Below are 72,089 nucleotides of genomic sequence, written 5' to 3'. Positions count from 1 at the left end.
AAGTCAGATTTAGGAGAAGAAACAAAAAGTTATTTTAAGTATTTTTAGAATGTATTATATGGAAATTTTTTGGAGAACTTGTATGTGTATGACAGTATGTTTTCATAGTCATATTTTTATACTGGAGTATTTATTCATATTCAGAAGTGTTAGATAATTGATATAAGCCTAATGTCTCTGATAGCAATAGAAATTTGAAAACAAATTTGAAACAGTAGAGAAATTACTTTATTTGGACAGGTTCTTGATAATGCAGGGAGAATTATGGACTCAGCATTTCCAAAGCCAAGATTGTTCATAAATTATCTTTGTGTGTTTATTTTTTTGTTTAGTACAACAAAACAAAAAACCCCACAAACCTATATTTTGGAGTAAGTTTAAAAAGTTCCATCACTTTTTGTTAATGAACCTACTATCTCTCTGCATAAATTGGCAAAATTTTTATCAGATTGAATCCTGATAAAAAAAAAATACTGGACACCTGGGTGGCTCGGTCGGTTAAGCCTCCTGACTCTTTGTCTCAGTTCGGGTCATAATTTCACAGTTCCTGGAATGAGTCCCACCAGGTCTGTTTCTGCTCTGACAGTGTGGAGCCAGCTTGGAATTCTCTCTCCGAGTGCAAGTGCATTCTCTTCCACAAAATAACCTTAAGAAAAAATTTTTAAAAAAGTACTTCCTTTGCAAGAATTGAGCTTCAGTGGGCTAAATTTTTAAGATAGACATTAAAACTCCTTTTTCACTATAGAAAGTATATTAAAGAATTCAAATTTCATGTTTAATTATTATCCTAATAGTACAGTCTTGGAACAAATGAGGCCAAGTCTGTTAATAATTTAAAAATAAACTTTTTTTAATGTTTATTTTTGAGAGAGAGAGAGGCAGAGTGTGAGCAGGGGAGGGGCAGAGAGAGAGGGAGACACAGATCATAATTTAAAATATGATTTAAAAAATTGGCGGTATAGTTTAGTTCTTATGGATGGTAAAACTTGAGTGATTATATTTGACCTTTTTAATCAAGTCAAGCATTCAACTTTGTTTATTTTTTGTTAATATCATTTTCATTAGTGACCTTTGCACTTGATTTAAGTTTAATTTTCTTCCAGTCTTATAAAACTTAATCGTAGATATGGAAACAAAAAGCTTAGTCAGTATTTTCCAATGTGTTTACAATTATTTTTATCAATAGCCAATAATCTGCAGTCTGTTTGTATGTTAGTAGATACTGCCATGTTGTTTTTCAACTTTGTGTGTACGTCTATACATTATCAACAGTTTGTGAGAGTGATCTTTACTTTATATCTTTAACAAAAATTTGCATTGTTAAACTTTATTGTTTTTTTTTGGTTTCTAGGAAATACACACACATATTTTTCTATTGAGTTGCACATACTTTTCTTAATTGCTTATAAAAAGTATGTAATTTGGGTAGAAATAGTTTTTCTTTATGTTATACATATTTCTCATATTTGAGGGTCTATTATTGAGAAGTTCTTAATTTTAGTGTAATCAAATTTTTCAGCTTTTTAAATTATGTATACATTTTGGGGATTTCTTTGAGAGATATTTTACTATTTCTAGATAAATAAGACGTGCCTGATATTTTTTTAAGGTTGTATTCTTCACATTTTTTATTTTCAAGAATGTGGAATAGAGTTTTGCATACAAAAAGGGTTATCGTTTAGTGGTTGTTTTCTCAGTTCATTGCATTGGTCAGAGGTTTTGTAATGTATAAAATATCCATTTCAAAACTTTGTGAGGTTAATTTTTAATGAAGTTTCTATGTGTGTTTATTCTGTAATTATTGACAGTACAGTTCTGTGTATGTTCATTAAATGGTGCCGTATTGTTAGTAATTTGTAAGTGATGTGTTGAAATAACCCATTGTGATCATGGGTCCATCAATTTCTGTTTTCTACATATTAAGGTAAGATGTTTAATTAAATGCATTTAAATTTAGAATTTTAATTTCTTTTCCTAAAATTGTGTTTCTTTGAGAGAGGGAGAGAGTGTGCAAGCAGGTGAGGGGCAAAGGGAGAGGGAGAGAGAGAATCCCAAGGGGACTCCATGCTCAGCACAGAGCCCAACATGGGGCTCAGTCTCATGAACCTTGAGTTTATGACCTAAGCCAAAATCGAGTCAAAGAGTCAAACACTTATCCACCTGAGCCAAGTGCCCCAAGAATTTTAATATCTTCTAAGTCAATTAAAACTTTTGTTTCTGTAGTCACCATTTTTATCTCTGATAATTCTTCTGACCTTAAAATCTCTTTTGTTTTATACTAATGACAGTTGGTCAGCATTTTATAGTTGCCATTTTTCTGTATGTGTTTCCAGACCATCCCTTGCAGTCTTTCTATGTTCTTATGTTTGGAATAAACATCTTATAATCAGAAAAAGTTGGAGTGGATTTTTAATCTAACTAAACAATCTCTGTCTTTCAGTTGAATTATTTTACTAGCATTTAAGATAATTGTGAATATATTTAAATATATTTCTACAGTCTTATTTTATATTTTTTGTCATCTTTTTTCTGTCTTTTTCTCCTTTTGTACTTACTTTTTCAACAATCATTTTTTTCCCATTTAGGTTTTCTCCTTTGTACTAGACATGAAATTTTTCATTCTGTTTATATTCTTAACTAGCTATACTTGAAATCCAACTATGAATTTTATTATTTGTACGGTTAATCAGTGTCTAATTTCCTTCTGTGGAATTCAATGAACTTAGTATGTTTTCATTTTGACCATGTGTGCACACACACACATCATCCCAGTTTACATGGACTTAATGACCAGCTATTTAGTTCTTTTAAGTTTATTTTTAATTTAAAAATATGTCTAATATATTGACTTAGTATTTCCATAACCAGTAAATAATATATATCTAACCCTATATTAATTTTCCTTTTTCTATACAATGTTCTTCTAAAGATAATTAAGTTTTAAGTTTCATTGTTAGCTCCATTTTGCATGGAAAGAAACCTTTGTGTCACCAGTTTTTACTGGTGTTGAGGACTCTTAGCTGTGATAATACCATAGGTCCTAGCCATGTGTGGTTTTAAAATTTAAATTAGGTAGAGCATGTGACCCTTGATCTCTGGGCTGTGAGTTTGAGCCCCACATGGGGCATAGAGCCTACTTAATAAAAGAAAAAGGGGAAAAAAGTGAATTAAACAAAATTAAACATTTAAATCCTTAACTGTGCTAGGCATATTTTTTATTATTTATTTATTTTTTAAATTTACATCCAAGTTAGTTAGCATATAGTGCAATAATGAGTCCAGGAATAGATTCCAATGATTCAACCCCTACATATAACACCGAGTGCTCATTCCAGCAAGTGTCCTCCTTAATGCCCCTTGCTGACTTAGCCCATGCCTCCACCCACAACCCTCCAGCAACCCTCAGTTTGTTCTCTATATTTAAGAGTATCTTATGTTTTGCCCCCTCCCTATTTTTATATTATTTTTGCTTCCCTTCCCTTATTTTCATCTTTTTTTAATCTTACATTCCACATATGAGTGATGTCATATGATATTTGTCTTTCTCTCACTAATTTCGCTTAGCAAAATACTCTCTAGTGCCATCCACATTGTTGCAAATGGCAAGATTTCATTCTTTTTGATTGCCGAATAATACTTCATTGTATATGTATATATACCACATCTTCTTTATCCATGCATCTGTCGACAGACATTTGGGCTTTTTCCATACTTTGGCTATTGTTGATAGCACTGCCATAAACATTGGGGTGCATGTGCCCCTTCAAAACAGCACACCTGTATCCTTTTAGATAAATACCAAGTATGCACTAGGCATATTTTAAGTGCTCAGTAGCCTCATATGGCTAGTGGCTATTGTATTGGTAGCACAACTATAAGACACTTAAACATGGAAAGTCCTATTGGATGGCACTGCTGGAAGGCCTGGGTGGGTCTCACTTCTCATTATTCAAGAATAGTTTCTTTTTTCCCAAATGGCCCTTTAACTAGAGCTTTGAGAGTTGAGCGTCTTAATTTTCAGTGCTCTAGTTTTCCGATTTGGATATTTGTCCCTTTCTTAGTATTTGCTGTTTTCAATTTGCTACCTCTATCTAAGTAGGTTCTTTGGAATTTCCCCTGATTTTTTACAAACTTAGACAGACATCTTAAAAATGCTTATTGTAATTTATTCAGTATCTATGAGTTATCAGAGGGCAGCAGACCACTATGATACTGGAATAAAAGACAAAATTAGCTTATTTTTATTATTTCTGTGTATATTCATACATATTTTCTTTTTCTGTGAACTGTCCACTGTATTGCTCTTTACAAATTATCAATTAATTTCTGAATTTTTTATGGACTTGAAGGAACTCTGAAGGAAACAGCCCCTTTGGTACCAGATGTTCTTTGGTGATGTTGCTTTTTTTCTTGTTTTTGCTTTGTTTCTTTTTGATGTTTGGTTTTGACTCTGTAATAGTATATATTGCCAAAGAGGCTACTTCATTTTAATTTACATAACTTTTTATGGCTTCTCTTGTTTCATATGAAATTTAGGCAGGTCTTTTCCACACTGAAGATATACATTCTTCTTGTACTGTTGCAGTTTATTTTTAATATTTACATCTTGAACCCATCAGGAATTACTTCTCGTGTAACCTTGAGATGGTAGTTTTATATATCCTCGAGATGTATGAATTTTTGCAACACTATTCATTGAACAATGCATTGTTTTAACTGATAATAAAAAAATCGTAGAAGTTATGCAAAAGTCCTGTGTGTGTATGTGTGTGTGTGTGTGTGTGTGTGTGCGCGCGCGCGCGTGCATATGTATGATAATGAAGGTCTAATTTAGGGCTATTTATTTTCTCCTTCCTTATGGTTTGTCTAATATTGCATGAGTAACAGAATAATAGGATTTCCAGAAGTTTACAGTTGTTGATATTCCTTTGTTATTTTTAATGTCTGTGTAGAAACTTTAGAATTCACTTGTTTAAAAAAATTACATTGTGGCTTTTATTGGTAACATTAATTGGTAAATATTAATTTAGAAAATTTAACATTTTTTCTTACTGAGTGTTTCTAGCCAGGAACAACATATTGCCTTTTAATTGATTCAGATTTTATTTTTATGTCCCACAAGAGAGTTTTAAAATTTACTTCATATGAATCTTGAAATATATTTCTGTAGGTTTAATCCTTTCTTGTTTCTATTGTAAATGAAAGTTTTCAAACTGGTTTTGTTTTTGATAGAGGAAGGCAATTTAAATTTCAACCTCTAAGACAATGCCCTTATTTTTAAAAATATTTTTCAGTTGATTTACTTAGTTTTCCAGGCACACAATATTGTTTTGGTAAATAATGATGATTTTGCTTGTTTCTTACCTTATTTCTCTCTTTTGTCAAGTCATGTACGCTCTTATATCAAAAACAGTGTTAAACAACAGTGGTCATAGTGTATATCCTTGCACTATTTATAAATTTAACAAGAACACTGATTTGCATGCAAAAATCTGTCTCCACATTAAAACTATAAATTCTAGATTTATGTCTAAATACGTGTTTAAACTTACATCTGTTATCTGTATTTTCTAATGTCTAATAAATATCCAGGATTTTAAACTCGTTATGTACTATTTAAATCAGATGTGGATGTAAAATTTTAATCAAATACCTTTTTACCATTTAAGAAGTGATGATAAATATTTTACATTTATATTGTTATACAAATTATATTAGTAGATTCCTTCTCTTTTTTTAAGTTTGTGTATTTATTTTGAGAGAAAGTGAGGAGGGAAAGGGCAGAGAGAGTGGAAGAGAGAGAATCCCAAGTAGACTGTGCTGTCAATGCAGAGCCAGATGTGGCACTCCCATCTCACGACTATGAGATCATGGCCTGAACCGAAGTCAAGAGTTGGATGTATAACCAAGTGAGCAACGCAGGTGCCCAACAATATCAGTAGATTCCTTCAATGTTTAAAATTTTCTTTTTAGAAATATTTTTTAACGTTTATTTCTTTTTTAGAGAGAGATAGAATGCTCGTGGGGGAGGGGTGGAGTGAGAGGGAGACACAGAATCCAAAGCAGGCTCCAGGCTCTGAGCTGTCAGCACAGAGCCTGACATGGGGTTCAAACCCATGAACCATGAGATCATGACCTGCGCCAAAGTTGGATGTTTGACTGAGCCACCTAGGTACCCCCTTCAATGTTGAACTATACTTGGGGGAGCCAGGGTGGCTCAGTCGGTTGAGCGTGTGACCTCAGCTCAGGTTATGATCTTGCCCTTCTGGAGTTCAAGCCCCATATTGGGCTCTGTGATAACAGCTCAGAGCCTGGAGTCTGGTTTGGATTCTGTGTTTCTGTCTCTCTCTCTCAAAAATAAACAAAAATTTAAAAAAATTTAAAAAATACTGACTTATACCTGAATCCAGTAGACTCTAATTAATAAAATATTGTTCTTATTATTTATATTAATATGCATTAATATATGATTATACTCCTATATTCTGTCTGCTAATACTTAATTTATGATTTGTGCCAGTAGTGAAAATGTATTATTTTCTTTGCCTTTCTCTTTTATTTAGATTTGCTAAAGATGCTCTTGAAAATTTAAATAGTATAAATTTTATGTTGCTTAAATAATTGGTAGAATTCCATGAATTTTCTGAGGAATCTGTAATTAGTGCTTTATCTTGAATGGGTTTATGTGTTCAGAGGTGTGGGAGGTGAGAGGTTGTTTGTTGACAAGTTCCTCTATTTCTTCTGTGGTAATCTGTATGTTTCAATTTATGCTATCTTGAGTGAGTTATCTTCTATTATTTTGTCTACATATGCAAATTAATTTTCATTGTTTATTTATAATTCTTTACTGTCATCTTGAAAATTTACATCTTCTGGGGCGCCTGGGTGGCTCAGTTGGTTAAGCGGCCAACTTCGGCTCAGGTCATGATCTCGCAGTCCGTGAGTTCGAGCCCCACATCAGGCTCTGTGCTGACAGCTCGGGGCCTGGAGCCTGTTTCAGATACTGTGTCTTCTTCTCTCTGACCCTCCCCCATTCATGCTCTGTCTCTCTCTGTCTCAAAAATAAATAAACGTTAAAAAATTTTTAAAAAATTTACATCTTTGCATCTTTAAACTTTTTTTAAAAGATTAAAGATTTATCTGGTTTATTCTTTATTTTAACTATGGATGCATTTCTCAGAAACTAAACTAAATTCAACTTTTTAGTTCAATATGGGCTATTTATTACTTTTTCAATATAGTCTCCCTTCTTTATTGCTCTTTAACTTTTTAGGTTAGATATTTATTGTATTTATTTTTTGCTTAGTAATATAAATCATTAAACTATCCAATATTTCTCTAAAGACTATTTTACATGTGTTAAATAGACTATTGAATGTAATATTTCCATTAGTGCTCATTTCTACGCAGTCTGTTTTGGTTTTAAACCAAAAACTATTTGAGAGATTTTTTTTTTATATATATATATTTTTATTTATTTATTTATTTATTTATTTATTTATTTATTTATTTTTTATTTTATTTATATATGAAATTTATTGTCAAATTGGTTTCCATACAACACCCAGTGCTCATCCCAAAAGGTGCCCTCCTCAATACCCATCACCCACCCTCTCCTCCCTCCCACCCCCCATCAACCCTCAGTTTGCTCTCAGTTCTCAACAGTCTCTTATGCTTTGGCTCTCTCCCACTCTAACCTCTTTTTTTTTTTTTCTTCCCCTCCCCGATGGGTTCCTGTTAAGTTTCTCAGGATCCACATAAGAGTGTAACCATATGGTATCTGTCTTTCTCTGTATGGCTTATTTCACTTAGCATCACACTCTCCAGTTCCATCCACATTGCTACAAAAGGCCATATTTCATTTTTTCTCATTGCCACGTAGTATTCCATTCTGTATATAAACCACAATTTCTTTATCCATTCATCAGTTGATGGACATTTAGGCTCTTTCCATAATTTGGCTATTGTTGAGAGTGCTGCTATGAACATTGGGGTACAAGTGCCCCTATGCATCAGTACTCCTGTGTCCCTTGGATAAATTCCTAGCAGTGCTATTGCTGGGTCATAGGGTAGGTCTATTTTTAATTTTCTGAGGAACCTCCACACTGCTTTCCAGAGCGGCTGCACCAGTTTGCATTCCCACCAACAGTGCAAGAGGGTTCCCGTTTCTCCACATCCTCTCCAGCATCTATAGTCTCCTGATTTGTTCATTTTGGCCACTCTGACTGGCGTGAGGTGATACCTGAGTGTGGTTTTGATTTGTATTTCCCTGATAAGGAGCGACGCTGAACATCTTTTCATGTGCCTGTTGGCCATCCGGATGTCTTCTTTAGAGAAGTGTCTATTCATGTTTTCTGCCCATTTCTTCACTGGGTTATTTGCTTTTCGGGTGTGGAGTTTGGTGAGCTCTTTATAGATTTTGGATACGAGCCCTTTGTCCGATATGTCATTTGCAAATATCTTTTCCCATTCCGTTGGTTGCCTTTTCGTTTTGTTGGTTGTTTCCTTTGCTGTGCAGAAGCTTTTTATCTTCATAAGGTCCCAGTAATTCACTTTTGCTTTTAATTCCCTTGCCTTTGGGGATGTGTCGAGTAAGAGATTGCTACGGCTGAGGTCAGAGAGGTCTTTTCCTGCTTTCTCCTCTAAGGTTTTGATGGTTTCCTGTCTCACATTCAGGTCCTTGATCCATTTTGAGTTTATTTTTGTGAATGGTGTGAGAAAGTGGTCTAGTTTCAACCTTCTGCATGTTGCTGTCCAGTTCTCCCAGCACCATTTGTTAAAGAGACTGTCTTTTTTCCATTGGATGTTCTTTCCTGCTTTGTCAAAGATGAGTTGGCCATACGTTTGTGGGTCTAGTTCTGGGGTTTCTATTCTATTCCATTGGTCTATGTGTCTGTTTTTGTGCCAATACCATGCTGTCTTGAGGATTACAGCTTTGTAGTAGAGGCTAAAGTCTGGGATTGTGATGCCTCCTGCTTGGGTATTCTTCTTCAAAATTCCTTTGGCTATTCGGGGCCTTTTGTGGTTCCATATGAATTTGAGGATTGCTTGTTCTAGTTTCGAGAAGAATGCTGGTGCAATTTTGATTCGGATTGCATTGAATGTGTAGATAGCTTTGGGTAGTATTGACATTTTGACAATATTTATTCTTCCAATCCATGAGCAGGGAATGTCTTTCCATTTCTTTAAATCTTCTTCAATTACCTTCATAGGCTTTCTATAATTTTCAGCATACAGATCCTTTACATCTTTGGTTAGATTTATTCCTCGGTATTTTATGCTTCTTGGTGCAATTGTGAATGCGATCAGTCTCTTTATTTGTCTTTCTGTTGCTTCATTGTTAGTGTATAAGAATGCAACTGATTTCTGTACATTGATTTTGTATCCTGCCACTTTGCTGAATTCATGTATCAGTTCTAGCAGACTTTTGGTGGAGTCTATCGGATTTTCCATGTATAATAGCATGTCATCTGCAAAAAGCGAAAGCTTGACTTCATCTTTGCCAATTTTGATGCCTTTGATTTCCTGTTGTTGTCTGATTGCTGATGCTAGAACTTCCAGCACTATGTTAAACAACAGCGGTGAGAGTGGGCATCCCTGTCGTGTTCCTGATCTCAGGGAAAAAGCTCTCAGTTTTTCCCCGTTGAGGATGATGTTAGCTGTGGGCTTTTCATAAATGGCTTTTATGATCTTTAAGTATGTTCCTTCTATCCCGACTTTCTCAAGGGTTTTTATTAAGAAAGGGTGCTGGATTTTGTCAAAGGCCTTTTCTGCATCGATTGACAGGATCATATGGTTTTTCTCTTTTTTTTTGTTAATGTGATGTATCACGTTGATTGATTTGCGAATGTTGAACCAGCCCTGCATCCCAGGAATGAATCCCACTTGATCATGGTGAATAATTCTTTTTATATGCCGTTGAATTCGATTTGCTAGTATCTTATTGAGAATTTTGGCATCCATATTCATCAGGGATATTGGCCTGTAGTTCTCTTTTTTTACTGGGTCTCTGTCTGGTTTAGGAATCAAAGTAATACTGGCTTCATAGAATGAGTCTGGAAGTTTTCCTTCCCTTTCTATTTCTTGGAATAGCTTGAGAAGGATAGGTATTATCTCTGCTTTAAACGTCTGGTAGAACTCCCCTGGGAAGCCATCTGCTCCTGGACTCTTATTTGTTGGGAGATTTTTGATAACCGATTCAATTTCTTCGCTGGTGATGGGTCTGTTCAAGCTTTCTATTTCCTCCTGATTGAGTTTTGGAAGAGTGTGGGTGTTCAGGAATTTGTCCATTTCTTCCAGGTTGTCCAATTTGTTGTCATATAATTTCTCATAGTATTCCCTGATAATTGTTTGTATCTCTGAGGGATTGGTTGTCATAATTCCATTTTCATTCATGATTTTGTCTATTTGGGTCATCTCCCTTTTCTTTTTGAGAAGCCTGGCTAGAGGTTTGTCAATTTTGTTTATTTTTTCAAAAAACCAACTCTTGGTTTCGTTGATCTGCTCTACAGTTTTTTTTAGATTCTATATTGTTTATTTCTGCTCTGATCTTTATTATTTCTCTTCTTCTGCTGGGTTTAGGCTGCCTTTGCTGTTCTGCTTCTATTTCCTTTAGGTGTGCTGTTAGATTTTGTATTTGGGATTTTTCTTGTTTCTTGAGATAGGCCTGGATTGCAATGTATTTTCCTCTCAGGACTGCCTTCGCTGCGTCCCAAAGCATTTGGATTGTTGTATTTTCATTTTCGTTTGTTTCCATATATTTTTAAATTTCTTCTCGAATTGCCTGGTTGACCCACTCATTCGTTAGTAGGGTATTCTTTAACCTCCATGCTTTTGGAGGTTTTCCAGACTTTTTTCTGTGGTTGATTTCAAGCTTCATAGCATTGTGGTCTGAAAGTATGCATGGTATGATTTCAATTCTTGTAAACTTATGAAGGGCTGTTTTGTGACCCAGTATATGATCTATCTTGGAGAATGTTCCATGTGCACTCGAGAAGAAAGTATATTCTGTTGCTTTGGGATGCAGAGTTCTAAATATATCTGTCAAGTCCATCTGATCCAATGTCTCATTCAGGGCCCTTGTTTCTTTATTGACCGTGTGTCTAGATGATCTATCCATTTCCATAAGTGGGGTGTTAAAGTCCCCTGCAATTACCACATTCTTCTCAATAAGGTTGCTTATGTTTATGAGTAATTGTTTTATATATTTGGGCGCTCCGGTATTCGGCGCATAGACATTTATAATTGTTAGCTCTTCCTGATGGATAGAGCCTGTCACTATTATATAATGTCCTTCTTCATCTCTTGTTACAGCCTTTAATTTAAAGTCTAGTTTGTCTGATATAAGTATGGCTACTCCAGCTTTCTTTTGGCTTCCAGTCACATGATAAATAGTTCTCCATCCCCTCACTCTTCTAGTTCCCCTATTCTCTCCTCTGCCTCTTCAATCCGAGCCGTGGTGGTTTCCATTTTGTTATGCATTTCGTTTAAAGCGTTTTTCAGCTCCTCGTGACTGTTCCTTAGTCCCTTGATCTCTGTAGCAAGAGATTCTCTGCTGTCAGCTATACTGTTTTCAAGCCCAGCGATTAATTTTATGACTATTATTCTAAATTCACTTTCTGTTATATTATTTAAATTCTTTTTGATCAGCTATATATATATTTTAAAGTCTTGACAAGATTAAAAGAGTTCTTTGCTCTCTTTTTTTAGATTTATAATGTTTTGGACATTCAACTAATATATTCTGGTGTCTCATTTCATTCTGATAATAAACCTGAGAAGTAGACATTTTCCATATTTTGAACAATGCAAAGGGATCCTACAATATTTAAGGAGTAGGATACATCCTGGAAAAATAAGACTTAAATCTAAAATTAAGCCTTGTGCAGATGTTGGGTATTTCTTTTTTCATGTACATATTAAAAGAATTAATGTCTTTATATATTGAGTAAATGAAAGAATGTGATTAAATGAGACATAGGAGTCTGATGTACCACAGTAGTAGGATCAGTCACCCTTTTGGTGGGATGTGCAGCTTGAAAGCATTAAGAGATGTTAGTGGAAATGGTGGAATTTCGAGACAAGTTCTACAGGGCACCCTGCTGCAGTATTAGATAAAGATTTCAGATTTTCCGGCCCCAAGTCACAATGCCATCTTGCCATAAAACTGTGACACTTGCTAGTTACAATTTTTTTAAGTTTATTTATTAGAGAGAGAGAGAGAGCAAGCAAATGAGGGAGGGTCAAATAAAGAGAGAGAGAGAGAATCCGAAGCAGGCTCCGTGTTGTCAGCTTAGAGCCCGAAGTGGGGTTCGATTCCATGAACTGTGAGATCATGACCTGCGCCCAAATCAAGAGTGGAAGCTTAACTGACTGAGCCACCCAGGTGCCCCACCATTTTGTTTTTTATTTCCCTGGTTAAATGTATGATAGGATGGAATCTGAAAACTGGATACTAAATAACACTTTCACAATATGTTGTCTTAGTGATCTATTGCAGATAAGTATCATTTAGGGATTCTCTTATTTACAGGATGAGTAATAAAAGCTCCAAAATTACAAATATAATTTCATTTGTAATGAGGAATCCCATCTCTCTTTTAAGCTTTGGTTATTTCCTTGAGAATGCACAAAGAACTCTATGATACTTATCTTGCAAATCAAAACCTGAATCTCTAGCAAGCATTTTATAGTACTGTAGCTTAAATGCTGTGATTAGAAAGTTCTGTGGTATCTAATTTACACCTCCCTTTCCCCCAAGAGAAGGTGAAGACCTGAAAGTCAAGCTGTTCTTTTTGACCTAGAATGTAGGGAGAAAATCTAGACCTTTCTGATGGCAATTACTGTCACACAAAACTCTATTGTAATGCCCTGGAAACGTTGCAAATAATTCTGGTTGGGTGATAGGGCTTAGATATACTTGTGCTTCCATAGAACACCTCTAACCTTGGTCATATGTTACAATAAAAATAAGTCTGCTTCAGCAGAACATTCTGGGAATAACAACACAGATTGTCCCAGCAAGAGAAATGTGTTAATTATTTTATTTCATTTAAGTCAATAAGTGGCTTGTCTCTTAAATGACTATTAGCCCAGAACTAAGGTATCCTGCTTATAACAATTTGGTTGACAAAGCTTGTCAGTGTCTGCAATTCCCTTTATTTTATGTACATATGAGAAAAAATGTAAAAACCCCATTTGAAACAGCATCTGTCCTCCTTTGAAAGCAGAGATCATCCAGTTTTTGTAGCGGATTTGTCTTTTTTAAGACAGCAAAATTACCCTATTTGTTTTTACCACAACCTATAAATGTCAAATATTCTCAGTGAAAATGATAAACACATAATTTAACTGTCACATATATACTCATAAAGCAGGAATGTGTTTTTGGTGAAACTTGGAGATGGGGTTTAACTTGGATTACACTATTGTAAAGTTATGAATATATATGGAATATGTATTTATTGATCTTCAAAACAGTATTATTTGTTATTTAATTATTAACATATTTTAGAAATAATCACTTATGCTCACTATTTCCTAGTAAAAGGCTTCTTTATTACTTTGAAATAAGTTACATATGTTTATTTGGGATTATGTTATTGGAAATAGGTCCACAGTCAAGCGTATGCCATGACACTGAATGTAAGCAATGACTTAAAATTAGATGTGCTACTTTACAGGGTGTGGAGTTGAGTCAGAGTACAATACTAATAGAAATCTAGTCCATAAAAAACGCTATTAGAGGCTTGGGGATGATTATATGGTTATTTATCTATAAACATTGGATTTTTGGAAATAAATGATGAATTTCTACTACTGCCATACATTCCCATATATTCCTATTTTCCAAAGTACTGATAGGTCATATATATTTATTTTTGATGTTAAATAGAGAATATCTGACATATATTAAGAATTTACTGATATTTGTAGACTTATTTCAATCTTTTCCTTTTTCAAAATGGCACGCATCTCCTAAAATCCTTATGCATTGCTGACGTTATATGATTTTGTTGAATGGATTGGCTTACTCCTCTATAATAATGTAATCATATGAGGTGGGAGGAGGAAACTAAGTTAAACTAAACTTTGTACTGTTTCTAGTAGAGGAATAATTATAAATCTATAGAAAATCATAGTCATCCTGTCACCAGAGTACTAGCTGTTGTACACACATGAGTAAAACAGGCCATGAATGTAAAGGCACTGCCTACATCATTTTCTTGTTTTAAAACACTTCTTTCCAACCTATTTCCTGCAATTCAGAACCCAGACTAGAAATCAGTTAGTCATCCTTAACACCTCCTTCTCATGCACTCTCTCACATGTAGTCTATTAGCAGTGGTGTTGACTTCACTTCCTAAATATTCAGGACTCCATCATTTCTCCCTGCCACCATTCTACTCCTCGTGCGAGCTGACATCTCACTTCTCTGCATCTCTTCAGTACAAGTGAAAAGTGCTACTTCCCAGGTCAGTCTGCTTCCACTTGTTCCCTTCTCAATTTATTTTCTATTATGTCCATGTCACTCTCATGTTTTCAAGCCTCAGTTGTGATACGAATGTCAAGCTAGAGTCCATGTTAAAGCCTAAGAGCCTGAATGACCTCACCTATATCTAACTCCCCAACCTTAACCGCATCTTGCACTATTCTCTTGTCCTTTCTGTTCTCCCTTCTTACAATAATCCATAGTTACTGTCATGTAATTTTCTACCCAAGGGTCTCTGTACATGTTATCCTCATTGCCTGGAGCATAATTTCTTCCCTTCTCCTCCACTTCCTAACTGAAGAAGGAGTCTGAGACATTTCTCAGGTCTCAGATCAAGCAATGCAGCCTTCCCTGACTTCCTTGACAAATACATTCTCTTGCAGCTTTCCTTCCTAGCACGTATGATAATAGCAGTTTGGGTAATTATTTGGTTAATACCTATCTCTGTCACTAGACTATAGTTCTGTGAAGGCAAGGTGGTGTTAGTTATTGTTAACACAATAATGTTATTATTTTATTATTTTTATTTAGTATAATGCTTGCTACCTTACTGAATATTTGCTGAATGAGGACTGTGAATAATGAGTGACAAAATTCAGTTTAAAAGACTAAAAACAATGAAAGAAAGGTAACTTTGGAGCTGGGATACCTGGGGAAGCAGGTCAACCTAAACAGAGTTTGAAATTGGGTCACATTCTTCTGGTGGCAGGTCCTACTCTAAATAATTATAAACCTAGTCTTACAATAATAATCAAAAATGAGTATCATTAGTTGAATATTTACTATGTTTCAGGAACCACATTGGGTTCTTTATATAGTGCCTTAAAAGATTTGAGCCACAATTTTAAAAAGCATCTACATAATAAGGAGATGTCAAATGTTCCCAATTTCTGTGACATTTTTGTCTTTAGCAGGCAAAGATATCTGCTGAAAAGACATCAATTTGAATAAGTATGTGAGGATAATGTTTTGAGATGTAAACAGATGGAAGCTTCTTTTTTTGATATTTCCAACTATTCCATATGGCAGAAGGATTAGATTTTTTTTTTTTTTTGATCAGTCAACGTCAGTTTTTTCTATCTGTGAGGTTAAAATTTCTGCCCTGTCTGGGATGAAAGAGAGAGGAGAATGAGAGAAAAGCCTAAAGATTAAAAGCTAGTGTGTCTTAGAGTTCCCAGGAGAGATATGCTAGAACCCCTATGGCAACTAGATCAGAAGAAGCCTCATGCCACTGTTGTCTGATGGGGCCAAGAATGCAGCAAGATCCCAGAGTTTACCTTTTCCTGCGTGGTGTGGAAGCAGAAGAAATGTCTGTGTCATCCATGTAGTCCATGTAATGTTTCTGAGTCAGTAGACTCTACTCTCAAGACCTCCTCATTGTTGAGGTGTTGCTAGAATATCTATTCATTTGACCCTTTACCTTGTGCAAAAGAGAGCACATTTGCATTTAGCTTCCTTCTTGGAAATTGGTAAATTATTTTGACTACTTTATGGTTTTGTTTAAATAGAAACCTTATTTCCTAGGGGAGGAAGAGAGGAAAGGAGAACGGTATTAGCCAGAGGGATCCAGAGAGATGACAACTTGAAAATCTCGAATGACTAATACTACTGTTTAGTATCACAGGAATAAAGTGCTTTATATAGACATAAGGAGTCGATGAAACTACATTACTCATAAGGCAAAACACATTTTAAACAAAATTCCATAGGCCAAGAAAGCCAGTTTTCTTAAAAAGAACTAGATTTGCTGTAGCCTCTGGGCAAGACAGGAATTCTTATTGCCTGTGTAAGAGCAAGCACTTCCTACAGTCTTTTGAATTTTATGGGTATTTTCTCAGGTTTCAGAAAAAATAAAATATATATATATTTTAGAACATAGAAGTAAAAGCTTCTTTAGAAGTACTTCCTCTTTTTTAGATAATAAATACATGAAGCATGCCTTTTTTTCAGGGATAGAGGTTGGTTTGAAAGCCTTAATGCTCACAAATCACATTATTGTCATTATATATTTTTGGGTGTTTTTTTCCGAATAGGTCAATTTGTAGGTTCAAAGAGACTTTTCAAAATCTGTATCAGTAAAAGAAGAACATGATATGCTTCAGAAGTACTTTGCTATTTAGTTTTTCTTCTATTTTATCACCACCATCTTTGCTGGTTGCTATGCAATAAAAATTTGATTGCAATATGGAAAATTTAAAGAGTTTTTTTCAATAAGCAAAATCAAAGGTTTCTTTTTTATTATTTTGCTGAATTCTAGTGAGAAACCTATTTTAATATTCAAGATATTCTATTCTAGGATCAAAGGTCTAAATTTTTCTTGGAGTCCATGTAGTTTATATGTGGTTTTCTAGAAGTTATTTATCAATGCAGAATTTGTTCTATAGAGAGCAAAATGCTGTGTACATCGTATCAGAGTATATTTGATTTACCTGTGATTTGAACTATTATATTTTTCTTCTAGCTATAAAAAGAATGGTGACTGTCCAGTAGAAAGGTCAGCAGGCAATGAGGCATCATGGTACCATTCAAGAAGCACCAGCCTAGGAGACAGAGGACAAGGGACAAGGTACTCCCTGACTGTTTTTAATGATCTTGTCTGTGCTGAATGCCCATTAGTTTTGAGCCAAAGAAAAATAATTATTTCTTCCACATACATAAATGTGTATAATTTTTTGTTTCCCTCTCCCAAGCAGGAGAGAAATCTACTCCAAGTTAGCAAGATTAAGAGATTATTGTATGCATATGACCAATCAGCATGAGCATCAACCTACAGCCATTAATTGAGTTTATAATAATTGCCAAGAAAGGCATTGTGGTTTTATTGAGGAAATAACAGGCAAACCTGAGCTGATATTTTAGTTTTAGTACTTATTAGCCATGTATACTTGATCAAATTCCTTAAATTTCTGGGCCTCATCTACAACATTAGGCTAACAATGTTTACCTTCCTGTGTTGCTATAATGATTAAATAAAATAATTGACATATGCAGTGTATATCACACAAAGTAATTACTCCATAAATGATTATTTTTATACTGGAAAAACTCTGACGTTTCACCATCACCAGTTGTAATGTGTTTCTTCTGATAAGCCTCATATACCTGCCACTTACTTTGTCCTCTTTGGACATTTGGTAAGGATTTGATGGTTATTCAGCTCTCCACCAAAAAGATCTTTATACAAAGATCACTATACCTTATATCATGTGGCCCTGCCATTCTGTCCAGCATTTAATTGGTCTGTAACCAGTTGACTGAGCAAACAGCTAGTAGCCTAGGGCTTAATATAGGATATATCAAGAGCCCAAAGGGGCATTTATCTCCCTTCAGTGGGGAAATTTGAATGTGACATTCACAGATATGTATCTTCTCTCCTGTTTCCTGTCTCCTGTCTTCTGTCCTGTCAAAATAAACCTGCATTACTCACATTATCTGAACGTGTCTCTGTTCATTGAGTGCGAACCAAAAAATGATACATAACACAGTTCTCCCTTTCATTTCACCAGTAATATGACACCTAAGTGATACTTTCAGTGGTAAACACTTTTTCTTACTAAAGAACCGGGTATAAAAGACTATCGTCCAGTTTATTTCCAAGGAATAGAACTCCATCCACCACTGAGACCCGCTCCAGAAGCACAAGAACTAGAATATGCAGGTCAAACTGTTCACTGGTCTCAGTCCTTGATAAAATTACTATTTAAGTGTCTAATGCTTATTTCATTTAGTATCAAAGTAAATGGTAATTGGGGAAAAAGTGATGGATTAGTTTAGTTATGAAGTGTAATAGTTGCAAAATTAAGTACAATGCCACTAAGTAGAAATTTTAGGCATAATTACTTCCAAGGGAGATAAAATTTTCAAATAGCCACTTTGGAAGATTACTAATTCATGTTTATAAATTATATTAAAGATGAAAAGCATTATTTAAATGTTAGGGTATGATCTAATGTGCCTCAAAGAATTTAATTTATGTGCAAAATGACAATTACCAGATTCTAATTAAATAGTAAGAGAGAGTAATGGTCTAATGCTTTGATGATAGGCAGAGTCCTAATCATCTAGATTACTAGAATCTAGTTCTAAGTTTGTTGGTCTTAGGCAATCTCTATTTTTTCTGATGAAACTTAATGAAATTTTTCTTTTCACGGGAATTAAAAAAAAATAGAGAGTGCTTGGAGTTGGTCTGACATTTTAAATATCATTCATTGATTTTGATAGAACTAATCAATTGACTTCTTTAACTCTTAAAAAGTTAATTCTTGTTTTCTTTAGCTCTTAAGGAATAAGATGATGTAGATATATATACATGAATAATTATGATTTTGTTCCTCAGAGTAAAATTACTATAATCATTCATATATATATATAATTTATATTATATATTCATATGTATATATATATAATTTATATTATATATATTCATATGTATGTATGAATATGAAAAATAATTTAAACTGGGATGTAAAAATTTTTGTATATTAAACCATTTCTTAATTAATGACCTATAAAAAACTCTACAATGAATTTCATGTTTCCGTTTAGCTGTGGAATTAACATAATATTTCATAAATCTACCATCTAACAATTATGTGCATCATAGCCTTATTTAAGGGTCAACTTAGAACAAACTAGACCTGTATTTAAACTGAAGTCTTGATATTTTCTTACCCTGCATTCATGCTTATTGATTTTCAGTGTTCGTAGTCATCCAAAGTCTTCATCATTCATTCATCTATTATTCATTCATCAAGCTATTACTGAAACTCTTCTATGTGTTCTGGATGTTCTGCTAAATTTAGAGAATGTAAAGAAAGTTAGAGCTCATCTTCTCCTCTAAAAAATTTCTTCTCCAGGGAATGGGATAAATAAGTAGGTCAAGTACACCAATGCATCAAGTTGTAAAGATAGTATATATACTGGGAGACTAAATCAAATATGTACCCAAACTGATGAAAGAACAGAGAAGTCTTCCTGTAGTTTGTTCTCTGAATGGAATATTAAAGTACAAGTAGCTATTAGCCAAGGAAAGCAAGGAAGGGATGTGGTGACCCGGTTCCCTGAGATGGAGCTGATTGAACAAAGAAGGGAAGATACAATGTTAATTGTGCATGTCTATATATAGTGTGTACTAAAAAGGGGACCACTAGGAGGGGAGCTTAGAAAGGAGGCAGGGGCCAGGTAAAGGTAAACCTTGCAGGCTAAGTGAAGGAACATGGATATAATCAAATAAGTCAGGAGGGGCCAAGGTTCTTCCTGCTTAAGGAACAACTTGTTCCATATTTCTCTGTACAAAAGCATTCATTACCCTGTATTGTATACCTTTGGCCCTTTGGCTCTCAAGAGAAGAGGATCTGTATAATATGGCTTGCCAGAAAGTATGTATACATCCCAATTAGGGCTCTCTACTTAAAGTTACTTCTCATATTTCCTTAAAGTACATCACAATTGGCTATGTAGTGCTATTAAACACTGTCTCTAGGATAAGTACATTCATACTTATATGTATGTAGTAACAGATTCAATGAGGTAATTAATGGCCAAGTCCAGTAGAATAGAAACTGTGAATTATCTATGTAAAGCAATAATATTTCTGTGTTTAAATAATTAGGCAGTATATATTACATATAATATAGTATAAATAAATCTCAAGGCAGATTTTCACTGTGTGACTTCCTGACTCACCCTAAGGAATCAGAAAATGATAGTTAACTTTTAGAATAATTTAACTACACAGGTCCTTTGGGTAAGAGGAAAATTCCAATAGTAATTAGCATCCTCATTATCTAGGATGCCTATACATTAAGTTTAGGATATGAAGTTACTGGAAGAACCTAAAAGGAAATGGAAGCTTTTTCCAAGTTATGTCTTATCTTCTGAGTTTTCTCACTCTTAATTGGGGGAGGCATTGCCTTCTGTACAACATGAAGTTCCAATAAATCTTCAGGTAGAGTGTAAATAATGTATGTTAGCTCCATTTATGGGATAATATAAATGGCTAAATTTGTGTGAAAGTAAAGCAAGAAGCTTCATTTCATGACCTTTCAATTTTTGTCATGTTAAAATAGTCTTCAAGGAATCAATTCATTTCCATATCTGGAAAATGGAGGATATATGTCCCAGTTATTTCTTGTGGCAAGGTAGTTTATTGAGATGTAAATTTGTGAGTATGAGGATGGGGCATACTATTTTTTCCAGTGTCCTTGAAGAACCCTTACCCTTCAATTCCAAAAAAGTGTTTTTTCCTGTCTTAGGAGCTCTTTCCAGTGGTAAGCATAGACTGCTACCTATGTTAGGTTGACCACATATCTCTTTTTTCCTGGGTTCATACGAGGGCAACAGATGATGCCCATGCTCTGCCCATAACCCCTCAGATTTTTTTTCATGGAAGTGTGTCTTCTGTCCCAACAGTGGGCACTTCTGTATTTTTGTGGGAAGGCTCCTCACAGATTCCTGTGACCCACTTTGGCAGCACACAGAGAACTGGAAGTATCTGGGAAGTTATTTATATTCATCTAGAGCTGCACTTACTGACTGATGGGTGCAGTGGTTTAAATATTCTAGCTCCCTTGTCCCCTGGCCCTCTTAAGTGTGACCCATACCTTTTCCCTCTCCAGAGACGTCTTAGGTAGGGTTGCCAAATGTAGCAAATAAAAATACAGGATGTCCAGGAAGAAATTGTTTTTAAGTATGTCTCATGCAATATTCTGAACGTATGTATGCCAAAAAATTAATTTTTGTTCAACTTGAAATCCAGTGTAACTGGATGTGTTGTACTTGATCTGGGACCCTCACTTTTGTGGGACTTGACTGGAAATGGCATTCTTGCTTGGCTTCTCTCTTAGTTCTACCTCCGCACTCATCTACCATGTTTCCTTGGGAATATATCTTAAGAAATCACTTTAATACAAATCAGAATCTGCTGGGGAGCCTAATCTAAGACAACCAGCTTTATCTGTTGCCTTGCCATGATTATTAATCCTTTCTCAAAATGTTCTGGTTTGAATGACAAATTTTATGATCACTCAAGCTATTATAAAAACATAAGTTACTGGGGACGTTGTACTGTGTTCTCAAGGAATACACAGAGACATGAAGTAGAGACTATGGGGTGGGAAATTGGAAACATCATAGAGAAAAGGCTTTTCAACCACAGGGCTTGATCTAAAGTTTGTGGTTTCCACAACAAGTGGGTACAGTGATTCAGACCCTTGAAATACCCTGGAGAGGTTAGAAGATTTATTTGCCTATTTACTGTGACTAAAGGTGTACTTATCAAAGTTCCCTGTGCCCAAATATATCATAGAAATAGCAGAACAATCAGACCATAGGGGCTATGCAGGTTTGGATAATATTCCATATTAGCAAACAAAGACTACTGAAGCCTGAAGTTATGAAACACACCTGGGGCCTTCACATGGCCCTGAGCTGCGTATGCATCAGCCCTAATAATGGTGAAGATTAAATTCTCTATTAACCCCAAGCGATGAAAATAAGTCATATTTAATTTTTTTTATTTTTATTTTTAAAAATTGAGGATAGTTTTCATTTTTAAAAATGTTTATTTATTTTTATTTTGGGGGGGGGTGCGTGTGTAAGGAGGGGAGAGGCAGAGAGAGAGGAAGAGAGAAAATCCCAAGCAGGCTCTGTGCTGTCATCCCAGAACCCCACAAAGGCCTTTATCCCACAAACTATGAAATCATGACCTGAGCCAAAATCAAGAGTCAGACGCTCAACCGACTGAGCCACCCAGGTGTCCTTTATTTGATTTAAATAAAATAGCTTTATTGTGGGGTACATCTAAGTTTGTGGCTACAAATTTCTAGCATCACATTTTCTAGAAGTGTATAATAAAGCTAATAATTATTTACTACCTCTTTAAGTTTTAGTTATAACTTCGTAAGTACTCAAAATGGCCACCCAAAACGTTTTGTGTTTATTTGAATCTAATTTCTAGATTTATATACAAGATCATTTCAATATTAACTTTCAGTGATCTCAAATAATACCCATGAAAGTGAGACAAATATGTCATGAAGAGAATTGTACGGGTTAGCATGTGATGTCATTTGTAGGATTTCAAATTAAATATTACAATTAAATTGCAATCACCATGCTATCATGCATTCGTAAATCAAAATATCACATATAAATCTGAAGCCAGCTACTAGATTCACTTTTACTTAATGGATATAGAAGTTGTATGAATGGTATGGTATTAAACATATAAAACCAAAGAGTATATTTTCTATTACTTTAAAAAATGATCTGTGGTAATCAGTTTCTTTGGCTGAATTAGTATGGCATGACCCTAGCTTTGAAATGTACTTAATTTTCTATCGTCAGTACTTTCTCAATGAAGAAATAAAATTTAGAAATTGGAGGACATGATAAATAGCCTTTATTCTAAGGTCAGACGTACGATACTCAAAGCTAATGGCGAACATCATTCTAAGCCACAGCAAATGAGCCCTACCAACATAACAAACTGCTGATATCAGCCTGGAAACCATCTTGAATGTCAGGGATATGCTCTTCATTTGCAGCATTTGATTGTTCATATAAATATTTAATGAAAATATTATTAGACTATTCAGCTGAGTGAAATAAACTGATGGCACAAGGAGCTAGAGACGCTTACTTAATATTCACTAAATGAGATGGCATAATAATTTATTTTGCATATTATAGAAGTCTTTGGAGAGGTTTTGTACTTTTAAACTTTTTAGCACTATTTAAAAGGCATCCTGACTGCCATCATTATGAGTTTTTAATATATTTTCATGGTTAATGAAAATGTAGCACACATTTTATAGGGAGAAAGAAGACCATCATCCACATAATGGATGATGGAAATAAGGTACCTCTGATTCTGAAGGTTGACTTACCTTTAATATAGCTTCACTGAATCTTACCATAAATGTTAACTTTATACCACATAAAATTACACAGTGGGTTTCTCAAGAGTAGAACTTAAATGATTAAATGGATAAGGTAGAAAGCTTTTTAACTATCATGTGAGCTTTGAATTTTCAGGAAAATTGGAAGTCGCCTGTTCTGAATCATGTATATTTTAGAACGCTGTTTTAGCGAGGCAATATGAAGAAATATTTGGCAAAACAAGTTTTAGAAAACTGTTATCAATCAGATCATATATTTACATATAACATTTCTCAAATTCTTTCTAAATGATGCATCTATTAGTTATTTTGAAAAAAATATTACTTGAGGTTCATGTATATGTACACAGGATAATAAAATGGGTAGAAAAAGAAGACATGTGTTCTAAAAATATGTTCCTTGGAAAGTCAGGAACAAAAAGGTGATACCTACTTTTAAAAAGTTTGTAAAAAAAAAAAAAAGGTAGCACTAGAGAATAAACTGTATGCGTGTGTACATGAATGTGCTCACATGCTTAGGGTGTTTTCTCTCCAGTTTACCCGCAAGTTATAGAAAGAATAAATCCTTTGCATTATTTCTTAAGTGTGAGACATAAAAAGCATTTGCCAAGCTTGCTTTTATTCTTGGTATTTGTAAGGAAACTAAGATAGTGAATACACATAAGCATTAAGAAAAAATTCCCCAGAATACTGCTGAGTTGGGGTAGCTCAGTCAGTTAAGCATCTGACTCTTGATTTCAGCTTAGGACATGATCTCATGGTTCCTGAGATCCAGCCCTGCATTGGACTCTGCGCTGAGCATGGAGTCTGCTTTGGGATTTTATCCCTCCATTTCCCTCTGTCCCTCTGTCACTTGTACCCTCCCTCCCTCAAAAAAAAAAAAAAAAAAAAAAAATACAGCTGAGTCAGCAATAAATGTTAAATAAATGTAACATTTATGTCCCTCAGACTTCAGCAGTTTATGGTATAAACAAGTCATCCAATCTGATGGGTATGAACAGAAATATATAAGCACATTTCAAAGAGCCATCCACAAATAATCAGCATACTGTGTGTATACTTCAGAATATCTTCTAGGACTGTGAAGAGTCAGCAGCAAATCCATTAAATAGAAGTAGTTTAAGAGAACTTGCCTATGAACTTCTCCTCTCCCACAAAGAGTTTATTGAAAAATGCAATTTGGGAAACATAATTCTAGGAAATTGTACCAATTAGCATTTTTGTAAGGTTAATTTTTAGATATAAGAACACCAACAAAATACACCTTTCAGGAAACCTCTTCTCATGCCATAGAGAAAACTATATCTTCTTTTTAATTTTTTTTCAAATTCTAATTAGTTAAAATGAGTGTAATATTAGTTTCAGGTGTACAATAGAGTGATTATGCACATCCATTAAACACCTGGTGCTCATCACAACACATGCCCTCCTTAATCCCCATCACCTCTTTAACCCATCCCCCACTAACCTCCCTCTGGTAGCCATCAGCTTGTTCTCTGTAGTTAGAGTCTGTTTCTTGGTTTGCATCTACCTTTTAAGAGTATAGTTTTATAGGGAATTTTTTTGCTGTTTGCTTTTGTTTTTCTTTTACTACCTCTCTTCCTTTTATCTATTTAAAAATTACACTCAACTTTAGATTAATGGCAGCCTAGGAAATTAGACTTAAAGAGAAATTTATTAAAACTAAGCTTGGGGACACTTGGGTGGCTCAGTTGGTTTCATGTCCAACTCTTGATTTTGGCCCAGGTCATGATCGCAGGGTCATGGGATCAAGCCTTGCATCAGGCTCCACACTGAGCATGAGACCAACTTAAGATTCTCTCTTTCTCTCTCCGCCTCTCTCTTTCTCTCTCCCCCTCTGACTCTCTCCCCTGCTCTCATGCTCTCTCTCTTTTTAAAAACCAAATCAAACCAAACAGACAAAACTAAGCTTGAAGGCATTGCAGAGTTATCAAGGCAGTGAGGAATAATGAAGTCAAGATATAGGAAAATAAAGAAATCCATTGATTTGAGCCCCATATTTGGGGTGACTGCTTTTTTCCAGATAAATTTCAAAAATACAAGCAGACTTTTTATAACCTCAGAAGACTTGGGGACAAAAATTGGTTTTCAGAGAGCATCATGGAGGGAAGATACTGGTGAATGCCCATACACCCCAAGTAAGGGTGATGTGGAAGATATTGGCACTTAAAGAAATTTCAGTTTTGGACTTTCTCAATCCCAAATTAGATCAAAATGGTTTGGGTTGTTGTGCCCTTGCCCACTTGCTAGTAGCAAGCATAAGTCTTCTTTGTGTGAATATGGTATTTTCCTAGGCTTCAAATTATTTCTTTATTTTGTGAAATCAAAAGGAACTAGGCACATGAGGAGATGAAATGAGAGAGTAAAAAACAAACAAAAAGAATAGAAGAGAAAGAAGGGGAAAAAGAAGGAAGAAGAAGGGGAAGGAACAATAGACTCCAAGAAAAAGATCCCAAGGTAATCTGTTTGATGGAGTTCTCAGACACAAACTATCTAATCACAATTATTAAAAAAAAAAAAAAAAAGATTTTAATTTTTTAGCAAGCTCTACACCTAGTGTGGGCTCAAACTTACAACCCTGATATCAAGAGTTGCATGCTCTATCAACTGAGCCAGACAGATGCCCCTCTAATCGATATTCTTAATTCAGAGAAATAAAACACAAAATTATAACTTCAGCAGAGAATATATGAGAGATGTGTATGTGTGCATGTATACACATACATACAGAAAAATACATTGACTTAATTGCAACTATGGAACTGAAAAATAAAACAACTTAAAATTCAGGTCTAAATAGATTAGTGTAACTCCATAGTTGTTATGAATGAAGAGGGGATTAGTAAATTGGAAGAAGGATCAGAAGAACATAGGTAAAGAAAAGCCCAGAAGCAGAAGATGATGGATGGCACAGAAGAGAAAACTATTAACATGGGGGCAGTAGTTGAGTACTCTATCACATATGCAAATAGAAACACAAAGGAGAGGAAGGAATAGACAAGAAAACACTGCTTGTAAATGACACAGGAAAAAAAAATGTGTGTGTGTCTAGTAAACCTACCTAATCTTAAGAGTTTAAAGTGATTGAATATAAAATTAATTTCCTCCAACAAATAAAACTACAGTTCTTATTGGTTTAAGCCTATGGTTAAGAAGGAAAGAACACTCCTATGATAGACAAAGAGAGATCTTTACTATTATTTTATGAGGGAAGGATACTCTTTGAAACTACACCCAATGGTAACATTATAAGAAAGGTAAAATGGAGGAAAACTTTAAGCATAGATTAAAAAATTATAAGCAAAATAAAAGCATATCAGATTCAGTAGTATATAAAAAAGATGATGTATCATGATCAACTTAGGTTTATTCCAGGAATGTAAGGTTGGCTTGACCTTCAATAATCAGCCAGTTTTATTATTCATATTAACAAAATAAAAGCACAAATATATAACCACTAAATCAGTATGGAGAAGGTATTTGGTAAAATTAAACATATATTATGACTTAAAAAAAACTTCTAACAAATTATGAATAGAAGAAACATCCTTATTCTGATCATAGATAGGCACAGAAAACATAAAGGAGGTTTTGTGTTCAGTGGTGAACTACTGAATGTTTTCTTTCAGAGATTAAGACTAAAACAAAGATTTCCTCTCTTAGTATGTCTAATAAGCATCATGCCTGAAGTCATAGCCAGTACAATAGGCAAGAAAAGAAAAAAAGATAAGAACATGGAAAAGGAAGGGAGAATACACATATACATTATTGTAATTAATATGCAAATTGACAAAGGTGTTGGATATAATGTCAAAAGGTAGATATGGAATTATATATATGTATATATGGCCTTTGCAGTAACATTAAAATGTTTCAAATACATTGGAATAAATCCTGTGAAAATCTGCCACAGAAAACACTAGAAATATTGTTAGATAGATTTAAAAAGACCTAAATAAACGGAAGCATATACCTGGTCCAAGGATGAAGAGATTTAATAATTTAAAGATATTAGTTCCCCCCCACACACAAATAGATTTTTATATTCAGTACTATCCCAATAAAAAAACTGGCAGATTTTTATGTGACTATTCGTAAGGTGATACTGATTTAGTAATACAAATGGTATTTCTAAGCCAAGACACTGCTGAAAAAAATAAAAGGTGATAGAACCTGGCCTATCATATAGCAACAATGACTATGAGAGAACATCAGTAGAACAAAACTGACATATCAGAACAGCATTGTGTATCTATAAACCTTCATAGGGTGCAACAGTGACCTATGGGTGGGCAAAGATTGTTTCAACAAATGGGACAGTGTCAATTGGATATCTGTATAGAAAAAAAAGAACTTGACCTTTTTTTCATGGCATATATAAAGTACCAATTGCTTGTACACTGCAGAATTTGGAAGGCAAAACATGAAATATTTTAGAAAACATGGAAGAACTTTATGACCTTGGGTAGAGAACTATTAATGTTTATTTATTTTGAAAGAGAGATAGCATGTGAGCAGGGGAGGGGCAGACACACACACACACACACACACACACACACACACACACACAGAATCTGAAGCAGGCTCCAGGCTTCGAGCTGTCAGCACAGAGCCTGATGTGGGGCTCAAATTCACGAACTGGGAGATCATGACCTGAGTGGAAGTCCATGCTCAAGTGACTGAGCCAACTAGGCACCCCAAAAGAAGTATTTTTAAACAGGATTCCTAAAAACATTACCAATAAAAAAGATTATTAACAAATTAGACTACATTAAAATTGTGGTTCAAAAGTAACCATTAAGAGAGAAAACACAGAATGAATGAAAATATTTATAATCCATGTAATCTAGAAAAGACTCCTATCCAGAATATAGAAAAAGTACAAATCAATAGGAGAAACAGAAATTCCAAAAGAAAATGGGATGGAGACTTGAACAGGCACTTCACAAAACAGGATATCCAAATGACTAATACAAATACGAAAAGGTGTGTGACTTTATTCATCATTGTGGGAATGCAAATTAAAACAACTACCTTACTCCACTCACCACTCTCCTGAATGTCTGTAAAGGTTAACAGTACCATTTGCACAAGAGTTTGGTGCAACAGAGTCTCTCATACACTGCTGGTGAAGTACAATTTAGCATCAACACTTTGGAAAACCATTTGCCATGATCTGGTAGCTTTCTATGATTTTAAAATTCTACTCTATTTCCATGTGGGTGTACATGTGCAGCAAGACTTAACAAATGTTCATAGAAGCATTATTTATAATTGCTAAAAACTGAAAGTAACATAAGTGGTCATCAAGAATGAGATAGGACAAAACATAAGAGACTCTTAAATATGGGCAACAAACAGAGGGTTGCTGAAGGCTTGTGGGAGGGAAGATGGGCTAAATGGTTAAGGGGCATTAAGGAATCTACTCCTGAAATCATTGTTGCACTATATGCTAACTAACTTGTATGTAAACTAAAAAAAAATAAAATAATAAAAAAAGATTGAGTTGGGTAAATGATTATGATATAATTATCCAATGAAACCATCTATTGCACTGAAAATCAGCAAACTTCACTACACATACCACATGGATGGAGTGTATAAACATAATGCTGACTAAAATATGCTAGACACAAAATAAAACATTTTGTATTTTGAGATTCAAGGGACCTAATTCAAAGGACAAAACACGTGCATATGTTTCAGATTAAAATGTTTCCCAAAATATATACTTCTCTTAATGTAACATATTTACCTATGAAATTATAAAACCTAGCAAAGTTCACTGCATATAACATATGCTATAGAAAGATTTGCCGACTGGATGAATCCTTAATTGTTTTAGTGAATGATTTCTGTTCTTCTAATTGGACGACCTGCTGTATTAACCAAAATTTATTCTTCCTGAGCACTTTTCCATTTTGGAGTAGATGCAGTTAATCTGAAGGAGATAGAAGAGGAAAGAATAAAACAAAGAATCTGTTACAAACTTGATGACATTATTGGTCTCTTGAAAGAGTTCATCATGTGCCTGGCTAGCTCAAAGTCTTGATTTAGTTAGGGAAGAATAATTGTTTTTCTTAGACTACAATCATTAAATCAGAAAAGAAGAACACTACAAAAGATTATGTAGACACAAGTGCCAGTGCTAGATTTGATTGGATGTGTCCAGAAGATATCATCACAAACACTGATAATGGTTCAGTTCAACTGAACTATGTCATTAAGCCTGATTCTCCCTCCTAAGGTGGAGAGAGGGATTACAATGATCAACCCAGACTTCTAGTCCAGATCAGTGTTTTATGGCAGTGAGAAATAAAATTTAAGAGACTACCTTTCTTCATGACTTTAGGGAAGGTGAGTGGAGACGTTGGAAAAGCATTTCAGCCTTTTTCTCTCAAAGTCAAACTTTTTGGCTGGATATTACTCTACAGTGTTTCTCTGTCATACTAACCAGTGTATGGTCAAGGGTAAATCTCCTGGGGTAATGAGTCTGTTGTTCTCTTGGTACAGAAAGAATTGAATCGAAAGTACTAAAGAAAATCAATATACTGAAATCCAGGTAAAGAACTCATAATTTGTTCTTCAGAAATGTCAAAGCTAAAACAGGATACTGAAACTTTCCCTTAAGCTTAAAAACAGTAATCCTGTAATATAGAATGTGATCTATGCGGATAAATGAACACATTTATTACTTAAAAGAGAAAGCTGAGACTAGCATATAATGTAAATTTAATATTTAAACATCAATTTTGACCAAAAAAAGGGATTTTTTTTTTTAGTGAGGGTTCTTGTAATTAACTGTCATTCTGTGGAACTCACTGATAAAATCCTAAATGTACAATGTCATGTTGTTCTCTCTTTCCACTGAGGAAATAAATTTAACCTACAGCAGTATAAACTCAGTCACATATATTGAGGACTGTTTTGATAGCAAAGGTCATTGAATTCAAGAATGGACTATTTGGAAGAGAATTCATGGATTCTGCTACTGTGTAGTTATTGAATAATAAGACACCTGTCTAGCAAGACTCTTATGCATTTCCAGCAGAAGCCAAAAGGATGAATCAGATACACTTTCAAGGACCTTTGCCATCCTATAATTCTACAAGACTGATGCAATATATTTTAAGAAGCATAATTCAAAGGTCAGAAGGCAGAGTCATATGTAGCATTGTTGCAAATACAAATCACTTCTGCAATATTTACAGATATTGATAAATGGTATATAGTGAGCTTTATCCTTTAAAAAAATTTTTTTTATTATTATTTTTTTATATTTGAGAGAGAGAGGGAGAGAGGCAGAGAGAGACACAGACAGAATCTGAAGCAGGCTCCAGGCTCTGAACTGTCAGCACAGAGCTCAATCTGGGTTTGAACCCGCAAGCTATGAGATCATGACCTGAACCGAAGTTGGATGCTTAACTGACTGAGCTACCCAGGTGCCCCAAGCTTTTTCCTTTCTTAACATTTCTCAATCTCTGATGAAGAATGTAAAATTCCCAATACATTGTTATACTCTATTATGTGAAACAATTTCTAGTATAGTAATGAAATAATTTTTGATACATTTTGTTTGGAATCAGAACATTTTTGAAATATTAAGAAATCCCACTTCTTTTGTAGACAATTATAAACCATACATTTTGGTATCCCCAATATTTAATTTGATTTGTTCAAATGGTTTCCAGATCCTCAAGGTCTTTTTAAAAAAATGTAATGAAAAGTGAACCGTCTAAAAAGGCTTTTGTGGTTACAATTAAATTAAATCATACTCTCCCATAGGCTTGGTATTATTCTAATTGTTACCCTAACATGGCTGTGATTTCATCACCAGTCTTTCTGGTCCTAATTTATTAGCTGTACAATGAAAGAAATATTGAAGTCTGTATTTTGATGCATTATATCACATTTTCCTTGGTTTTCAAATATCTGTGCTATTTGCCTTAAATTATACTTTTTTATGGCACATGGCATTTCTTTTCTATTTTCTTTGTGAACATCATGAAAAGAATACTAAGAATATGCAACATCAGAATATCAATGTTTAGAATAAAACATGAAACTAAGAAGTACTGATAATTTTCCTTATGTAATAAACTCAAACTTGTCTTTTTATTTATTAATAAAAGTTTGAAAATCCCTAAATATCAAAAATAGAACATTTAGAACACTCAGGTGATGAGGTATTGATTGCACCAACAAAATCAGGAAGGACATGATGAATGAAGAAATTTACACAGACAATATTCATTTATAAATGAAAGCAGAGTTATCCCACAGTGCTTATTTTTACCTCTCTTATCCATCAGGAATTTCACCATTATGTCACTGTATTTAGAGTGGAGGTCTTTTAGCATCATCCTCGCTCATCTTATGTGTCTATCTGTAATTTGAAGTAATTTCCAGTAGATGGCAATATGGGTACCAAATCCAAGAGGCCACTCATTTTATAACAGATATGCCCACTACACTAATGGATATTGTGGAAGATCAAGGAAAGTAGCATGAGTGTAGAGCATCATGGAGAATACTATTTATTTTAAAATTGAACATGTGACTGAACTAACAAGAGCAGGTTGATATATAATGAGAGATTGGCAAGCAAGGATTTTAATGACAACAACAAAATACTCTGAAATCTATTTCTATATCAGGCACTACAATAAATTTGAATTTTCTCACTAGAATATATATTGAATCATAGCTGAAGCTTCACTGTATTTTACTGCATCCAATATTATGGATTTCGGTCTTTCTTGTTGCCTGTTTATCCTGACTTCATACCTTTGATCCAGCCTGACCCTGTGAAACTTGCTGCCTTAGCAAAGAACAGTAACCAGTCACACTTGCATTAGCTGTTTTGGGTCAGCCTTGCTTTATACTCATACCACTACCCTTCTATTTCAGAGATCCTGGCCCAGCTGTATCCGCATTTTTCGTATCCTCTTCCAGTCTTTGGATTTGTACACTCGTTTTCTGTTTCTGGACTTAATACTAGTGTTCTCTTAGGATGCTGGCTGAGTAACATCACTGTTCTCTCTTAGCTCCATGAGTGGGATACCCAGCTCCAATTCATTCTCTTGACCTGTCATTGGCCCCCTGGCAGGGTCTACTCAAGTCCCCAGATGAGGACTGTGTTCAGTGTTAGCTGCATGAAATATAGTACAACTAACAAATGACGTTTTTTATTTCTGGCAGAATTCTTAGACACTCTAGCTCCATAGGTGGTGGATTGAACACTCATTACATGAGCATACTCAAATGCAAATGTCTCACTGATATTTTGGAGGGCTGGGGAAATCTGCCAATGCATTGCTGTTACCACTTAAACATTTCTGATTTTAAATTCAGGAAAGTACCTGCAGACTAGAGAGCTGAGAAAAGAGATAGCTTTGTTTTTTCCAATGAAGCATTCCATTTTCCAGCTTTAATTAAAACAGATGTCTTATGTGAAGATTCTTTTATTTATGTAGAATGCACTGCTAAAATGTACGCTTTCACCCTCTGAAAAGCTTTCACTGACCAGGAAAATGAGGCCAGGATAACCCAACTTCATTTAAGTCCTTTGAAATTTCAAACATTTCAATTTCAAGTGCTCTTCACAGAGTCTTTCATGCTAAGCTCTATGGGTAGGTCTGCACAGTGCCAAACGAATTGCCAGGAGAGGTGAGAGAGTGACAATTGACCAACCCTTGATTTTTATTCCTGAATCTGTCAAGACTACTCATTGGGAAGTGGATTAATGTTCACAGAAGCCTCTCAATATAAGTCTCAGAGGCTACGGGGCTAACACTATGAATCCTCTTAGAAGGTTTGCAACATTTTTCTCTGAAAGCTCCTAAGGTTATATTTTCAAGGTTGGTGGTGTGTGAAGATTTACTTATTTTGTGAAACCTATTTTAAGGCTTCTTTCCCCTCTCATTATTGATAGATTGATGAGTTATTTATGCTATGAAGCATTCCTCTGCTTATATCCTAAGTAGAGTCTAAGGAAGGGCATCTCCTCTTTTGTTTGTGTTCCTTCTTTTACTAAAAGTCTCATTAGTTTCATTTCTTGTCAGTACTATTTCTTCCCACTCAGGTACCCAAGGTAAGAAATCATTTTCTTCTTTTTGGCTCCTATCATGCTAGGATTTCACCAATTATAATGCAAAAACTTTGAGAAGTAGGTTTCCCTATTATATTTCCTTTTGAAACATGTAGTGCAGTATTCCACATAAAATGCATATCAGCAATTTTATTTCAGATATTGATTGATTGACCTCTCTTTTCAATAGGAAGTGATGCAGCAGCCTTATGAAATGTTAGTGTTCATTTCCCATATTGCTTTTCTGACAGAACATGCATTATACAGGGTATTTCTTGCACTTTAATTGAAAACAGGTGTTATAGATCACCCTTAGAAGATTGTAAGTGTGCATAAATTCATACATGTTCAGTGAGAATTCTTCTTTGCTGGCTAAAGTTGGATAAAATGATTTCCATTTGTTTGGAGGAGGAAAAGAAAACAAAAAAAAATCACTGCATGCATCATGATGTATATTCAATAAATAGTAAATATCAAGAACATCCTGTTGTGAATAAATATTTTTAATTGTGGTGTCAGGTATAAAAATTCAAGTTTCAGATTTAAAAAAAAATATTCTTTACCAAATTGTATTCAAAAAGACTTCCTCTCATAAGCATTTAAAATACCTGCATAAAGATAAGCATATAATTGTAAATATTATCAACAATGATGCTAATACTCTTGGCAAAACTAATAGGAAGGAAGTTATATATCGCTTGTAGGAAGGCACACAATGACTTAAAGAATTCTCTGAGATCATTTCTTTACAAAGGGAATACATGTTCATATGTAAAGTAAAGAAAATTGATGATTCTACTATCCTTGAATAAATCTGAATTGCTGATTTTAAGGTATCAAAGTTATCTTTTTTTTCTGGGATTTTCACCTCAGGATTGGAAATTATTCAAATTCAAAACTTTATTCAATTTAAGCAGAAATGTAAAACTTCCCTTGATATCTAACAAAGGTGACTGACATTAAACATTAGATATTTTAGATATTCCAAGATAAAATATTCAGGTTTAACTTGAATAATTTAGAAGTTCTCAAACTAACTAGAGATGTGATTTATAGGCAGACCTGTAAAAATATATTTTGCAAGATACATGGTAACACTCTACTTTTTCAACAAACTCAATTCTATAGAATAAGCTTAGAACTGGCAAGGAAAATGCTGAAACTAAGTCCTAATGCTACCTTATTAGACTCCATTTTTACTCATTATATCAAAAAATATTTATTTTATTTTTAAGACTGTAGTGGATGCTTTTTTCCTCCACTTCATTTTTTTTCTTTTTACTTTATTTTATTATTTTATTTTTTAGAGAAGAGAGGCAAAACAAGCAGGGAAGAAGGGCAGAGTAGAGAGAGAAATTCCTAAGCAGACTACATGCTCAGTGCAGACCCTGACATGGGTTCAATTCCATGACCCTGGAATCATGACCTGACCTGAATCAGGAGTCAGACACTGAACCAAATGAGCCACCTAGGCGCCCCTCCTACTCCAGTTTTTTGGACCAGCAAGATGAATGTTCGCAGCTGAAGGCTTAAATGCTTTCACTGGAGAATTTCCTTCAGCTAAATAAAAGGAAAGCTTCGTGGAAGGTTATATATCCCACCCCAAAACTTCCTACCTCCGTTGCCTGGGAGAGCCTTCGGTCGATGACTGACTGAAATGAGGATCACAAACCTGGCCCGCTTTGCCTCCGCAGAGAACATCTTTGTGATTTCGTTTATGTACCAGAGCATCTTGTGGAACCAGGCTGAAGTTAGCCTCTGCTCAAAACTGTATCCTTGCTTGACTTGTTCTTCTTCCCTGTTCCTGTCCTGCTTCCCTCATGCCCCTTCTCCTGAGAGCCCTCCTTTAATATGTCATACCTATTCCCAGAATTCCCAGAAAGTCACTCCTTCTAGAGAATCTGCTTTATGGAAAAGTTCCAAAATAATTAGAATCAGAAAATTAGAAAACTATGGATGTCTAGATAGAGTCAACATTAAAAACAAAGACACGAAAGATGACAGCTTGAAGTTTTAAGAGTTTTGCATTTTACTTGAAATTGTATTTGAAAAATTAGACCATGATAAGTTATGTAGTAATCTTTAGGGCTACCGATATAAAAAGCCAATAGTGAAAGAATATATAATAGAAAATATTCAAATAACAGCAGCAAGAAAGCATAAACTCATGAACAAAGAATAGATGAGACAAGTAGAAAATAACAGGATGATAGATTAGATTCTAAACATATCAATAATTGCATTAAATGTACATAAATTAATACTGAAATTAAAATGAAAAATTGGATGATAAGGTAAATTATGGTTCATAAGAATACAAAAATTATAAAAGCATATACCTATAAGATCATAGCCTTAAATGATTCAGGTAAAGATTAACAGAATTCAAAAAAAAAGAAATGGAAACTTGATAGAAGAAATGGACAAAAATGTTAATGAGTATATATGGGCCACAGTTAACAAAGTATGTACTTGATATGCACAGAGTGCTGTGTCCAATAATTTCAGAGTACTCATTTGTTTTCTTACTGAAATTGAGAATAAGTATAGGAGACCTATTATTGGAAGTTTGAAAAGAGAGGAAGATATGAGATTACTATCTAGAAGAGTACGCAAATGGTTAGATTAGGGAAACATCAGTTTCTAGGTAGTACTAGGGCCACTTGAATTTATGACATTTTAATCACATGAGCTATAAATTCATTTAATATTAATGTGTGAGTTTCTCTGGAAATAGAAAGTCAAGAAACAGAGAATTTTTAAAGAATCTAAGATAGCATTATTTGTAAGATGTACCAATTGTATGTGCCACTAAGAAGAAAAAATGTGTGCCAACTAAATTATGCCATGATTCTTTCTGATTCCATGAATATTAAGAGATCTTGATTTAGAGATGTTAAGATATGGGGCAAAAATGCATGCTATTTATGATGAAGTACAGTATGAAGGAATCTAATACGTAAACAGTGTAGAGAGATATACCTGATTTGGGAGTCTGCTAATAAGAAGCAATTCTTAGAAAAGATATATGCCACAGGAAAGAGTCCAATATTATAGTTAGACTGAGTTTGTCCAGTAGGAGACTGATCCAGGATGATCAGTTTTGGAGTGGAAGGGATATTTTAAATAGACAGGCTAATGCACATAAGTTCAGAGTTTGAACTCCAAAGTTTGATTTCTGCCACTTATTATCTATGTGATTCTGAGCAAGCCATCCACCTCTGTGTTTCAGTTTCTCCCTCTGCGAGATTGAGAGATATATCCTCTCATATATGTGTGTGTGTATATATATATACATATATATATATACATACACATATGTATGTATATACACACACACACGCACATGTATTTTAACACATGTAAATAATTGGTAAAGGGTTTTATGACTGCCTCTCTCTCTCCAGTGCTGAGGTGAAAAAGAGAGCAAAATGTTCTGTTATGTGGTTATTGTAGAAGAAAGGATAAATGGTTAATATCCATCCACAACCATCCCCTCATTCTTTTGCATGACTTCTTATTTGAATGGTTTCCTCACCATTTACTGATGCAAGACAGAAGACTGAGGACTACTTTTAGCATTTTTTCTCACCCCCCCTCCACTTTATAGTATCTATTCCAAAGCCCAATGTATTTTCCATGAGTTTTGCTGCTCACCTGAAGTTTGACTGTCTCAGTTTTAGATCAAACTGTTACCATAATCCTTCACTCAGGCTTTTCCAAAACCTTCTACCTTGTTTCCTCACAGGTAGTCCTTTTCTTCCCTCCCTCATGACATGACTTCTCTAATCCCATTAAAATCTTCCAATGTTAGCATTGTGTATCGGATAAAATATCTTCAAGATTCTTTTCAATCTGTCACGAATCTACCATTCAATACTGATAATTAGAGTCTAACGGAGAGAAAAAATAAAACTAAAATTTTAGTAATTAAGAATTTGAAATAAAAAATAATTTGAAATCATACTAAATTATCCGTTGGTTAGACCAATTCTGTATGATTAAACTGGCAAAAGGAGACCAGTTTCAAATATGCAATAAATTATGTCAGTGATAAGATTATTGACTAGGATTAGTGAAATTATGCCTTGAAATTATCAGGAGCTTCAGGGCTGTAGAAGCAGGAAATTAGGGAAAGGATGCAAGGAGGCCTTGGACAGTCAGAAAGTCTCTTGGGTGACCCCTGTCCATGGAAAGCACAGGAAAAGTTTTGGAACAGTTACAATCCAGGCCAGGTGTGTAGGAATACAGCAGTGAATTGATGTAGACTATGTGACAGAGGAAGCAGGTGAGGGTAGAACAAACAGACTCAAGTTCTATTGAGTTTTGAAGCTAGGTTTGGGACAGGCTCTGGGCAGCCTGACTCAAACTCTGTTTTGAATGTACAGGTATCTCCTCAATGCCTCACCCCCATTTTGATCCCTATTCTGCCATTTTTAATATGATATGATTATACAGAAATATATTTTGAGGGCTTACATGTTATGTTACCCTTTCTTTACGTTATTGCAGATGATATTCATTAGTTGTTAACTTTCATATGCATCAGAATCACCAGAAAAACTAAAATGTCTGATTGAGTAGAGATGGATTAGGGCCCAAGAATCTCCATTGCTAACCTGGTCACAGGTGCTGCAGAGGCTGGTCTAGGGACCACATTTTTAGAACCACTGAGCTCTATGATAGTGGTGGAAGGAGACCGAAAAATCCAAATTCACTGAACTCCCTTTGGGGAGGGTATGCTTTGCATTAAGAACAAATACCTGTTTGGGGGAAGGGGCATAAGACTCCAAAATGAATGCTGAATAAAATGGCTTCTAATCCCCTTCTGCTTTGCTGAGCTTTGGCATAAGTTAAGATATGCATGTCTGTGGAGAAGAACTGGGGCTGAATTTCATCTTCCAGCATTAAAAAGAGAAGAGGTATTAAAAGATCTCAAGAATAAATGGGAGGGAAAGGAGCCAGGAAGACTTTCATACAGAGAGGGGAGGGGGAAAGAAGCAAAAGTAAATCTCTACTAATGGTATTTAAGGTGGAATTTAGGAAAAGGAAAATGTATAAGGGATTTTTAAGAAATTAGCTCTGGGTATGTAAGCCTGTGAATGATCAGAAATGCTTTGGGGCAGGAGAGCATTTTGCAGAAATAAAAAAAAATACTACTGTCTGGACCCAGGAATCAGAGGATGAGTGGGGAGCTGATGACTGGTTAAAGTAGCCTTATAAAAATGATTAACAATTGTAAAATATAAATTGTGCCTCAAGCTGGAATCATGATGATCTCTTTTCTCTGTTATATTTGAACTGTTGCAATGTATGCACAAGTTTTCAAGTGAAGTAAAAACTCTAAAACTGTCAATTGATAGTAGAAAAGTAGAACAAGAAATCTCAAGAGCTTGGGGGCAGGCACATTAGGTAGGAATAAATATTCCTTCAAATGATGAAAAACAAACAAGTTCTAGCTCATTTAATCTCTCATATTTCTAGAGACACATTAAAATCAAGGTCATGATATCTAAGAATATTCCCTGTTGATAGCCATTAATTCCCAGATTTATTCATCTTTACTAAAATAATAAAGTACTGACCTGGCTAGTGAATTAGTCAAGGAAGATGAGAAATATTCTGTAAAAAACTAAATAGTAAATAAGCCAAAAATATTTTTTCAGAAAAATTTCACCTCCTTTTCCCTAAATTAAAAGTATATACCTTTTAAGGAAAAAAATTGGTGGGGTGCCTGGGTGGCTCAGTTGGGCGTCCGACTTCAGCCCAGGTCATGATCTCACAGTTCTTGGGTTCGAGCCCCACATCGGGCTCTGTCCTGACAGCTCAGGACCTGGAGCCTGCTTTGAATTCTGTGTCTCCCTCTCTCTCTGCCCCTTCCCTACTCACACTCTGTCTTTCTCTGTCTCTCAAAAATAAATAAACATTAAAATAAATTTTTTTAATTGGAAACATAAAAATTACAAATTATAAAATATCCTATAATACAAGTACAGATATTTGGGGATATTATTTACCTGTACTCATTCTCATACATGTCATATACAAAAACACTTAAAATTCTCCATCTTCAAAACTATGTTCATATATCATTTCATATTTTTACTTTTTACTCTTGTGCTTTTGGTATTTTTTGAAATAAACAGTATATTCTTACAATTTATTACTTTTATCCAAATCAAATAGAAATTTTCTCCTAATGGGGAGTTTAGTTTTTTTAATATGATAATATGTGGTATGTCTTTTTATGTATTACTTTTCATGCTATTTTGATTATTTTCATTACATATAGAATTAAATATATATGAATCTCTTTATTTTAAATTTATTTCAAATGATTTAGTGTTTATGCAATAGGTTTAAAACAATACATGTGATTAGATTTATGCTTTTCCAGATTGTCATAGTCAAAAACAATTTTTTTTAATGTTTGTTTATTTTTGTGAGAGAGAGAGAGACAGAGTGTGAGCGGGGGAGGGGTAGAGAGCGAGGGAGACACAGAATCTGAAGCAAGCTCCAGACTCTGAGCTGTCAACACAGACCCCAACGCGGGGCTTGAACCTAGAAACTGTGAGATCATGACCTGAGCCGAAGTTGGAGGCTTAACTGAGCCACCAAGTTGCCTCATCAAGAACAATTTCATTATTTATGACTCCCTCTTAATGTAAAATGAAGAGATTAGCATAATACTCTCTTCCTTTCCAATTTCTCTCAGTGCAATAAGATCTGCATGTATATATATACTTGTATGATTATTATTATTTTTTATGTCATCCTTTAAGCATCAATGTTAGTCTTTTCTTTTTGCAGTTTTGTTACCGTACTGGTCACTACTTTTTGTCATCATTCTGTCGCCTGGTGTAGTTTTTCACATATTGGTCCTCAGAAAACATATGTTGAATTAATGAGTAATCTAAACTTAATTTTAAATATATAGACTAGCTGTCACAGAGAGGATGATATGAGATAGAATCAGGACTTCTGCTATACTATGAATCTAACCTCTATTTTAGTTCATATTTTCAGTTAAAATACATTGCTGGTACAGGTAACAGATCATTTTTTATTTCATGTTCTGATTTTGCATATCCAAAAATCTCTTTAGATTATCTTTACACATTGATGGGAGCTTATGCAAATATAATGTAAACCAGAATTACATTACTTACCCTAAAAATGGTAACTTATTTTTTTTTTAAGCATGGGTATTTATGATCTTATTTTCTTTATCATCAAGATTTAAAACTTTTCTATAATATGTCAAACTGAAGTTATTTTGAATTGCTTGAACCTATAATTTAGTAAATTCTTGTAGTCAGTAGGTGAGTTTAACATGCACAGAAACACACAAACACATGCAGAGACTATTTTTGAATATTTTTTGTTCTTCTATATTTTTTCTAGTTCATTTTTCAGAAATTAGTCCATTCATGACAGAATTATATTCTCTCTATATTTACTTCTTATTCTCTGCTTTTGATATCCATCATGTCTTTCATAGCTATTGTATGTTAAGTATATTTTTGGTCTGTTTCCCAAATAGTAGACTTAAATTTGTGTTTGGTTGATTCTGTTCTTTCTTAACTCATGCAAGAATGTTTTCTGCATTCATCTGTAATTTAAAAAAAAATATTTATTTACTTATTTATTTTTAGAGAGAGAGAGAGAGAGCACAGGTATGATCAGGGGAAAGTCAGAAAGAGAGAAAGAGAGAGAGAGAATTCCAAAACGGTTCTGCACTGTCAGCACAGAGTCTGATGTGAGGCTCGAACTCTATAACCGTGAGATCGGGACCTGAGCCAAAATCAGAGATGATTAACCAACTGAGCTATGCAGTTACCTCATTCATCTGTAATATTTAAGCATTTGTTGCTAATATATCCTAGTTACCTTTTCATTTAACTTTTAATACTTCATTTCTGTTGGACTATGTTTTTTTTTAATATATCTGGAAACTCAAAATGAATATAGTTTTACATGTCCTATTGTTTATTATAGTAAATATTTGTATAGGCTTGCTTTGTTTCTGCCTATTTAAAAAAAAATTAATGTTTATTTTTGTGAGGGGGGGGAAGAGTGAGGGAGAGGCAGAGACAGAGCAAGACAGAATCAGAAGCAGACTCCAGGCTCTGAGCTGCCAGCACAGAGCCCAACGTGGGGCTCAAACTCACGAATGTGAGATCATGACCTGAGCCAGTCAGACACTTAACGGACTGAGCCACCCAGCCGCCCCATCTTTCTACCTATTTTAAGAAGCTGGTCCCAGGCTTTTATGTTATGAAGTATTTTATAGGCCTCAGTATTATTTCTTTTTTCACTTTCCCCTACCCCCAGTTTTTGCAGTCTTGAAGCAATAGAGATTTGCTCTGACCGGAGGTTGCTGACAGTGTGTCTATGTTCTGTATTTCCATAGATCATTAGTTCTAAAATTTTAGGTTAGGGCGCCTGGGTGGCTCAGTCGGTTGACTTCGCTCAGGTCACGATCTCATGGTCCGTGAGTTCGAGCCCAGCATCAGGCTCTGTGCTGACAGCTCAGAGCCTGGAGCCTGCTTCAGATTCTGTGTCTCCCTCTCTCTCTGGCCCTCCCCCCATTCATGCTCTGTCTCTCTCTGTCTCAAAAATAAATAAATGTTAAAAAAAATTTTTTTTAATTTTTGGTTAAATTATTTAGATCACTCTTGTGTAGGCTTTACTTTATTTTAGGTATTTATATAATACAGCTCTGTGCCCTGAGATGAGAATTTTACATTTTTCATTCCTGGTTCCTGTCATAATTTAAAGCAACCTATAGGTCTTTTTTTTTTGCATGTAAACAGTGTTCTTTCTAGAATGCACAGCTCTCTGTGTTTATCTTGTTTTTGCTTCACTTTACATGACTTAACTAAGAAAAAAATGCCTCATCACAGATCCCCTTCTATTTCAGCCTGTGTTGCCTTATGGAGAATTGTCTGACCTAATAATATAGAAGCACTGAGACCGAGAGGTAGAAGTGGTTTTACAGCCACACACAGAGGCTCCCATCAGGAGGAAGGCTGACCGAGGGAACTTCAGTGGCACTGGCACTAAGTCTTTCATGTGGAAGTGAGAAGTGACTTGGGAGAAAGCTTCCTATTTTATTCTTTTTTAGTTGTTTTGTTATTTCAGAAATCTAGGTACTGGTAGATTTCTTACAGTGTCTAAATCTTATCCATTCATTTATTTAGAAATTCAGTAATCTCAGATAAAAGAATCAGCATGGTCAAATGCCCTGTTGTCCAAGGAATCGTAACACTTCAACACACAGCTAGATAGCTAGCTATGCTGCTGCGGTGCCCAAAGCAAGGAAGAATATGATGCAAAAAGAGTCTGAAGGATATAACAATACAAGGCGTTGTAACAGTTTAGCAGACATAAATATCAGATCTGTTTAAGAAATTTTGTTTTTCTCTTAAGAACAATAGTAAGCCATTAATTCCCAGTGAGTTTCTAATGGGTAACTTATAGTAAAATGCAAATTATTTTCTTTTGTGTATCAAGTTCTGTGTGATAATAGCCTTAGCCTACCTGCCTGGTGCCATGAATGCCATTTCTTCTCTCACCTGCTTTAGTGACACTGCTGTCATTTTTGTTTTTTGAACGTGCCCAGTTTAAACTCACCTTAGGGGTTTTGTACCAATCGTTCCATCTATTAGGAGTTCTGTTGGTTTTCATGTGTCTGATTATTTTTGCCATTCATTTAGAGAGCTATTCCCTGACTCCCTACCTCTCTTTTATTTATTTATTTCATGTTTATTTATTTTTGAGAGAGAGCGAGAGCGAGCATGAGTGGGGGGGGTAGGCAGAGAGAGAGGGAGACACAGGCCTGAAGCAGGCTCCAAGCTCTGAACTGTCAGCACAGAGCCCGATGTGGGGCTCAAACCCATAAACTGTGAGATAGTGACCTGAGCCAAGGTTGACGCCTAACTGACTGAACCACTAAGGCACCCCTCCCTACCTCTCTTGTAAGTTATCCTTTCACATTTGTTGCTATTTGATATTTTTTCTTGTTTTCTTTACATGTTTATTATCTATCATTCTTACTAGCTTAAGCTCCATTAGAAGAGACATCTTATTAACTTTACATCTAAAGCATCTAGAAAAGGGGCGCCTGGGTGGGCTCGGTCGGTTGGGCGGCCGACATCGGCTTAGGTCATGATCTCACAGCTCGTGAGTCTGAGCCCTGTGTCGGGCTCTGTGCTGACCGCTCAGAGCCTGGAGCCTGTTTCGGATTCTGTGTCTCCCTCTCTCTCTGCCCCTCCCCTGTTCATTCTTTGTCTCTCTCTGTCTCAAAAATAAATAAACGTTAAAAAAAAATTTTTTTTTAAATAAAGGATCTAGAAAAAAAACAAAGGACAAACTAAGCCCAAAGGTAGAAGAAGGGAGGAAATAACAAAGATCAGAAGAGAAATAAATGAAATAAGGACTAAAAGGAAAATAGAAAAGATCATTGAAACTAAGAGCTGTTTTCTGGAAAAGATAAACAAAATAGACAAACCTTTCACTAGTCTCACCAAGAAAAAAAGAGGGGGGCTAAAATAAGCAACATTGGAAATATAAGACATTACAACCAATGCTACACACATAGAAAGGATCGTGAGACTACTGTAAAGAATTATATGCCAAAAACTGGGCGATCTACAAGAAGTAGATCAATTCCTGGAAACATACAAACTGCCAAGACTGAATAATGAAGAAATGGAAAACCTGAACAGACCAATTAGTAAGGGCGTTACAAATGACTAATAATGAGATTTCATCAGTAATCAAAAACCTCCCAACAAACAAAAGTCCAGGACCAGGTGACTCCATTGTTGAATTCTACCAAATGATTAAAAAAGAATTGATACCAGTCCTTCTCAGACTCTTTCAAAAATAGGAGGAAACATTTCCAAATCTATTTAATGAGGCCAACATTGCCCTGATACCAAAATCGGACAAAGACACTACCAGAAAAGATTACAGGCCAACATTTCTGATGAACACAGATGCAAAAATCTTCAACAAAATCTAAGCAAACCAAATTCAGCAGCACATTAAAAGGATAATACACCATGGTCAAGTGGTATTTATTCCAGGGGTTCAAGGATGGGTTCACATCTTCAAAAAATGTAGGATACCACATTAAGAAACTAAAAGATAAAATTCATATTATCATCTCAACAGATGTAGAAAAATCATTCCACCAAATATAATATGCATTGATGATAAAAAGTCTCAACAAACTGAAGGAAGAGTAGAGGGAACAATACCTCAACATTATAAAGGCCAAATATGACAGACCCAAAGCTAACATCATACTCAATGGTGAAAGCCGAAAGACTTTTCTCTAAGATCAGGAATTAAAAGATACTCACTCTTACCACTTTTACTCAACAAAGTACTAGAAGTTCTAGCTAGTGTACTAGGCAAGAAAAAGAAATACAAGGCATCCAAACTGGAAAGGAAAAGTAAAACTTTTTTAGTGTTTATTTTTGAGAGAGAGAGAGAGAGAATGAGTGGGGGAAAGGCAGAGAGAGAGGGAGACACTGAATCTGAAGTGGGCTCCAGGCTCCGTGCTGTCAGCACAGAGCCCAACATGGGGTTCAAACTTATGAACTGTGAGATCATGACCTGAGCCGAAGCTGGACACTTAACCAACTGAGCCACCCAGACACCCTGAAGTAAAACTGTTTCTATTTGCAGATGACATATTATATTTGGGAAATCCTAGCAACTCTACCAAAACATCTGTTAGAACTAATAAGTTAATTCAGTAAAGTTGGAAGATACAAAATCCATATTAAAAAATCAGTTACATCTCTATACACCAATAAACCATTAGAGAAATTAAGGAAACAATTATATTTGCAATTGCGTTAAAAAAATTAAAACATCTGTGAATAAGTTTAACCAATGAGGTAAAAGAGCTGTACATTAAAAACTATAAGACATTGATGAAGAAAATTGAAGATAAATAAATGGAAAGATATTTCAAGATCATGCATTGGAAGAATTAATATTGTTAAGATTTCCATATTATCAAAGTGTGATACAGATTCGATGCAATTCCTATCTAAATTCCAATGACATTTGTCCAAGAACTAGGAAAAACCTTATAATAATTTGTATGGAACCATAAGAGATCCTGAATAGCCAAATAAATCTTGAAAAAGAATACAGCTGGAGGCATCACACTTTCTGATTTCAAACTGTGTTGCTAATCTGTTGTAACCAGACAGTACTGTATCGGCATAGAAAGTCTCCTACATTGGGGTGCCTGGGTGGTACAGTCATTTAAGCATCCAACTTCGGCTCAGGTCATGATCTCACAGTCTGTGAGTTCAAGCCCCACATTGGGCTCTGTGCTGGTAGCTCAGAGCCTGGAGCCTGCTTCGGATTCTGTGTCTCCCTCTCAATCTGCCCCTCCCCTGCTCACACTCTGTCTCTCTCTCACTCTCTTAAAAATAAAAAAAACATTAATTTTTTTTAAAAAGTCTCCGACATCATTAGAACAGAATAGAGAGTCCAGAGATACACTAGTGCATATATGGACATTAATTTGCAAGAAAGGAGCTGAGAATGTGTGATGGGGAAAGGATAGTCTGTTGAATAAAAGGTGTTGGGAAAACAGAATAGACATATGCAAAAGAATGAAAATGGACCCCTATCTTACACCATACAGAAAAATCAACTTGAAGTGAATTAAAGATTTAAATATAAGATCTTAAGCCATAAAAGTCTCAGAAGAAAACAGGCAGTAAGCTCTTTGACATTGGTCTTGATGATAATCTTTTGGACTTGACACCAAAGCCAAGATGACAATAAAAATAAACAAGTGGGGCTACATCAAACTGAAATGCTTCTGTACAGCAAAGGAAACCATCAAAACAAAAAATGAAAAGGCAGCCCGTGGAATGGAGAAAACATTTTCATATATCTGATAAGGGGTTAATATCCAAAATATATAAAGAGCTCACGCAGCTCAATAGCCAAAAAACTCAGTCTGATGAAAATATGGGCAGAGTGTCTGAATAGACATTGTTCTAAAGAAGAAATGTAGACGGCCAATAGGTACATGAAAAGTTAGTCAACATCACCAGTCATTAGGGAAATGCAAATAAAAACCACAATGAGATATCACCTCACACTTGTTAGAATGCTAGTATCAAAAAGACAAGAAATAAGTGTTGTCCAGGATATGGAGGAAAGGGAACCTTTGTGCACTGGTGTAACTATATTGTCATAGCGATTATGGAAAACAATATGGAGGTTCCACAAAATACTAAAAACCAGTACTACTGTGTGATCCAGCAACTCCACTTCTAGGTTTATCTGTAAGAAATGAAAACACTGACTCAAAAACATATATGTACCCCCATGTTCATTGCGGCATTATTTATAGTAACCAAGAATGAAAACAACCTAAGTGTCCATCAACTGATGGACAAAGAAAATGTGGTATATACATATGATGAAATATTATTTCCATAAAAAGCCATGGAAAGAAGGAAATCTTGCCATTTGCAACAACACAGATGAAACTTGAGGGTATTATACTAATTGAAATAAATCAGATGGAACAAGACAAATTACATAAAAATCTCACTTATATGTGGAATCTAAAACACAACAAAACTCCAAGCTTATAGATACGCAGAAAAAAATGATGGTTGCCAGAGGTAGGGCTTGGGGGTGGGCAAAATGGTTGAAGTTGATCAAAGGGTGTAAGTTTTAGTTATGAAATAAATAAGTCCTGGGTATGTAATTAGTACAGTATGTTGATTGTGGTTAACAATATTGTATTACATATTTGAAAGCTGCTAAGAGAGTATTTCTTAAAATTTCTCATCACAAGAAAAAATTTTAACTGAATAGTGATTAATGTTAACTATTTTTATGGTAGTGAACATTTTGCAATATGTACAATCATTACGCTTTACACCTGAAACTAATGTAATGTGATATGTCAATGATATCTCAATAAAAAAATTTTAAAAAGGAAGACCAAACCCAAGAATATCACAAAACTGAAATGACTGTCTTAAATTTCCACTGTAAGTGTTGAAATACAAAGGCATTCAAAATGATGAGTGAAATAGACTAAATAAAATACCTTACCTTGCTAGAGTGAAAAATTGAACATTTCATCATAAACATTTGCTTCTTGGCATAGTAACCATTGTTTTCACCAGAAAATCTCTAGAGAAAAGCTGTCTTACTCTGATGATGTTTGTTGAACTGTAAATTCCTCAGAGGAAGAAATAAATCTTACTCACCTTGATTTATCACATTGTCCAACATTAAGTAAGATCTCTAATATAGGTTTCTTTGAAAAGCATTAAGTTGAATTGAACTGAGAGGTGTTATACAACAGTGAAGTATATATTAAAATTTTATTTTAAATATAGGTTCTTTTTCATGAAAGTCAAATATGTGTGTGTTTAGGGTGGGAAAGGGCTTGAGGCAGTGCTAAGAGGATGTCTTATACAGATTGGCAAAGCCTAAAAGGAAGAGACATTGATATATGATTTTGTGGGTAAAGGCTTACTGAACACCAGGAACTTGTAGGCCCAAGAGGGGTGAGAGACTGCTTGGGAAACATTGGCATGCATCCCTGGAGTTTAGAAATATATACTTTTTATTTTCACTATGTGAATAATGCCATTATGTCTTTGTGTAATAACAAGGTTGACCCTTGGGTGGTGTCTAGAAACTTGGATTTTGGTTGGATTTCCAACCCCTAATGAGAAGAATGATTCACTGTTCCTAAACTATATGTGTAAACTATGTGGTTTATGCTGAACACCTCCTTTCCTCCCAGGAGTCTGGAATTTTAATATGTGCTGGGTAGAGGGTACCTATGTGACTGGCTGCCACTGAAAACTGTTTGTCCGTAGTCTCTTATGAGCTTCCCCAGTAGACAATATTTCACACAAGTGGTCACACATTTTTGCGGGGGGGATTAAGCATGACCTACATAATTGCTGTGGGACAGGACTCTTGAAATCTTGCACCTGGTTTTCTCTGGGTTTCCCTCCATGTTCCCTTTCTCTTTGTCAGTTTTGTTGTTTATCATTTTGCTGTAATAAATCATAGCTATGAGATGATTTTATATGCTGAGTTCTGTGAGTCTTCCTAGAAAAGCATGAGCCTAGTGTTCATAGCCTTGGGAGCTCCCAACACAAGTGCACAAGAAGTACTTTATGGTTGTTTTACTTCTTATCTGTTTGACTGGTAGTGAAATTGAATGTGTGTTCAAATTTTGGAGATTTCAATATTTTTTTAATTTTCAAATTACCTGTTTATTTTGTTTCCACAGATAGTTGTCCCAAACAATATTTATTAAATTATCCTTATTTCCCACCATCTTGAAAATCTACTACTGTATATTAAACTGTAAATACATTTGAATTTATTTCAGAACTAAAGTTCATTCATATTGACTTACTTGTCTAGTATTATGCCAATACCACAGTATTTCATTATTGTGCATATTTTTTTATAGTTAGTAGATAGTTGTCAAGAATTTTGCACGAATTTGAATGCCTCCTTGATTTTTTACATTTTAATCAATTGTTATTGATTAAACATAACTTAAAAAGTTTATTTTAAAACATTTAGTGGAATAGACCTAATGCTTTTACATTATTATTGATAATGGAGTTGAGGGAGATGAGCATAGTAAATAAAAACATAGGCTATTGAGTTAAATGCCATCACTAACAACACTGCATGTAGAGGAAATACTCATTTTGTAGAAGGGATGAAGAACATGCTTCCAGTGTAATAAAGAAGCTTATTTACCAATGCAGTCAGGAACAATAATTCATTTATAATTGATAATAAGTTTTAAATACTGGATAAAGTTGGAAGTACAAAAATTATGCGTGTAGTGTTGTACACACTCATAAATTACTTAATAAATAGACAAGTTTTTTTTTCTTTGATTATAGCTAAGGTGATTAGAATTTTTTATTGTTTTGCTTTCATAAATCCTATCTAAAATACATTATTTGTGATTTTCAAATTTGTTTTTCTTTAAAGGAATAAAAATGAAGGCTATGTGTTATAAATTATATGCAGAATCTTTCTAGGTCATTATTTTTTTGTCTTACACTTCTCTCAACCATAACTTAACAGCACATTATTTTTAGCAGGTCTTTTATTGATGCTCTCAAAGCAAATCAAAACATGGTTTAACTAGGAACAACAACAACAAAAAAACTCCCTGTTTTACACTCGTAGTTAATATAATACAAAGTTATATTAGAGAATTATTTTTTTAATGTTTATTTATTTTTGAGAGAGCACAAGCAGGGGAGGGGCAGAGACAGGGGGACAGAAGATCTGCACTGACATCAGGGAGTCCAGTGTGAGGCTTGAACTCAAGAACTGTGAGATCATGACCTGAGCCGAAGTTGGATGCTCAACTGACTGAGCTACCCAGGTGCCCCACATTAGAGAATTCTAATAACAAGAATATGACATAAGTTTGTTTGAGAACAAATGTAACTGACTTCAGGAAAATGATGAGAGAAGCAACGTTCTGAAGGACTGGCCACAGACATACATCAGTATGTGTCATGGAAAGAATGGGAGCTGTAAGTTAGTCTAGAGATTTGATTTAGTGGAGAATGACTAAAAAAATTCTACCATGGCAGTAAGTGACATGGACTTTAAAAATTAGAGTTGCTGAAATAAGCAGGACTGATGTTAAATTATGGTCAGATCACTTACTAATAAATTTGAATATTCGAGGAATGAGGAAAATAAGATAAATGGAACATGTGGATAGAAAAAATATATATAAAAAAGGAATAAAAATAAGAAAAAAGATTTATTCATGCAATTAATATATACTGAATATATAGCACATGTTTGCAATGGCAGACGTTAAAGGTAATGTGAACAGAGAGACAAGACTTCTGCCTTCACGAAGGTTGTTGGTGAATGGGATGACAGTGGTAGATAGAAATGAATAAAAATAATGAATTTTCAAATAATATGTTATATTACAGAAATAATATATAAAAAGCATAATATTCAATGCATTAACTTGAAAAGCGATTAATATTTTAGCATCTTTACACATTCATATTTATTATTTTAATAGAAAACAAAATGCCCTTGTAAGATTAGTTCATAATTTTATTAATTATCTCTAACCAGCATCAATTTGGTAAACATTATGGAAAAATGACAATGTCTTTAGTATATTATATCTTTATGTCATTAATTGTAATCTTCATTAATTTCCAATTTGCAGGTTTTGGATGCTTTTATGAACCTACTCTGATATCTTGGGGTTTTACATTGCTTTACTATATGCAAATGCTGCATGAAGAAAGATATTTTAATCTGTTTTTTCTCCAAAGAGATTATATTATACTGGGCTTTTAAAAATATATTAATATCTACTAATCTGTTTGTATTGATAATTTCTGCTATAGCTTTAATTTGCTCAAAAGTAATTTTAAATGCAATGATACCTTACTGGATGTTAATAAAAACCCAGAAGGTATTCATATACATGTTTGCAAGGGGGATGAAAATGGCAAAAATTATTTTCACTAGGCAGCTTAAAATTTTAACTTAAACATGTATATAATAGTATATATAATATACATGTATATAATAGTATATAATAGGAAGTGCTTTATATATCTGATCCACTAGTGCTGTGAAATATGTCCCTAGTACATGCTTATCTGTGTAATTGGATAATAAATGTATTGATCACCCTTTATAAGAGAATTGAGTGTTTAAAATATAAAAGTGTCTATAGAGTATTTGCAAAACAAAATCTATATTTAAAATGAGCACTAATAAAACTGACCCATTGGTTGTTAGGAGTTTCTTTGAGAATCTTTAATTTTTTATCATTTGGCCCTTTGTAAATACAAGAAACAACTAGCCAGCAATCTTTTAATTTTTTTAATGTTTATTTTTGATAGACAGCAAAACACAAGCAGGGGAGAAGAAGAAAGGGAGACACAGAATCTGAAGCAGGCTCCAGGCTCTGAGCTGTCAGCACAGCTGACAGACCGTGAGATCATGACCTGAGCCAAAGTTGGACACCAAACCGACTGAGCCACCCAGGCACCCCTAGCGAGCAATCTTTTTTTGTTTTTAATTTTTTTAACGTTTATTTATTTTTGAGAGAGAGAGAGAGAGCACGAGCGTTGGAGGAACAGAGAGAGAGGGAGACACAGAATCCGAAACAGGCTCCACGCTCTGAGCTATCAGCACAGAACCCCACGGGGCGGGGCTTGAACTCACAAACCGGGAGATCATGACCTGAGCTGAAGCCAGACGCTCAACCGACTGAGCCACCCAGGTGCCCTAGCAATCTTTTAAATTGGGTTTCCAAATATGTATCATGAGCCCTCTTTATTAAAAAAAAAAAAAAATTAACTGTAAATGTTAAATTTTGTAGACTAGAGAAAAGATGAATTAATTAACCAGCATTTATTTACTGGGTTAGATTAGCTTGAAATAGACTTTGAAGTACGGCTTATAAATCATTTTGCAACAGAATGAATTAAGCATCTGAATATAAACAGGGTCCATGTAGTACATTATTTAAACAAAGAAAAAAGTGGTGTGCTAACAAAACAAAAACTTCCTGAAGTAGGAAACTATCATGTTTACTTTCTGTTGTTTTTTATGATTTGTTTTTCTCCTTGATTAAAAAAATGTGTAAATTACACAGTATTTGATTATACATACTTATAAGACAGCAGATTCAAGAAAATAACGATTAGAAATCTCTTTAATGCTATTTTGTAATCTGAAATCTCTTTCAAATGGTAACTACTTTTAACAATTTAATACAGGTTTGTAGTATGTTTTGAGACTTTTGTTGGGGAGCTTGGGCAGCTCAGGCAGCTCAGTCAGTTAAGTGTCTGACCCTTGATTTCCATCTGCTCAGGTCATGATCTCACAATTGTGAGATGGAGACCCATATCAGTCTCTATGCTAAGCATGCAGCCTGCCTAAGATTCTCTCTCTCTCCCTCTGCCCCTCTCCCCTGCTCACGCATACACACTCTCTCTGTCTCTCTAAAAATAAATAAACATTTAAAGAAAAGACTGTTTTGTTATTGTTGTTGTTGTTGTTATAATTCTATGGGATTTTTCTTTTGGTTAATGAATTTTGTTCAATGTCCATGGGTAGAACAAAAGTTCTTCAGTATTCATCTTACATTCTAAAATGAGCCAAAAAAGAAACCAACATTTAGGGCTAAACACTTTCCCTCAGGGCATACAGATTGAAAAAGTAGACATGGAAAGTTAAAGTGACTCACCCAAGACCATACTTAAAGGAAGTAGAAAATGTTGGATTCAAACCTAGATAATCTGGCTACAGAGCCAGTGTCATTAACTACCATGATTACTGTTTCCATGGAAGAAACTGCATATGCTTTCACTGTTTTCTGCTGAAGGATTCACTTGAGAATATAACTTTATGCTGTACATTTCTGTATCTGTAGTTCTATTTTGATTCTAATTACTACATGGTAACCCATGGTACTGAGGTACCATGATTTATTTAGCAATTCTTTCTTTAATGGACTTTGGGATGATACCTAGTTTCAACCATAAGCCAAGAACCAGTGAATATCATTGCACACACATCTTTGCTTTAGAAATGTTGAGAAGTGCCAGTTTAAAAGTTATAAAAACATTAAGTTTTGATCGTTTTTACCAAATGGACCACCAAATATATGCGTCAAATGGTACTATTATAATAATGTATGAAAATACCAAATTTCTTATGCATTGTTCAAGATAATTTACTTTTTTTCTCTGATCAGTTAAAAGTTGCATCTCAGATGAAAATTTTTTATTACCCAGTTTACTTGTAAGGTTAAGGATAAATTTTGAGTATTTTTTATATTGGCAATTTCTATTTCTTCTGGATATTGTTTTTTTTCTAATTGAAACACTTTCCATTGGTAGTTATTTTTTCCTGATTAGTTTATAGGACTTTCTCATATATTAAGGAGGTTGATTGTATGTTATACAATGTAAACATTTAATGTAGCTATGTCATTTATGATATCTGTTTATGATGCTTTTGGTTATATAAAACCTTTAAATTTTATGTAGTTACATCCATCATTAGATTATAGTTTTCCTAAAAGGCTTGTGTAAACTTAATGTAAACATTTCTAAACTGGAGAACTGCATTCTTTGGAGCATTTCTGGGGAGGCCATTGCTAGGTGGCACTTAGAAGAATTTTGCAAGGGAGGAAGAACTACTTGAAAGTTCCTAAGATTAGAGCTTTAACAAGCCTAATTTGTCAGAATTTCACTGCATTGTTTATTTCACATCTACCGGTGAAAGAGCTCACTTAGGATTCTAATAACAGGCAAGTAGGGAAGAACTGTACAAAATGAAGACAACAGGTTCCTAATGGAGAACTCCTGTATGGGAAAGAATTAAAGAGTGAGAGAACAAAGCAGATAAGTAGTTTTAAAAGTTTGAAAGTTTGAAACTGATTAAAGTATCTACTTGCATTTGTTGCTAGGGCAGCTGAGCCTTTAAGGGGTAAGTGTAAAAATTAATACTTTAAAACATTATTTATGTGCAGGGTGAAGGAAGATGAGGACCACACATACCTTAGATAATACCATCCTGTATTAAGTGCTATAAATGTGTGTTTTGGTGTCTGTCAGCAGAAGTCTCTGCTCACTGTTCTTTTCAAAATGTACTAAGCTGTTATTGCACCTTTTCACTTCCAGATACATTTTAAGATGGTTTGACAAGTTTTGTAAATGTCCTTTAGGAATTTATAGAGTAGTTGAAGGAGAAATGACATTTTTACAATGGTGAGTTCTCTCTTACAGGAAAATGTTCTCTCTCAGTTCATTGAGGTCTTCTTGTATGACTTTTAGGAAAGCTTTATAGCTTTTCTTTTCCATTTAGACATGACAATTCTTTAATTTTTTGTTTGTGTATATGTTTGTGGGTTTTTTATATTTTTTATACTTTTTTAATTATTTTCATTACATTTTCTTATGATACAAATGGTACATAGGTAGAAAAATGATTTATGTATGTTAATTTTTATGTAATTTGGCTACTTATTTAACTCTTATGTATAAAAATAAGAAATTAATTTTCTTATTTTTTCACTGTACATAATTGATATCTTTGAAGACAGTTACAATTTTTTTATTAAGATAAAATTGGTATATACCATTATATTAGTTTCAGGTGTACAACATAGCTATTTGAATTTTGTATACACCACAATAAGTCTGGTTACCAACGATTACCATACAGTTGGCCTCCCTTCACCTGCTTTTCTCACCACCCAAATCTTTCCCTCAGATAATCACCAATCTGTTCTCTGTATCTATGAGTTTTGTTCTGTTTGTTTTGTCTTTTAGATTTCATATATAAGTGAAATCAGTATGGTTTTTGACTTACTTCAGTTAGCATATTTTGTAGCCAGTAGCCATATTTCCTTTTTTATGGCTGAGTAATATTCCATTGTGTAGTATTTGTATCTGTGTATACCACATCTTTTTTTAATTTAAATTTTAGTTAACATACATTGAAATATTGGTTTCAGTAGTAGAATTAAGTGATTCATCACTTACATACAACACCCAGTGCTCATCACGACGAGTGTTCTTATTAATACCCATCACCCGTCTAGCCCATCTCCCACCCACCTCCCTCCATTAACCCTCAATTTGCTCTCTATTATTCACAGTCTCTTGTGGTTTGTTTCCCCTATTTTCTCTTTTCCCCCTTCCCATATGTTCATACGTCTTTTTTTTTAATGTTTATATTTATTTTGGGAGAGATAGAGTACAAATGGGGGAGGGGCAGACAGAGGGGGAGAGAGGGAGAGGGAGTAGAGAGACAGAGACAGAGAGAATCCTAAGCAGACTCCATACTGTCAGTGCAGAGCCTAACACGGGGCTCAATGTCATGACATATCAGATCATGACCTGAGCCAGAATCAAGAGTCAATCGCTCAACTGACTGAGCCACCCAGGCACCCCTACGTCTTCTTTTTTTTAAGTTTTTACGTAAACTCCAGTTAGTTAACATACAGTGTAACAGTAGTTTCAGGTATACAATGTAGTGATTCAGCAATTCTATACATTACTCAGTGCTCATCATAAGTGTACTCTTAATCCCCTTTTACCTATTTCACCCATCCCCCAGCCCACCTCCCCTCTGGTAATCATCAGCTTATTCTCTATAGTTAAGAGTTTGTTTCATGGTTTGTCTCTTTTTTTCTTTTTTTTCCCTTTGCTCATTTGTTTCTTAAATTCCACATATGAGTGAAATATGTATACAACATCTCTTTACCCATGTATCCACTTATGGGCACTCAGGTTGTTTCTGTATCTTGGCCATTATAAAGGATGCTGCAGTGAACATAGGGGTTCATGTGTCTTTTCAAACTGTATTTTTAAGTTTTTTTAGGTAAGTAGCCAGAATTAGAACAGCTGGATCATGTAGTAGGTCTATTTTTAATTTTTTGAGTAACATCTGTACTGTTATCATACAGTACTGGTTGCACCAGTTTGCATTCCCAGTAGTGTACAGGGGTTTCCAGTAATTGCAGTCTTGAATTCTGCACCCCAGGATTCTATCTTAACTAATAAAGTTGTCTTTTAATTCCATATTACTAATTCTAAAATTATATAAAATATTATATTATAATTCTTAATGCATAATATTTCATTAACATATTTCTTATTTTCTCCAATGCTCTTATTTGATTGTTTGAAATGCCTGGTAAGCTGATGCTGGTGGTTAGGGCATGGTTCAGATTCTTTAAACATCCTTTCCATGTTCCTCTTCACAAGGCAGATTGAATGTCCTCATGATATAGTGGTGGCCAGATTCCCCCAGATTAAGTGATTCAGGATTAAGGCAGAAGCCAAGATGGCCCCTTGATCTAGCACTGGAGATCATATACTGCCACTTAATCTACATTCAATTTGTTAGATAAATCTGCCCACCTTTAAGGGGAAATAAATTAGACTCCATCTGTTGGAGAGAAGTGTCAGAAGATCTGTGGGCATATTTTCAAGCCATATTTTCAAATACATCCTACACAGTATATATACTGTTGCACTCATTTTTTTTATGAATGGTATCATAGTTTCTGTATTCTTCTGCTATTTTTTAAATTCATGTTGTGCGAGCTATCCATACACCTATCCATCTATTCACCCATCCATCTCTTGTTCTAGTATTTTTGCTTACATTTCTATATAAATCCACTTTATTAATATATTTTAATATTTAGTACCATGTTGATGAAATTAAATTTAAGAATTTTAGTTTTTGACTGCAAACATTGGGGCTATCAATGCTCATATAGTTCTCTTATGCAAATGTGTGAGACTTTTAATGGGGAATATATCTAGAAGAGACATTTCTGAGTAATTGTTTTATAATTTAATTTTTATAGATGCTCAAATTACCCTCCACAACAGCATATTAGAGGCCTCTTTGCTGTGTATTCTTACCACATTTGATATCCCTTATTTTTTTTAATGTTTATTTATTTCTGAGGCAGAGAGACAGAGCATGAGCAGGGGAGGAGCAGAGCGAGAGAGAGACACAGAATCCAAAGCAGGCTCCAGGCTCTAAGCTGTTAGCACAGAGCCTGACATGGGGCTCACACTCTCAAGCCACACTCAACGAGCCGCGAGATCATGATCTGAGTCAAGTCAGATGCTCAACCGACTGAGCCACCCAGGCGCCCCATATATCCCTTATTTTTAAAATTTGTCAGTGTTAGTGTGAAAAGTATCTCGGTATAGCTTTGATTTGAACATCTCTGGTTACTAATCTTACTGAACATAGTTCAAATGTTAATTTACCAGTTTGGATGTTCTTTTCTGAAAATGGACTGTTAGTTTTTTTTTTTTTCTTTTGCCCATTTTTTTTTTCCTGTGAGTTTCTTACTTTTGTGTTTATTTGAGGATATTATTTCTGCTTTGTTGTATGAACACTTTTTCCTCGTAGAATCAAAACTGACACTTTCAGTTCTGAAAACATGAGAACACATATCTCATAATAAAAGAGAAAGAAGCAAGCAAACAAAGAAAAACATTTTTCACTTATGATTAAACAAAACAAAGGAAAACAAAATTAGGATCAATCTATCTTGTTCTGGCCCCAAGATAAATTAAACCTTTAACATAGTCCCTAACTTACTGACTCCCTAATAAAACCAAATTTATTGTTCACTTTTGCAGTGTTGCTATTTGAAGATATATCCCAATCTTTCGTGTTTAGGGTAATCCTGAAAAAATTTATATTTTGGTTGCCTTTGCATACTACACTGTTGAATACAGTTACAGTTTAATAGATTATAATTTCCTGTAGATATTCTATCTACATAATTATATCATGTATGAATAATCTTTATTTTTCAAAAGTGTTTTATTTTTCATGACATCATGTATAACATTGAAGTATGATGAGAGTGGATATTGCTGTCTCATTCTCAGTTTTAGGAGAAAAGATTTCAACATCTAACTCTTAAGCATGATTTTGCTGCCTGCTTTTAGAATTGCTATTGTAATTCTAGTTGGCTGAGAAATTTTCATTCACAAGTAATGTGTTTTTTTTTGCATTTGTATATGATCATATAATTTATTTGTTCTATTAATATTTAAATTATGTTGTCTTATTTCTTTCATCAGTGTCTTATAGTTTTCCTCATATAGATCTTGTCTGTATTTTGCTATATTTATACTTAAGTGTTTTATTCTTTTGTGGTGCTAATGTAAATGGTATTGCACTTATTCTGCTTTTTAGCAAACTTTAAAAACTTTTGGAAGAGTTTTAGATCCACAGAAAAATTGTAAAGATATTCCAGAAAGTTCCCATATGCTCTACACAATAGTCTCCTCCAGTGTTATTATCCTATATCAGAATGGTATATGTGAAATAATCAATGAAACATTATTGATACAGTATTAGCTAAATAGGTACTGTGCTTAGGTTTCTGTAGTCTTTGCCAATTTTTTTCTGTTACTGGATATTGTAATACATTTGGTCACCATGTCTCTTTAGCCCCCTCTTAGCTGTGACAGTTTTTCAGAATTTTCGTGTTTTTTAAGACCTTTACATATGAAGACGTACTGGTCAGTTAATTTGTAGAGTGTTCCTCGAGAGGGATTTGCCAGATGTTTTCCCCATTGTTGGACTTCAGTTGTATGTTTTGGGGAGAAATCCCAGAGAGGAAAATTGCCATTCTCATTGTATCGTATCAATGATGCATACTATCAGTATGGCTTATTACTGATGGTAGTAACCTTGAGGTTGATGTAGTGTTGGTTAGGTGTTTCCATTGTGAAGTTACATTCCATTTCCATACTGTTCTGTTTGGAAGGAAGTCACTATGAACAGCCCTTACATAATGAGTGGGAAGTGACCACCTCCTTCAGAGCAGAGTATTAACAAAAAATTATTTAGAGGTTTTCCCCATGGGAAATTTGTCTTTTCACCTACATCTATTTAATCATTCATATCATTGTCAGACACACCTATGTTATACCATAGGATACAACTCAACCCTGCTTTATTTATTTTGTTCAAATTGTTCCAGCTTTAGCTATTGGTAGATCTTTCAGTTGGCCCCTGTGTCCCTTTGACAAATCCCCATCCCATCATTGTGTACATACTGTTTTGGGGTAAGGATGTATATCCATACTTTCTAGGACTTTAATAAGATGCTCCAAGCTCATTTTGTATATTTCCTGCTCCAGTCCTAGAATCAGCCATTTTTCCAACAAGTACTGGTTTTAACTTAGTTTTTAATTTTTTTTAAGTTTTTATTTCGTGAGATAGCACAAATGGGGAAGGGGCAGAGAGAGAGAGGGAGAGAGAATCCTAAGCAGATTCCACACCACCAGCATAGAGCCTGATGCAGGGCTCAAGCTCACAAACTGCAAGATCATGACCCGAGCCAAAGCCAGATGCTTAACCAACTGAGCTACTCAGGTGCCCCAGTACTGGTGTCTTTTATTTGAGAATGGCATTAGAAATGAAGATCTATGCGGGGGATGTGCTCTTGCTTCTAATCCCTCTTAGCTGACAGCACAAGCAAATATATGCATGGATACTAACCCCTGAATACTAACACATTCCTATAAATATTTCTGTATGTAACTATCTGTATCTGTATTAAGCTAAATCACAAGTTCCTTTTGATGTCTCCAACTCTTAATCTTTTATCACATGTAACATTTCTTTGCTTATCTGTAACTGCTCACTGCAACATTGAGAAACCTGGCTCTCATATCTACTATCCATTTGTTTAATTATAATTATAGTATTAACATATGGTGGTTTTAGACTTGTTAACCTATACCCTTAGGAAAACGAATTTATCAACTAGAATACAATGCTATGCAAAGTTTCATTGTGTTTAGTCTTATAGACTCCACATATTCCAAAGTTACTCAGACTAGCACCTTTTCTTCCCACCCCTTTAGTGAGATGTTTTCATGCATTTATAATACACTTATGTGGTTTTTATATATGTTGTTCATTTCTCTGCCAAAATTCTTCTATCTTGTGTATTTATGTCTTGACCACATTAGTCATACTTTTGTTTTTAAACATAATCTGCTTTATGCTTCTCCTATGGTTCTTCTGTTATTTTCTGTTGTTGTTTTTATTGATTTTTATTCAAATTGTGTCTCATTTTATACCTAGTGTTTTTTTTTTTGTTTGTTTGTAAGTAAAACTTTGCATGAAAAATGTTTTCAAAATCATTTGAGCTCTTGATAATGCTTTCTCCAGAGAGGACTGACTTTTTCTTCTGGCAGGCAGATGACAAATCTAATTAATACAACCTGCCCTTGAAATGATCACAGCCGGTCTTTACTCTCTGGTTTATTTTCAGTTCAGCTTTAATTATATTTTGTAGCCCTTTAGGTTCCCAAACCTCGGTTATTTACAAGAATTCCCCATCATTGGCAGGTCTTCATTTGCACTCCCCCACCTCAAACGCGTGAAGCTATGGAAAGTTCTGCTCTCCATCATAGCTTTTGGTAACACTAGTCAACGTGATGGAAAAACAGTACCCAATGTCATTTTTACCTTACTCCTAGTTTCTCTAAAATATTGGCTTAAATATTCATCTTTCTTTTTTTTAAATTTGTTTTAATGTTTATTTATTTGTGAGAGAGAGACAGACAGAGTGTGAGCGGGGGAGGGGCAGAGAGAGAGGGAGACACAGAATCCAAAGCAGGCTCCAGGCTCTGAGCTGTCAGCACAGAGCCTGATGCAGGGCTTGAACTCACAAGCCACGAGATCATGACCTGAGCCAAAGTCAGACACTTAACCGACTGAGCCACCCAGGCGCCCCAAATATTCATCTTTCTTAAATAACTTTTAGATGGATTCAATGTGGTGACTTTTAAAAAATAATTTGTTCAGTTGTTTTTAATTGTGTAGCATAAGATTATTGCTTATGACTTGTCCCATTACTCCTGGAATAGAAAGCACTTACTGCCCAGTCCTTCCTATATCCTCGCCCTTACATCTGGGATGATTCCCTCCCCACCCCCTGCCAGCCCAGAATCTGTTAAAAGCGAAACAACAGGCCCAAAATGGAATACTTTACTCAAGGCCCCACATCACCAATCCAAGACTTAATTGGTATGGACTCTTATGGAAATGGAATCTTAAACAGTCAATCAGGAATTGCCTGATCAGCACTGGTTAGGTAATCTGCCTAATAGATCCCTGTCATTCCTAAAGGAAAGTAACTTTGCAATTATCAAGCTGTATAAAACGAAAGACTTTTATAGGCAGATGGGAGGAGGAATAAGGAAGTTACAGTAAGCAAAAAAGTGGTTATTTGTAATACCCCTTGCTCCATAAAAATGAGAAAATCTGAGATTCAGTAGTTGGTAAATGCTATCAGGGAGAAGTTAGCTTCATTTTTCTCCTTACAGTTCCAGTCTTCCCTAGACTTTGGCCAAAAACCTCTAACTTTCCATTTCTTCAATGCTTAGAAAATGATTGTTTCTTATACGTTTACTGGTAGCCATATTATATTAATGAAAACAAAAATGCTTTTTAAATCTTATCTCTTATTGGGGCACCTGGGTGGCTCAGTTGGTTGAGCGTCTGACTTCAGCTCAGGTCATAATCTTGTGGTTCGTGGGTTTGAGCCCCACGTCAGGCTCTGTGCTAGCAGCTCGGAGCCTGGGGCCTGTTTCAGATTATGTGTCTCTCTCCCTCTCTGCCCCTCCCCTGCTCACACTCTGTCTCTCTCTCAAAAATGAATAAATGTTAAAAAAATAAATAAATCTTATCTCTTATTATATTATTTTCCCCTGTTTCTTCTTACTATGGAAAAAGTTTTAAATTCGACTGCTGTTTCACAGTAGCTTTTTTAAAATTATTATTTCAAATCTGTTATTCTCTGATTCCATTTTATTTTTAACTTCTCTTAAAAATTCCAATTGGTTTTTCCTTAGTTAAATGGTTCCTAATAAGGCCTTCTTTAGCAAGTTGTATAGATGCAGTTTCTTCTTGAATATTACTAAGAATAAAATTACAAATATTCTAAAATTTATATTCTTTTTTATTCTGTTTCATAAATAATTTTAGAGAGTTTGTAAAAACATCCATTTTTATTTAGTTGGAGTATGTTTTCTTATGTTCAGTGAGGCTTTAAAAATTTTTTAAGATACTTTTATTCTTTTACAGTCGAAAGTTGAGATAATTTCTAATTGCTTATATTCTGTCCAACTGCCTATTTTAACATGTTCGAATAGTTCAGTCCTAACAATATAGAAACACAGAAACTTGTTGGGAAAAGTAGAAGCCAGTGTTAGGTTGGCTTCTGTGTCAGTGAATTTTGTATTTTGCATTTTATGTGGTAATAAGGGATTAGCATTTCTATCCATGCCGAATAATAAGCTTGTTCAAGCACTACTACAGAATCTAAATTTAGTGTGTCTGCCTTTGTCTGGTGTGCTTCCCAGAGGTGACTGAGGGGGGCATTTATACTGTAGATGCCCATAATCTGTTTCTGATTCCAGCCTTTATTAATTAGTAGGGTCTCTAAATAAAGCTTTCCCAGGCATCCTCCAATTTATTTACATGTGGTATGTTTCTTTGTATTATCAGGGAGATAGATAGGGTATCTCCTTTCTTCCACCTGGTTATGTCCATGCTCTAAGTTAATCAAAGTTCTTATCTTGTGGATATCACTCAAATATCTTTGGAATTTATTAAAATCTAATTTTGATGATAAAGCATTTTTTGTTTTGTTTTGTTTTTATTTTTGTTATTTTATTTTGTTTTTAGATGTAGAGCCAATGAAATTAGGTAAGTGTGCTCAAGGGAATTTTCAAGGCTGATCTCTGTTTTTGATGTTAATAGGTTCTAATGAAACTGCTATTTACTATAAATAGGATTATGGAAATGGACTTAGCAAGAGTGGTTCATTTTGCATATCTGGAGTATAGTATACTGTAGAACAGACAAGTTGTGAGAATAAAGTAGAGTTTGACTTATAGAGCTCTTAGCACAATTCCTGGAGCATACTGTGTTTCATCAAATCTAAGAGGACATTGATTTAAAGATTTTTGATTATTTAATTTATACTGGGAAGAAGAGTAATTACACTATGACTCAATAGTCTGTAATCACTTAGAGATTTCACTTTATACTTATTGAAAGAACTCTTTCAAACATATGTATACACATATAGGGACACCAGGGTGGCTCAGTCAGTTAAGCATCATACTCTTGATTTCAGCTTAGGCCATGGTCTCATGGTTCATGAGTTCGAGCGCCATGTCAGGCTCTGTGGTGACAGTGCAGAGCCTGCTTGGGATTCTCTGTCTCCTACTCTCTCTGCCCTTCCCTCTCTCTCTGGCTCTCTCTGTCTCTATCTCTCTCTCTCTCTCAAAATACACAAATAAACATTAAAAAATAATATATACATACACATATATAAATCACACAGCATTGTTTGCATACATTAAAAGAAAATGCAAGCAAAATAAATAAAGGCATTTCTAAAACTTTTAAACATTGGCTCTTCTTAATATCTTTGCAATTCAGAATTTCATCTTCTGTTCTACCTACATTGTGATAGAAACATTGCTGAAAAGTGTTCAACTATTGGATCAGTGTGTTTGTTTTTCTAGCCAGTGACTTAATTTTTCCAATTTGAGTGCTAGATATAAAATAAAATAATTTTATCAGAAGTTGTATCAATAGAATTATAAGTCTGGCTAATATTCTTTCTTTAAATTGATTCCTAGGTGATACCTGATTCAACTGTTAAGTAAGCAGATATTCACTTAGGCAGGTATAATTGCCTAATGTGTCGCAACTGCCAGGTGGCTGAGAGGGAAAGATTTAATAGTCAACCCAAATACGGAGATAGGACAATTTGGGGAAAATATGCATTATTATTTGAAAACAGAAATCATTTGAAGGACAACAGTATGTGCTTAAGAAAAAAGCTAGGCAGATAGTAGCTGTTTTGTTGTGGAAGTATGGAAAGAGCCCAGATGTCCATCAACAGATGAATGGATAAAGAAGATGTGGTGTATATATATATACAATGGAGTATTACTTGGCAATCAAAAATAATGAAATCTTGCCATTTGCAACAACGTGGATAGAACTCGAGTGTATTATGCTAAGTTAAATTAGTCAGAGAAAGACAAATATCATATGAATTCACTCACAGGAGGAATTTAAGATGCAAAACAGATGAACATAAGGGAAGGGAAGGGAAGCAAAAATAATAACAAAATAATAAAAAAACAGAGAGGGAGATAAAACATAAGAGACTCTTAAATATAGAGAACAAACTGAGGGTTGCTGGAGGGGTTGTGGGTGGGGACATGGGCTAAAAGGGCAAAGGGCATTAAGGAGGACACTTGTTGGGATGAGCACTGGGTGTTATATGTAGGGGTTGAATCATTGGAATCTACTCCTGAAATCATTATTGCACTATATGCTAACTAACTTGGATGTAAATTTTTTTAAAAAAAGTGTTTTCTTGTGGTCTTCTCTCACACTATATACTTGAGACTTTTTATTCTTAAATACCTATTAACAAGGTTGTGTATTGAAAGCCCAGGGCTTTGCACATAGAGTCTTTTAATAGATACTAGGCTCTGTCCTTTGCTCCTGCGCTGCTGATACCCTCCCTGAATGCCTTGGCTGCGTGTCACAACCATCCCTAGCCTGTTGTGCCCCAGCTACCATAACCCACTTTTAATGCCTGTCTGGACTCCACCTGCAAATGGATTCTATTTTGATAAGTATATTGTGAACCACGGAATATGATATGAAAATATTAATAATGTATTTTCTTTATTATTCTAGGAATTTTGCCTTTATTGCTGCAAGATATTGGAAATTTATTCAAGGTTTTGGCTTTTTATGAATCTGAATTTGTGGCACCAGATCTAACTAGAGGATTTAATAAAGGTGAGTATCATGTACAAAAGTTATTTTTCCTATCTGCTTCATGAGCAGTATTACATACTTAGTACTCATTTTACCAAAACTGGGAGACATGTTTCTGTTGGCCCATATGTTCCCTCTACTCTTAATTGTCCAGAATACAATCTGAGCTATTTAAATTAACTTTCAAAGCCCTTGGTAATCTGGCTGTATATTGATTCTCCAACTCTGTCTCCGTATGCTCTCTTCCAAAAACTTCTGCTTAAGTCAGATTGATCTCGTCATAGTCTTTTTTTTTTTTTTTTAAAGATTTTTTTTTTTCCAAAGTTTATTTATTTTTGGGACAGAGAGAGACAGAGCATGAACGGGGGAGGGGCAGAGAGAGAGGGAGACACAGAATTGGAAACAGGCTCCAGGCTCTGAGCCATCAGCCCAGAGCCTGACGCGGGGCTCGAACTCACGGACCGCGAGATCGTGACCTGGCTGAAGTCGGAGGCTTAACCGACTGCGCCACCCAGGCGCCCCTCGTCATAGTCTTTTGAACACACCATGAGCATTTCTGTCTTCCTATCCTTACTGTTCAAACATCCCTCCAGCTAAAATAAATTTTGTTATTTTTTCCCGATAAGTGTTTCCTTTATTACAACATTCTCTCCTGTTATTGTAAAACTCATATTTTCCTTATTTAATTCATTCAACAAATACTTCTTGAATACTTGTTATTACCAGGCAAGTGGATAAGACAAAAAAAAGCCTCTCTCATTATAGAACAATAAAGCATATAGGAATTAATTAAGAAAAATAATCTTAAAATGTATTTTTAGATATTGATCATGATATATTACCAGGCAAGTGGATAAGACAAAAAAAGCCTCCCTCATTATAGAACAATAAAGCATATAGGAATTAATTAAGTAAGAAAAATAATCTTAAAATGTATTTTTAGATATTGATCATGATACTAAGGGAAATTAGATTGATCAAAATAGTTTTCATAGACCTTATCAATAGCTATCAATTCCAGTCTATGGCACATTTAGATACTGTGCATTAGATTGTTATTTTATCCATGTGTATATAGCTTGCCTGCATAATTAAAGCATAAAATTAAAAGCCTGAATTCATATCTGCAATAGAATTAGCAGTGCAGAAAGAAACAAGAAAGCAATTCAAACTTTGCTTCTTTTTCCCATAAGATAATTTGCAATTGCCAGGTATGTAAACACATTTAAAGCCTCACAATAACACAGATTATTCTTATTGATAGATTGACTCTTGTGTTCCCCTTACCCTGCTTTTCAGCAGAGAGGTAGGCATTCTTATATTCACTTTGAGGATGGGTAAGAAAATTGACTTGGAGGAGAAGTGAGGCTCATCTCTTGCCAGAGAAGTGACCAACCACTCAGTCTCAGGGAGCAGAAGGGTAGAGGGTAGATTCCTGTGTCTCCAGTATCCTTCAGGGCCAAGGCCCCCACTGCTTGGAAGATTCTTAGCATTGCAACCACAGTCCAGAAGGTCCAGCTAGCCACAGAATCTGATCAGGATATTTAAACTGAAGTGGCCAAATTCTATCAGGTGGTGACAAACTACTTCTGGCCCCAATAATGATGAAACAGGGAGAACGAACCCTCACATCTATGATGATAAGCACTAAGAAGGTAGTGTAAAATGGTGTTGAATATTAGATTAGAGTGTAGATTGTTTCAGCTCTTATTGTTAAAGCCAAAGATGTTGATAACGGCTTTCCATAAGTTTCGTAACTATCTAATGCTCTTGCCATATGCAAAGTATACATTAACTGACAATTCTATAGATGTCAAACTTTTAGAAAAATATTTATATGCCTTTGTAAAACTTTACAATTTCTTCTCCATGCTTATAGAAATAAAAATTTGGCAGTGATTTCAACACATAAGATATTAAAATTTACCTTTTCTCTTGCATTTTTTTTTCTTGCCTCCTCAACCCCGGAGTGCTGGTGCCACATATCTCTTGCATTTCAAATGGCATCTGTAAATAACTTTTTATGAAATCTGTAGCAAAGTTTTTATGTCTTTTCCACTTGGCTACTGGCACCTACAGAGTTCCCATCTGAATTTGGAGATCTATAGTATCTAGTTATCTGTCTCCACAGGACAGGATATTGGGTTCCCTTGGAATTAGAGATAAGCCATCTCTCCAAATGTGTCCTTCTGATAGTTGAAGAGCCCACACTAGTTTGTCTATACACATGTGAAAACCTCAAATCTCGCACTCTTTGGAGGTTAATCAGACGTGCCTTTTGGCAAATTATTTTTCCTTTCTTATTCATGAGATCACCATTTCTCTCTTTCTGTTTCTCAAAAGGCATTATATGTTCAACTTCAACAGATGTATTTCTTTCAAAATGCTTTATTGTGAGTTATATACATCTGAGAAAACAGATGTATGAACAAAATAATGCAAACGAAAATTTATACCAAACCTCACTATTGAGTGCTGAATGGTTCCAATCACCTGGAAAAAAATCAAAGGTACTAGCTTTGGTAATTACCAAGAATTGTTAATCACATATATTTTTCTTTTCCTCTCTATTCTGTCTCATGTTCTATTTCTGTCAATTCAGACTTAGGGATTTTGGCTCTGGACGCCAGCCCATTTTTCCCATTGGAAGTTTTTCAGAAATCCTATGGGTAAGAGAGCATCTGGCTTATGATATTTATAAGTGTCTGAGCTCTCTAATATGCCTAGTTACTGTGGAGACTAAGAGCAAATGGGAACCTGAGCTGAAAACAAACCCGGCAGAGGCTGAACTGAAATGCAGGCTTCTATAGAGAAAGCATACAAAGTTATTCCACGGTCCTTTCCAACTCAAGTTTTGAACCAGTTATGTTCAGTGTTCTTTGTTTGTAAAGACGGCAGTTTAAAAACAATCACAATATTTATCAGTACTGATGATAGACATCAGATAACCCCATTTGGCTTAGCGTAATGTGCAATGAAAGTTTTGTGATGTTTGAATCCATTCATTCTGTGTGTGATTGTATATATACTTCTTTTCACTCATTACTATTTTAAAATGTTAATTTATTCATTCTGGGTAAATATTACATATTTCTACCTCAGTTTACTCATTATTGTAACAAAATGTACCTCATATATTTTATGCCACATTATTTGTCAGTTAAACTCATTTATCATGGACGAGTTTTCCTAACCTAAAAAATAAAGGCACAAATGAAGCTACCCTGTTTGCCATGCCCACTTCCTGCTGTACATTTGCCTAAGGCTTTGTTAGTGCTTACCATTTCCTGTTTTATTTTCATTGTTTGAAAGAGATGCTGTGCTTTCCCCTAATACTTGATGTCTAAGGATTTCCCCAGCTTTAACAGTACAAAAAAATTTATCTGTGCACCCTCTCTCTTCAAAAGGGTGTTACTCTTTGCTGCCGATGAATCAAATAAAGGGCACTTGGGTGTCGTGGTAGGTTGAGCCTCGGACTTTAGACTTGGCTCAGGTCCTGATCTCAGGGTTGGTGAGTTCAAGCCCCACATCCGTCTCACTGCTGTCAGCCTGTAAGTGCAGAGCCCTCTTCAGATCCTCTGTACCCCTTCTCTGCCCTTCCCCTTCTTGCACTCTCCCAAAAAAATAAGTATTTTTTAAAAAATGAATAAAAGAAGGACAATGTACGTAAATTAAAACTAATTTTCCAACATTTAAATATTCTTTTATACATAAAATATACTTTTGATGTCAACAAGTTATGAGTCTTTACACAAATACCTTTATCCTAATTGTAAACTTCTCTTTTTGTAGAAGTGTTTAAAACAATTTTAGTTGTGGAAAACAGGATGTTGCTCAAGACAGGTACTAAAATAGAAAACAGTAGAATTGGAAAGACTTGACATATGAACTCAATTTCTCCATGTCTAAAGTTTGTTCTTTGGGGATGTTCATTGGAGGTGCTGTGATACTGTAGAAAGAATGAAACAGAGATTAAGAATCCTGGGTGCTAATTCTGGCTCTACCATTTAGTAACTGGGTGTATTTTCAAAAAGGAACACTAATTTCTGCCCAACCAGGCTGACAGGGTCCTGGTAAGGATCAAATATGTATGAGAGTACTTTATACACAGAATAGTATCTAAGTCTAATCTATTAATATTTATTGCTGTATTCCTGATTTGCAAAGTAGACTTATTTATAGCAGATATACAATGAATTGTTTTTAATTAAATATTTTTAAATTATAAAATGATGCATGCTCCTTTGAAGACGAGAAACAATGAAAGAATATGTAAGTACAAAATTGATAACTATCTTATAAACTCCTTTCTTTTTTTAAATTTTTTAAAAATTTTAATGTTGATTTCTTTTGAGAGAGAGAGAGAGAGAGAGAGAGAGACAGTGTGAGTGGGGGAGGGGCAGAGGGAGACACAGAATCCAAAGCAGGCTCCAGGCTCTGAGCTGTGAGCACAGAGCCTAACTCGGGGCTCAAACCCATGAAAGTGAGATCATGACCTGAGCGGAAGTCGGACGCTCAACTGACTGAGCCAGCCAGGCACCCCTATAAACTCCTTTCTTAACTCTCAGATACAACTAAGATTAAAAGCCCGGTATATAACCTTCCACAACTGTTCATACTCAAGTATGCGCATGTGCGTGTGTGTGCACGTGCCTGTATATAACTTTTGCTTTTCTATTTGGTAATTATTTTTGTTTTTCCTCATTATTCTTATCCTAATGAATATCCTTACTTTTCTGAGTTAGTTCTTCCATTCACTTGTTTACTTAAAAGTCTACCAGTTTGTAGAGTTTAAGTGTGATCTCTGCACATGAAGAAGGAAGAGCTGACATGTTGTTTGAAATCACTTTATGATTTTTACATGATGAATGTAACATAACCTAGCAAATTATTCCTTTATTGATGTACATTAATGTTGTGTCCAAGTTTTGCCACTATAAATAATTCTGAATAACCTTAACTTCTAAAGCAAGTCCTCAATTTCTATTGGAAAGATTCATAAAGGTGGGTCAAAAATATGTATTTTTAACAATAAAAGATAATATCAGATCACTTGCTGATTTCCTATTCATATGAGCCATGAATTTAGAGGGCCACTATTTTTGTTTAGCTAATTTTATAGATCTTAAAAAACACACCATTTTTATTGCATCAATTTTCTTCTTTTTTTTTTTTACTACTAATTATGTTGTTTATTTTTATTGTCCAATTTAGAAAAAAATATTGTTTATTATTGTCCATTTTTAGAAAGTAATAACTGTGGTAACATCAGTAATCTTTTGTTAAATATTATTGTGTGTTTGAAAAATCTTTCAAGCTTTAGTTAATATTATGCACAAAAGCTCAATTCCAACCAAAGAAATTGTCTATATCAGTGCTGTCCAATAGAACTTTCTGCTATGATGGAAAGTTTCTGTATCTGCACTGACCAGTATGGTAGCCATGAACCACATGTGACTCTTGGGCACTTGAAATGGAGCTAATGTGATTGAGGAACTACAGACTTAATTTTATTTCATTTTTAATTCATTTATGTTTAAATTTAAATAGCCACATGTAGATAGCGGCTCTTTCAATGGAGAGGGTAGGCTAAAGTACTTTCACGTGTTTAAAATTGATTCTGTGGGCAGGGAGAGTGTGATTTTTCAACTTAACAGTTAAAAATATAGTGAAATGGTTATTTTTGTGTGAACAATGTGTACGTGCTACTTAAGAACTGGTTGGAGAGTGACTCAACACCGTTAGTCACCTTGATCTATTTTGGCAGGTCAACTCAATCAACTCTTGCAATCAGACTTAGCATTTAGATGCTTATCAGTCAAAAATGGTACATGGTTCTGCTCTACTGCACTTTAATTGGTCAAGTATGAGGAAATAGCTTTGTAATATTGATTCATGCTTCTGTTTTGTAACTCTTATGTATTAATATGTATTATAAGCTTTGCATTATTAATTTGAGAATATGTATGTTTATGTGATGGGTTGTAAAATAACAATTTTCTTTCCTATTTTTTAGGACAAAATAACATTTTCTTTAATTTTGATTTTTAAATTTTTAATATTTTTTAAATTTTATTTATTTTTTTATTTTAGAGCAAGAGAGACAGCACAAGCAGGGAAGAGGGACAGAGGAAGAGAGAGAGTCTTAAGCAGTCTCCACATTCAGCGTGGAGCTGATGCTGGGCTTGATCCCATGACCCTGGGATCATAACCTGAGCTGAAATCAAGAGTTGGACGCTCACTCAGGTGACCCAACGTTTTTTCTCACCTGAATTCTGCCTCATGTGACTTTTCAACACTGGAATCTTTAAAAGGTAAGTTTTACAAAAGTAAAGTATTCAACTACTCTTTCTGAATTGTTAATTTCCTACAATTAGCACTTGAAATGAGTTTTCCTCCCCACCCTCCCTTTCTGACTTGATTTCTGACTCACCTAATCATGAGATTTCAAAGTAACTACTTAGAAGGAGGCTTGTTATTGTCTCCTATTATTTCTTTGCAGAAAGGAAAGTCAAGAAAAGTTCTGTCTTCTGTTACTGGCACAAATCTGGACTTGGTAGAGCCATCCCAATTTCTAAACCCTACCAGTTTAATATGCAAATATCAATGGCTTGAGTAGTAGAGAATGTAATCCTATTATAGTCTCAAATTTATCTGAGTCCTTAGAAATCCTGATTAGCCTTGGTAATCACCTGGCTCCTTTCTTGGATATTATTAATACCTCTGGTGGTTTCACATTTTTCCATGTCAGAAAATATGATTTTGGCTACAGCTGCTTGTGTCAGAGAAATACCGTACATAGAGTTTGAGTTATTTTTTTTAAATTTTTTTTCAACGTTTATTTATTTTTGGGACAGAGAGAGACAGAGCATGAACGGGCGAGGGGCAGAGAGAGAGGGAGACACAGAATCGGAAACAGGATCCAGGCTCTGAGCCATCAGCCCAGAGCCCGACTCAGGGCTCGAACTCACGGAGCGCGAGATCGTGACCTGGCTGAAGTCGGACGCTTAACCGACTGCGCCACCCAGGCGCCCCGAGTTTGAGTTTTAATAATAAAATATCTAGACAGATATTTTGTTTCATAGTCACTAATTAAGAATCATATATCCATTTGAAAAGTGAACCCACACTGAAACCTAAT

General features: G+C 34.8%; 1 long non-coding RNA gene across 1 annotated transcript; it reads left to right on the top strand.

The window, feature by feature from the left end:
• Window positions 1–14,254: 14,254 nt before the first annotated feature.
• Window positions 14,255–71,085, top strand: LOC121028086 (uncharacterized). The gene is made up of 4 exons (XR_005789061.1): window positions 14,255–14,474; window positions 16,953–17,057; window positions 64,865–64,969; window positions 71,042–71,085. It is a non-coding gene; the product is annotated as an uncharacterized LOC121028086 (long non-coding RNA).
• Window positions 71,086–72,089: the final 1,004 nt, after the last annotated feature.

Source organism: Herpailurus yagouaroundi, unplaced genomic scaffold (genome assembly GCF_014898765.1).
Source record: "Herpailurus yagouaroundi ecotype Mexico unplaced genomic scaffold, PumYag 100, whole genome shotgun sequence".
In the NCBI taxonomy this organism is placed as follows: domain Eukaryota; kingdom Metazoa; phylum Chordata; class Mammalia; order Carnivora; family Felidae; genus Herpailurus; species Herpailurus yagouaroundi.
Note: the sequence above shows the minus strand (reverse complement) of the source record. Positions and strands in the feature narration are given on the sequence as shown.